Consider the following 70688-nt stretch of genomic DNA (forward strand, 5'->3'; position numbering starts at 1 on the left):
CGCCGCCCTCTGGCTTGGCTTCTCTGTACCTCTCTCCGTCCTGTATGGAGTATAACTATGGCGTCTTCTTTGAGGGCTCCTAAATCAAGACTAGCTATCACCATGTCTCCTCTGTCGCAGACTCTTTCTGTGCCATCGTTGCTGGCAAGCGTGGTGGCCTGTGTCCTACAAGATTTTCTAACTCTTGATGTTGGTGGCTCAGTTAGGCCAAGGCGAGCAAGGCTCAAAGGTCAAGGTGGGTTACCAAAGACGCATGCAACTCCGATTCGATCATGGCGGTGGGGCTTGGAGTGTTTGATCAGGTCGGGTCAGACTCTATCCGAGTCTTCTCTCCATGCATGGCAGCACACTGGTGGTGGACGGGTTAATCAGCCTCTGTGGGTTGTCTGGCAGCAAACGGAGAGATGCAGGGTTGTTGCTGATCTGCTGCTTGATTGGTCCGACTTCCAAGATGTCGCCGTTGGTTTGGCTAAATCGACTGGTTTGTATCCTCACTGTCGGCAGGTTGAAGGCACAGTGGATGCCGGTGTCCTCTCCCTGCACGGGTCGTCTGGTGGAATGGGAATCCGTAGTTTCCTGGGTCGGTGGTGCAATTCGACCGGAGACATGGTGGCAGTTTGGTGCGACGGTGGCGGCAAGACCAAGGGAACTATTACGGTGGCTGCAAGGGCAAACCCTAATTGGGTTTGGGCTTTGCCTTTGTTTCCTGATTTGGACTTGGGCCCTATTGGGTTGATTAAGGCTGCAGAGTGTGTGCTTATTCTGTACTGGATTCGAATTTGGGATCCCGGTGGATTTCTTATAAAGATTTGGGATTCAGGACGACATCTCCAATTGTTCATTAATTTTGTTAGGTCGCAAAGATCATAATCTCTGAGGGTTTTTTTATCTTGCTTCGGAGATTAATGATTTTTGTTTGGAATAAAAGTGTGTGAACTGTCTAAAAGGTGGGTGTACTGGGGGTATAGTGGGTTCTTGTTCTTGTTTTAGAATAGGAATCTCAGGGTACTCTGAGAAACGCTTCTTTCTGTCGACCCCTTAGGGGTGTTTCGTTTTTGTACTGCTTGCTGAATCAATATAATGAGCTGACCTCTTTTCATCAAAAAAAAAAAAAATTGCGGATTGAAATACCAGGAGACCAATAGCTAGTTGGTATATTGATTGATGGCAACCAGATTAAGTAGTGCGTGATCCTTGGCTCAAGCAAACTAGCAAAGTGAAACAGGCACTTGGAGGTTGTAACGTTGCCCAGCAATGATAATTACATACGTACAGCTTTTACAATTATCCAAGCTGCATTTACCTTTCAAGTTTTCTACAAATGCAAGTAATATTGCCTGATCTAAGATGACCTTGTAAATACAAAGACAGAAATTCACGAGACTACAAACTTGCAGTGCTCATCCACCCCCAAATTGCTTCAGCAACTCCCTGAACTCCTCATCCGTGCTCTTGAGCATAAGTGGCAAAGGCACGTGTACTCCACTTTGCACAACCTCCATATGCCTTGGCTTTATCCTCTTCTCCAAACTAAACGCAAAGTACTGAGGAAACTCCTTCAAATCCTCCAATTTCAACCCCATATCCACAGAGAAGTACTCATACTTTGGCTTGTAGTTATTCTCAATACTGAAAGTGAGCAATGCTGGACACCTCAGCACCAACGCCACAGCCTCATCTCTTGGAATTCCCAAACCCACCAAAAAATTTAACTTGGGAATCAGGGTCTTCTCCACACTTGAAACCAAGAGCACAGAGTCATGGTAAGCTAAGGCATGCAAGTCCTTGAACCCAAGTCTCTGAAGATAAAACAAAGCTGGTTTGAGCTGGTCACTCACACTTGAAGCAAGCAATCTTGGGCATTTGTTGATGACCTTTCTGAAGTTATGTTCTGGGACTTGGAGGTAATCTGAGAGAAAGTCGAAAACTGGGGTGAGCTCACTTTTGATGTTGGAGGTGAGGATATGGGGGCACATCCCAAAGATCTTGGCCAAGTCCTTCTCTTGTATGCCTTTGGATTGAAGGAAGGTGATTATGGCTTGGATTGAGTCGAGAGTTGCTGAGTGGAGATTAGGGTTTTGGGAGAGTGCTTTGCCTGCATCAACTCCCATGATTTCAAGGCAGAGGATTTTCTCTTTGAATTGGAGGGAGAGTTTGGTGTGGGTGGGGGTGTATAGTGGGTGCTTTTGGAGAATGCTTTGGGGTTTTGCTGCCAAATGGGTGGTGGTGTTTGAGGTCTGCAAATTGGAGGGAATAGAAGATGAAGATGATGATGATGATGATGATGGGTTATGAGGAGAGAAGCATAGAGAAGACTGCAGAGCTGCTGTTGTTACTGGCATGGTTTTTGGGGAAGAAAGGGAGAGAGAGATGGCCTCGTTTTGGAAATATCATCATCCAAGTTTTAATAGTTTGAGGCAGTCACACCTGGCAATTTGATTGAATGTGATTGGCTGAGTTTGGATTTCACAGATTGAATGGGATTCAATCCAGACCAGAGCTCTTTTTCTGTTGCAATCACTGAATGCTAGTGTTATTACTTATTACTTTTGTTTTTCCATTTGCTCCTTGTATATTCCACCACTTCAATATTAGGCCAAATTTGCAAGGAAAACCATATATGATCTGTGGTTTAACTTGTAGTTAGCTGAGCCTCCATGCATTTGCTTTTTTATCAGATTTCTGTCATCACCAGAATTTGTTGGAATAAGCTAATATGAGGCAGTATTACACTCAAAACCATTGCATTAAGATCGTAAATATAGATTGTGCCAAGTATATATGTCAAAATGACAACATCAATATTGAACTTATAAAAGGAGTGCGTAGGAACAAATATAAAATTGGTTTAACTTACCAAAAAAAATATATATAATTGGTTTAGCATAAACAAGGATATAAATTCACATCCCATGTACAGTAGAATCTACTGACATAAAAAAATAAAAAATCTCACCTCACATCATCACTGTTAACAATAACATTAGAGCGAGTTGCAGGGAACAACAATTGTTCATATATGTTCGATATTATAAGATTAGTTCATCTCTCAAACAACTTCCTAGATAACAGGTAGAAATCTTAAATTTAGGGAAAAAAATATAACGGGAAGTTAACCGCCTCTGCATGAAAATGCATCTAAGATTCCAACAATTGTAGAAATCTACATCACTATAAAAAGGGAAGGAGTACTGCCGGTACTCTACCCAGCACCAGCTCCAGTTGCAACTAGTGAAGCTCGCTTTTGAATTTCCTTTCAACTTCAAATGAGGTTTCTGATCCTACCAAAATGCATCAACAAATTACTAGACAGCAGTATAACATACTAGCACAAACTGTTGGCTAATAATACAGAAGATGCAGAAGAGTCACAGGGACTACTAATGCACAAACGTCACGACATGGCATGAATGATATCCATGGATATATGAATACTTGTTACAGAAGCTGAAACCCACTGCTAAAATGATGAAATCAACTTTTCAATATAGAGGAAACTAAGTAGGCTCAAGTACATGCTATTTATACCTGAAACAGATTTCAGCTCCATGTAATGATTCTTTTTTCTTTTTTTTAAAACCTACTTGTCTACAGTCAGCGGCGAGATACATACTGCAATAGTTCTAACGATTATATCAAGTTGTATCTTGATACACTTGCACAAGTAAATTAAAAATGACAGGTGTCTTCTATTGAAAGAAAAAATCACCAGTTTTTCAAAAGTAGCAACAATGCTTTATACTACTGAAACACTTATTAGTAAGTGGAAGTACCTCCATTCATCTCAATATTGCCCATGGCTTCGACTCATAGAATGGTGTCGAAGGAGTTTCTTGCCAGGATTTCGGTGATCATCCTGCAAGTATATTCCAGTCAATGTAACGAGAATATATTGTTTATATCCTATGTATGCAGTCATCGACTAATACTTGATAGCATCAGAAGATGTAGAGCTTTCATTTGCATCTTATAGTTTGAATTAAGAAAAATAAAACAAGAAAATAGAATTAGTTGCTCCGTAAGGAGGAGGAAAAAGTATCTACATCTTATATTTTCAAACATCAAGTTGTTGTTGTTGTTTTTTTTTTGGTTTGAACATAACAATGTAAGAGAGAAAACCTTGTATTGCGATGCTGCTGACTCAGACTCTAATGTCTGAATTCCAACATGCCCCAGGGAACGCAAAGCATCAAGGGCATCTAAGGTCAGCTGCCACCCACAAAGAGCAACAACATCAGCATTGGTGTCGGGGCCACAGCTACTACTGCCAGCAGCAGCAACATTCCCATTGACCCAGGGGCAGAACTGGTTGTGATGGCCAATTGGATCAAACTCCATAGGTTCTTCATAATTGCTCTCGCCTTTTGGAGGTCCTGAGTAATCAATCAAAGTTATGATAAAACACTATGAATTGGTTCTTCATCAAATGCAAACGGACAGATTAATACATCTAATATAGAATGATGCATACACTGTTGAGCCTGCCAGTTCATATACTTATAACCAAGCACAAGCCAAAGAACTGGAGGTGACAAAATACACGGTTAAAGCTATAGTTTTTTTCTTTTTCTTTTAAGCTGAACACATGACATATCAGTTTTAATAACTGCCCACAGGGAGTTCTTTAGACAGCTTTTATGACAGTTATGAAGTTTAAGTTTAACAAAGACAAAAACTATACATTAATTAAAGAAAACACAATGAAAAGTAAATTACTTTGTAGGCAGCACGAGATGCTAAAAGTGCATATCTCAAAGACTGATAAAGTAGCGAGGTAAACAGAACTTACCTATTCCATTGGCAACTGCATACTCTGATTCTTGGTATGCACAATTATTTGTAAATGAAGACTTGCCAGCATTTTTTACCACTTTCTTGGTTGTTCCATAATTAGAGTATACATTAGCATTGCATGAAAGAGAAGGGCGGGCACTGTTCTCTAACTTTTGACTAATTTTTTCACCACTCTCCACAGATTCAGCCTTAGTAGAACCATCAATCTTTGAGCCACTATCAGCCCTCCCTACAGATCGAGATAGCATCTCCTGGCTATCACCTTGAGGATCTTCCCTATTTATTTCATCAGGGACAATTTCATCCATTAGTCCAGGATCTGGTGCAGATTCGCCTGTCTGGCCCTGATTCTCAGCATCTTCTGTTCTGGGTTCCACATCACCAACTACACTATCTGCTCTATGAACAGATACATCAGCCCCATGAATCTCAGCTTCATGACTAGCACACATTCCAACACTCCCTCCACTCATCCCAAAGCTAAACCCATCCCGGGCCTGAGCAGTCAAAGTTTCAGCGTTGAAGATTTCTTCCCCATCATTAGTACTACTAACACCCATTTCCTCAGGAACTACATCAGCAACTGGTTGAAAACCAATGCTCTGTTGAGCTTGATTACTATAATTCACTTCTGATGTCTCATTCATGTCCAGATTTCCATATGTACTAGATGAGGGGAAATGAATATCATCAATATCTCCCGGATGATTTTCAACACTTGCCATAGAGTCATCATCTGAACTGTGACCAATTGTATCCATTGCAATGACTGAAGATGCACGTGCTGAATCCCTAGTCGAATGGATTCCAACGTATTGGTCACTTCCTTGTGGAAATGAAGCACCTCTATTACCCTCAGTATAAATTTCAAGACCCATCGAATGACTGGGACCGGCACCAGATGAACAGTATGTATCAACAAAATCTGAATCGCGGGCTCGTTTTGAAGGTCCAGCTGAATCTTGTCTACCATCTGTAACTTCATCACCATCACGATCAATGACAGTTCCTTCAACACTATCAGCCTGCTGCGTCCTTAAATGTGGCCTATCAACAGAGCTGCCTCCTTTTTCCAAACTCCGTTTACGAGAGCTGGGACCCCTTGATTCATATGAAGCTGCACGATCCCCAACCTCACTGCCTTGTGGCTGCCCAATCATTAGATCTCTGCCCATATCTGCATCATTAATATTATCAGCCATTCCTGCTCTGCCGAACCGGTTAAAAGTTAAACCCCCTGCCATTGTAAGATTCAAATCAACATCTGCGTTTGGAATCAAATTCCCCTCAGTTGTTGTTGCTACTTCATCACGGTCTTCAGTATGTTCTTTTGCATCGTCAGCAGCAATCCAACCACTAATTCCACTGGCTGCACTTGCACCACGTGTCAATCCCATCTTTTTGCTTGTGTCAGGAATATCAATGTTGTTCGGAGAAAAACGTGCAGGTCGAGGAACGGTTAAGAAATCCAAAATTCTGACTGTAGCACCACATAAGCTGCAATCCAGCAAAGGTGACCTGAGATCACCTCTGGATTCTTTAACTAAAACTTTACTCTTTCCAGTATCCTTTCTAGCAGAAGCTGAAATAGCTTTCTTGCTTGCTCCAGGATCCTGTGAAAGATGGACCTGGGCATAGCTAGGCCCAAGAGAATATCCATTTCTAGCTGATTGGGCAGAATGTTCCTCATAGTCTTGAATATTCAAAAGCCATCTTGGTTCCCATCCACAAAGACTTATAAGCCTCTGTGCCTGATAAAGAGAGAAAATGAATTAGAACATGAATATATAGTTGAGTAGTAAGTGACTGATCAATTCCATAAATTTATCTTACACGAGAATATAAACAGATTGCTCCATCTCGAGAGCTTTCGAATTCTGGTATACTTTCTGGTTTAATATCTACATCTCCTGCCATAAAATTCTGGGACTGGGACAGAAGACGGTCAATCTGTGGACCCCGAGAAACCCATATTTGCTCAATTACAGAGGCAGCTACCTTAGGGAGCGAGTGAAATTGCAGAAGTCCATCACATCTATCCTTATACCCACCAATTAAGGCAGACTGAGGAGTAGGAGGGAATTGCACCAAGCTTTCTGGGCAGCTGTTTCCTCTCCAGGGACAAGCAACTTTGTGCCCGGAATCCAGCTGTTTGACAAAGGCTTCCCCAGCATTTTGAACTTGAGATGAAAAGAAACAGAATTTTAAAATAGCAACACACAAGCTCGTGCAGTTTCTATCAAATTCTATTATTAAAATTTAAATTACAAATCAAGGAGGGTGACAAATAAATTGTTCTAACATGAAGAGGACTGTGTAACTATATGGGGAAAAGGATAAAAATGAAACTACTATAACTTCCATTAAGATGGTAGTTCAGCATCCATAACAAATTTGATGATGCTGTGTGAACAACAAATAGAAACCAAAATAACATAGTTCCTTAACAATGAAAATACATAGTCCTAGCTGCATGTTTATTATTTTTATATACTTGTTTTGTAAAATGGACGTGGCACAAGCAACACTGCAGCATTAATTATATGTAAAAGATGAAAAACTTATTTGTAAGAAGCAAGTTTTATATGTAAAGCACTCTTTAACTGAATATCAGATGTTCGTGATACCGTGTTTCACTTCATATACTTCTTCTTGATGAAATCGTCTCAGTTTAATCTCATTATACTTTTCCTAAGCACGCCTGCCTACCCTCTCCGCTCTCTCCCTAGTAAAATTGCCTTCAATACAATGAATTAAAATTCATTTCTTATAAGAATTGTTCTTTTTTCGTATAGAGATACACAAAACAACTACTGCAGTTTGAATCCAAACCAGCCTGAAAATACTGATGACTAAGTTATGACAGTGTCAAAGATGTCAACAAGACATACATATCTGTTATGCATTTATTTCCCTAGAAAAAGGTGACCATTAAGGATAATGAAATATACGTTATGAAAGCTTTTTCATTTAAAAGTTTATTGAAATCCCATAAGGCTGGAATAGCTAACCTTCGTCAGGAGTCCACGTCGGCAACAAAGTAAAAGTAAGGTATGCTCCGCATGATTCGCATGAAACTTTATCTACATCAACATTCACCCAACCTCTCCTAGCACAAGCCAATGAACCGATGACCTGGAAGACATTGTGAAAGAAACAATTAGATGCTTTGAAACTATCTTCAGTTACTTACTGGGAGGAAATAGACATTTCTGTGGGGAAAGGATGTCGGTTGGAAATTTACAAATTGGTCTCAGAATGTCATGATATATCTCCCTATACTAAACCTTGATATGATAATACTATTGCAAAAAAGGGTGAGTCATTTATGTAACATACACTTAATATAGACAGCACACAGGCAGTCGTAGATATATAATTGACTATGTGTGTGTACATATATATTTACGTGTAAGTGCTTAGTGACAAATTTTACCACCAACATTCACAACTCAAACAAGGTACAGACACAAACACTTCACGATTCAAACACCAACTTATAGAAACAGCGGCTCAAGTTCAAACCTTGGGTTTTCCAGACCAATGCGAGGGCTTAAAAGTAGCTAACCGGCGCAGCAAGTCCCCTCTTTCCCAAGGTCTACAAGACAGTCTTGAAGACCCAAAAATAGAACTACCCCTTCCACCACCAGCACCCGCACTGGTGCTCAAAGAAGTCATCGGAGGTTGCGAACCAACACAAGAAATAGATGCTCCTTTGGAGCCCTGTCCATGAACAGACCCATCCACACTCCCCACATTTCCATGCACAGTCGGCGAAGACGCCCCTGCCGAACTAATACACACACAAAACAAACAATACATCCATAAATAAAAATGTAATAAGAAAACCTAGCAAGTACAATTCTTTAAGCTTAGTCAAAATCAAGCTGAAATTCTTTCTACTTCCCATTCACGCAACACATTTAGATAAAATTGAAGCATAGTCTAAATCAAGCTGAAACTCCTTCTACTTTACATTCACGGAACGCATTTAGATAAAATCGAAGCACCGGTACAGCAGAGAATCAAATGTAATTGAGCAAAGTACAGTCTAAATCTAGCAAGTCCAATTCTTTAAGCTTCGTCCAAATCTAGCTGAAACTCCTTCTACTTCACATCCACAGACCACATGCAAACAAAATCGAAGCATTACTACAACGTAACCGAATGCAATTCAAGCAAGTATACTTCTTTAATAAACCTAAGTCTAAATTGAGCTGAAATTCACATTCACAGTAGCCAATTGACCACACAGGGAGCCAAAACCCTAACACTAGCAGCACAAATTGCACCGCGAGCTGGGGCAATTGAAAACCCTAATTGAGACGAATAGAAATTGAAGGGTGGGAGGGGAGGGGGGGGAAGAGATAGGGTACCTGGCAGCAGGAGTAGGATCAATGGTCCCTCCGGAGCTGATGACCTCTTCTCTCATTTGGGTTCCTTAAATTTTTCCGCACCAAAATTTTTTTGGTCTTCGAAAGCAGAGAAAAAGAGAGAGAGAAAATGGGGGAGTGCGCGCACTGCCACCTCTCTCTTATAGCCAACACTAGCTATCAATTGCGTGGCGCGTAACTGCTACTCTCACTCGGCCAGAATCCGGGTCGGGTTTTTGGGTTCGGGTCGGACTTCTGCTTTGTCAAGGCTTGGGGTCAAACTTTGCCTGCCGAACATAGTAGAATTCTGGGAGAATAGATTCTCGACTTACAACCAATGAGATTTCTGGTTAAATTTTCAATAAATTCTATAATTGTTCTTCCTTTATTAAATTACTTAGGGGAAAAATTTACTTTTCAAGGATAAAATAGTAAAAATAACAACAACAACAAAAAAAAGTGAAAATGAATACTTGAGGATGAGGGTAGCCATCCCTTGTACCAATTTTCACATTTCTGTTAACTTCCGTCAAGTTCCACCGTTAAATGTCATCATGCGCGAAACACATGAGGGTATTTTGGTCATTTTATTTTTCTTTTTTCTTTTCTGTTTTTCTTTTTGGGATCAAAATTCCACTATCCTTTCTAATAAAAAAAAAAATTTCCACTATCCGTGAATCTTTATTCGTTATGGGAAAAAATGATTTATACATGAATGATTCAATTTGATAAGCTCATACATTCGTCATATGTCGAATGATTATTGAAAAAGCATACCTAAATTCTAAAAAAGAAACCTAGCTAGATATTAATAAAACAAGTCTACCCACGTTAACCTCATCATATATATCCTTTCAAAAAAAAAAAAACCTCATCATATATATATGTATTACATCCAACCTTTTGAATCATTATTAAATTCCATTTCATTCCATTCAAAATATCCAATACATTGTAACTCAAAAAAAAAAAAAAAAAAATTCCAATGCATCTGATAAATCAAGTTGAGTTAGTCTAAACAAAAACTTAAAACACTGGTCATTAACGCCATAACAATTGGACCACCAAACTAGTAAACAAAATCAAGTTAATCTCCCAACCTATGGTTTCCAATTCATGTTACTGGTAATAGCAGTATTTTGCACTCTAGTTGAACCATTTGTAACTCCAAAATCACTTTGAGATGCTTGTTCAATCCTACATTTGTTTGCATGACATCCACGATTGACCTAAGAAACAAAATTACAAATTAGATGAATAGAAATAGCAGTCAACTTGATAATGTCACCACTAACACGACATTTTCGTGATATCCATTTCAAATTCACAGTGCGCGCAATATCTTTGCGGTTTGAATTTTCTGTGTAGTGGGTTGTCTCAAAGACTCACTTTGGCTGAACTTTGATTATGTCAAGCATGAGGATCTTGAGAGAATTGCAACGTTGTTGGATATGAGAAGGTATTTTGACGCAAAAGGTGAGAATGTCTTTTCTTCTTCCACGTAAAAGATTAACAAGAATTAGGCTAGATAAACAAAAACCAAAAAATAAAAAGAAAAAGAAAAATGACCAAAATACCCTCACATGTTTCGCACATGATGACACTTAATGGTGGAACTTGTCAACTTGACAGAAGTTAACAGAAATATGGAAATTGGCACATTTTGGAAAAGTTAGTGTGTTATTGGGCAAAATTGATAAGTTAGTGTGTAAATTGACAATAGAAGAAAATGTCTGGGGGTATTTAGGCCATTAAGCCAAAAATTTATCAAAAAAGGGTCAAATAGGAAGAACCATCATTAACCACAAAAAGTGGAAAAAAAAAATCTACCTTTTTATTAGAAAATCTATTTTTTCTTTTTAATGTAATTTATTATTTATTTACTATCTCACATTTCTCTTAAAGAAAACAAAAGACCAAACGGCGCGCAATACGTGTCAAGCGGCCATATCTCATAAATCATATTCTTTAAAAAGTTGCAATGAAAAGTTGCGGAAGGCATTTGTGCCTTCTGAAAGGACTCGTGCTTTTAGGCGAATTTATTCATTATTTTAGGTATACGATCCACACCTTTACGTGAAGTCATGCATAAGTTTCTCAAAAACTTGAAAAAATTGAAGTTAATGACCCTAAATGATGTACTGTTAACAAACTGCTTTTAGACGACCTTCTCGTCAAAACCTTCGAAAGTATATGATGTATAGAAGTATATTCTTTTCTTTCAAGATGTATACGAAAGAAGCCAACATCAGTATGCTGCATAGATCCCACCTTATCAACAGAAATAGACAGCTTAAACTGAATGATTGATTATGTTCACTGTGGAATGTGTGTATATTTGCAGACATTTTGAGTGTTTTCCTTATCTCATCTCTCAAAGGAAGTATATATAATACATCAAATCCCCAACCCAAAAAGCACCAAGCACACCAAGTAACATAAAATCGTGTTTCTGAATGACATTGATAAGGTCACTCAACGGAAACACCCCCAACCCATTTGTGGTTTACAAATACTGCTATATATGTTCATATTAACATCGACATTTCATGACCATTTTTGGAAAGAAAGATATGTTCTGCAGAGAAAACCGATCATGTAGATGGCACTGCACCTGCACTTGCACCTGCACCAACAACAGCACCAGAACCTGCAAGGGATTAAGTGTCTGATGAGGAACTTGCTTTGAAAGAGTTTAATTTATGCTGAATTCTTCTCCATTTGGTTTTCTAAGAAACTTTAGATCATATGAACGTGGTGAATCAAAATAAAGTAAAATAAAGAACATCTCCAAAAAGATGAGAATCACGTTAAAATCATCCCAGGGACACCCATATAGTTTATTCTTATGCTGAGTTGCTACCACAACATAAGGAAATGTGAAACTTTTATTTAAAAATAATAATAATAACAGAGAAATAAGTTTCAATTGACTCCTGAAACATCTCAAACGTGGGATAGTACACAATTATACTAACCAAGTTCTGCTTCCCTCCTTGACTCATCTCCCGACTTCCAGACAATATCCTTCAGCCCCGTGGAAAGGTTCTTGTAGAACTGTACATTAAAGCCAATAAAATGAAAATGTGCAAATAACAACAATTCACAAGAGAAGAATGAAGCTACATTTGTGCAAGGTTGTCATAGTTGGGATTTTACTGTGGGAGGAGATTAGTAAACATGAATGCCCAACACATCATGGTACTCAACATGCTTTCATTTACTTTCTTACAGAACAAAGAAAAGCATGCAAGGCTAGAAGCAACAACGCCAGAATAGCTTCTTCAGAACCCCAAGGTTTGACATAGCTTAGTGTGGTATTGGAATCTTAAATGAAAATAATTATCAATTTAACCAGTCCAATTTCTGTGGCAATATGCACATTCCTCTAGTTTAAAATCAAACCCACAAACTAGGAGACCAAGATTCCTAGGTTGTGAGCCTGTCATGTAATCAAACAAGGCGCTAACCCCAGCATTGTCCCACAACATCTAGCAACCAGCTTACCCAGAGTCCCTTACTTGTAAAGAGACAATAATCACTCTCACTTATATGACTTTTGAATAGTTTATCAGATGCCATGAGTGTTTCAGCATTTGTGATACCATACATTGTGAAATTCCAGTGTGTCTCCCCCTGACTTGCGGACTTCAACCATGTAGAGTGAAGGGGCCACCTCAAAAATCTGAAAAAAAAAAAAAAAAATCTATAATCCATTACTCATAGACATTCTACTGAAATTGGGATGCCTGAACCGAATACTACCTCTGTTGCAACAGATAGATGACCTTTACGCCCAGTTTTTTCACCTTGAAGCTTCAACTGAGATAAAACATGATATGTTGGGTTAAATAAAGATGCTTTTTTCTTTTCCCATTGGGAAGGGGGGGGGGGGTGGGAGGTGCATTGTACCTTAAAATTATTTTTCTTCACACCAAAACCCAATGGTGCTGCAGCTTCCTCAATTTTAGAAATAATCTCATTAGCAGGACGTTTGGATGTGAATCTTGTTTCTCGTTTAACAAGTTCCTGATTAGTAAAGGAAATGTCAGCTGTATTTTAAAATCGTATATCTATGAATAAGAGGTAGTTCAGGCTTACAATTTATGAGAATAGCAATCTTAATATACAAAATAACAACTTAGTTATTTCAAAATTAATCCTACCATCTGTTTCTCAAAAAGACTATTGAGATTCAGGCCCTGAGATGTAGAGATAAGCTCAAAGGCATTCATGGTAACAGGCACATGTCGTTCCTCTCGCCTCTCAACTACAAGGTTCTGAGTATCCTGTACAGAAAAGGAAAATTCAAGTTGGAAACTAGCCCTGGCATTATGGACCAAAATAAACCATAATACCTAATGCGACACTCTTACCCCTGAATCATTGAATATCGCATCCACATCATCGAGACTAACATCAACTTGTTCAAAATTAGGTGCTTTATACCCTTTCTTGAACCACTCATTCTCAATGACCTCAGCAATTGTAATTCGCTGTTTCAGACAATTATTTTGTATAGTAAATTCCAGGTATAAATAAATAAAAAACACATAAAGATTTCAAAAGGGAGTTATAAGTAAAAAGTTCAGGGACCAGGACATACTGTCAAGGGGTTAGGGTCCAAGATTCTCTTAATTAGCTTCTTTGCACTTGAGGAGAACCATGGAGGACATGAGAACTCAGCCTTGAATATCTGGTCATCACAAAAAAAAAAAAGCTAAATTTATTCATACTGTAAAACAACCATCGAGCTTAGAATGATCATATTATGGTTATGCTGTATTCTTAAGTTGATGAATATTATGACAATTCTGAAAATCCAATCCTGCTGAGCTATAACATTTAACAATACTTGTAAATAAATCATTCAAAAAGGACATAGAACATGGAGCTGTAAGACAACTACAAACAAGCAAATGTCAACATGACTATAAGTACGTGGAAGTAGTCCATCACACACACACACACACAGAGACAGTCCTGTCATTTTGATAACCACTTAAACTAGAAAGTATCTCTGACACAAGGATACGAAACATTTACATTAACGAAAGAAAGTAAATTTCGAAGAGAGTAAATGGGTTGGAGGGGAAAAAAAAAGATAGAAAGTCACCTTTTTATATAATGACATGAGATTGGAATCTTCAAAAGGCAGATAGCCAGCCATCAAGACAAAAAGAATCACACCACAAGACCATAGATCAGCCTTTGCTCCATCATACCCTTTGTTGTTGATGACCTAGAAAAGAAGAGGCACTAAGAGGAAGAAATAAGAGAGAAAAACAACTGCTTAGATCAAAAGGCTAATACCTCAGGGGCAACATAATTTGGTGTCCCACATGTTGTGTGAAGTAATCCATCTTCCTAAAGAAAAGGAATTAGATGATCGGTCAAGCATATTCTAACAAATAATTGTACATTGTACCTGCTTATTCACCAAGATATTTTTTAGGCCACAAGTGTGAGAAAAGAAAAAAGAAGTAAAAAAAAAAAAAAACAGGATAAGGACTATTTTTCCAAAAGCATCCCTTGCTATCAAGAATCAAACAGATTTATAGGGTCCACATTTTGTGTTAGGCATGAAGTTATAATACTCACTCGAACTTGCTGAGGCAGCGCACTGAGCCCAAAATCTGAAACTTTAAGCACTCCATTAGCATCCAGCAGCAAATTCTCAGGCTGCAAGTTACAACCGCAACAACAGTAAATGAAGTGTGGAACTTTAACCAAAAATGCTGAAGTTGAAACCTACGATTTGAAGGTTTGAAGACGAGAACCGCCTAGGTCACATGAATTTCTAGTTATCTACAGTTACATGTGTGTTTCTTTTTTTCTTTTTCTTTTTTTGACAGACTTTTATCTATTACATGACATCTGTCATCTGACTTATTATCTTCACAAAATTGCTAAATTTTGCACTCTGTCTAAGGAAATGAAGATTTATCTTTTGTAAGAATAATACAAGTATTGACATGTGTGGACATAAGTGTGGTGGCCTTAGGTGTCACATAAAGCAGGAGTTTCCTACAGATTATAAGTTCGAACTAATCATAAACGAAAGAATGGGAGCATGTTTTGAATAAAGTGGGAAAATAAGAATACGCACCTTCAGGTCTCTATGGAAAACACCTCTGCTATGGCAGTAATCCACTGCATTTATAAGCTGCTGAAAATACTTCCTTGCTTCATCTTCTTTCAATCTTCCTTTACTTGCCTGGCATGAGAAAAGATCAGGGATTCTAATTTATCATCAGAAAATAAAAATAAAAAGTCCAGCATGACAGTTAAACTAGTGAATCTTACAATTTTGTCAAATAGTTCTCCACCAGTCACAAACTCCAAAACGATGTATATTTTTGTCTTGCTAGCCATCACCTACAGCAAAATACAGAAAGAAATCACTTCCAATAACAACACAGAACAGAACAGGGGAGAAAGGAGAGAGTGGGGGAGAGAGAGAGAGAGAGAGATGAGAATAAAGAACGCTAAAATATAAACAGGAAGTCATTAAAGAAAAAAGAAAAAAAAAACCAAAACTCCACATTGAAAAGGCATCATTAGGGTATGTCTAACCTCATACATACGGATTACATTGGGATGTCTAATTAACTTCATCGTTGATATTTCTCGTTTGATCTGCAAAGGAGAAGACAACACGACCAATAATATTAATATTAGAAACAGTCTCTCGATGTCTTCAGTTAATTAAAGATATTGTTCTTCATAAAGAGCACAGTTTTACAAATCACATTAAGGCTCCAGTCCTAACAAATAATAGTACGTCAAAAATAAATCAGCATGATATGGCAACTCATACTATTTGACTAGCTTGTTTCTCTTTCACTGAACTTAGTATCAACTGAACTACGCAACAAGTTCAGTATACATCTTTCATTCTTTGGCCGGCAATAGCAAATGTAGTTGCATTCAATCCAATTACAAATCAAGTAGTCAAGTTTAGTTGGGCTTTTCTCCAACATCATACAAACAGAATATGCTGCAAACATTAATCAGGCCAACCATTCACACAATGGTTGCAACAATTGCCCGGATCCATTTCTATCAAGAATATGCTTTTAGAATGAAAGCATTAGAAACTTCGAGGCCAAGTAATTACTACAACTTGAAAATGAACAGTATATGACTCTTTCCGTAATAAAATTCTTCAAAGTCAAAAGGCTATTACGGCGCCAAATTTCTTAAAGTAAAAAAAGGTTATAATCAAACAGTAAAACTACCCAGTTTACAAAACAACAAACCCAGACACCAAAATTTCTTAAAGTAAAAAAAGGTTATAATCAAACAGTAAAATTTCCCAGTTTAAAATGACAAACCCAACACGTCAATCAATTCATCCAAAGTTTGACTTTTTCCTTCCGCCCACGTTTTGTATTTAACTCAAATTAATCAAACAATTAATAATAAAAACCTATCAATCAAGAACATATTTTTCCAGAAAATGAAATGAAATTAAAATCGACCTGGCCGATCATCTTGTGCTTGAGGACCTTCTCTTTGTCCAGAATCTTAATAGCGAAATTCTCACCAGTCTCGATGTTCCTCGCAAACTTGACCTTGGCGAAATTGCCCTCCCCTAGGGTCCGACCCAGATCGTACCTCCCGACCCGAGTCCGACTCGAACTACTGCCCGCCCTCGTCGCCATCACCAATCTCTATATCTCCGGCCCGGCGGCCCCCCTTCTCTCTCTCTCTCTCTCTCTCTCTCTCTCTCTACACAACCTTCCCACTTTCTCTCTCTAGAAATCTCCTCTCTCTTTTTCCGATCAAAAAATCAATCTCTTCTTCTTGCACGGCTGCCAAACCTGAGACTTGGTCACGCTCATCCTTCCCAATTCAATTTAAAAAAGAAAAAGAAAAAAAAAAGTCGAATCCCTAATCGAATCGAAACCCCCCAGAGATTTTCGAGGCCTCAGAAACAGAAAGACTCCGCCTTTACGCTAATGATTAAGAGACGCGGGGTTGAAGACGCATCGCTGACCGTCGGATCCGACAGGGCCCCCATGAATTCGGATCCCTAATTTAAAACCCGAAGGAGAGTTTAAAGCCAAGACAGAAAGCAAAAGGAGAGTTTTTTTTTTTAGGATTTTTGGAGGGTAATAATCAGAGCTGGATTTTCTGGCAGAGATCTCGAGGGAACTGGGTTGGGGCGATCTGGGCCGTGGGTTTTATGCTTTTTTTTGGGATGGAAATGAGAGTCAGGATATTTAGGAGCCGATGATTGGGGGGCGGTGGGGATTTTGTTTTTATACGAGGAAGGTACTATCCAGGGTGGATTTCAATGCTTTTGAAAGGGATGGCACGCGGGGAGTGTGGGATTCGGTGCTTCGCGCTTAGGCAGGGTTTGAGGTGCTCTTTACTTCACCTCGCCGTCCATCCAAGATGACGAAAGTTGAACGGTTGAGATGACAAGTGCGCATACGTGTAGATGACAAGACAAATTTAGATATTTGATTATAAGAATAATGTTTAGTTTTGTGCCACAGATTGTTGTGTTGGGATGACTTCCCATTTTCTATAGATAATTATAGAGGTTATTCTTTGTTTTATAGTGGAGATCACTATTGGTTCGAATATTACTGATTGACTTGTATTTGTTTAACTTTTAGGGAAAATCTCACAAACAGTACCTGACCTATCGGCCACTAATAACTTTCGTACCTCAAGTTCAAAAAATATCAGATTGGTACCTGAACTTCTGACCCCGACCCAATATCAGTACCTGGGAACAGTAAAATCGTTAACGGGGTTAATTTTTTAAGGGTAAATCTGTCATTTCACTGTTCAACATCTCCAAAACTCTCCCCTCTCTTTGCAATACCAGATTTCTTCTTCTTCTTCTTCATACCTCATCACCACTATCAACCAACCTTTCACTTCTTCAATAGCCACCGTCCCATCCACCACCAACTCCTCTCACCTCTCACCTCTCATTTGGTCGATTTGGGTTTGTGTGTGTGAAGTATGAAGAAGATAATGAAAAATCTGGGTTTGCAGAGAGAGAGGGGAGAGTTTTGGAGATGATAAACAGTGAAATGACAAATTTACTCTTAAAAAATTAACTCCGTTAACGATTTTACTGTTCCCAGATACTGATATTGGGTCGGGGTCAGAAGTTTAGGTACCAATCTGATATTTTTTGAACTTGAGGTACGAAAGTTATTAGTGGCTTGAAGTTCAGGTACTGTTTGTGAGTTTTTCCCTAACTTTTATGGTTTAGATCCAACCATAAACCAAGTGGTTTTTGTTTAGACCTTGTAATTTAGATTGGACTGACTGAGGAACGAATAAAATTAAAACCTATGAATCTAAAAAGTATAAATTAATTATATGGTCTCAAATTACAATCTATTATGTAGAAAGTATTAGACGAGTGATGAATTTAGGAAGGAACTAAGTGAAACCAACTTCACTAACACTACTGCCCAGTACCATTTGGTATAATGACATATATAGTCTCCCATTTGTAAGTGTGAGGTTGTGAGTTCGACTTACGAAAGACTAGTTGTAGCATTTGAATTGTTTATCTGATAAAAAAAAAAAACTTCACGAACACTACTAGCCATTTCAGGACATCAACATGATTTCCTTATTAAGATTGTTTAAGCAAAAATATTTTAATAATTATAATCAGAGACATGCTCAAATTTTTCAGTATTATTTTGTTAAATACTTTCCTTGTTTATGTGAAACCACCAACCACAAGTTTTTTTTTTTTTTTATGACAGAAAAACTTAGAAGGCAAAAGAAAAACCTCTAGAAACTCTCCTTTCTAGCTGATCGAACTGGAACGCTGAGGACACCGAAAGGAGTAGACAAGAAAACCAAACTTTAGGATTTTGAAATTTATAAGCTAGGGACGTTAAATGATCTGCAAGGAAATTAGCTTCTCTAAAGCTATGTCTAAAGATTATTGCTTGAAATTGGTGAGCTAAAAGTCTAATATCTCGCACAAGAAGACATATGATCCAAGGTATTGATGACGAATTCCTCATAATACAGTCAATTAAGAGCTTAGAATTGCATTCACAATGATATGAGACTAGGACTGGGCGGAAACCGAACCGGGGGAGCAAAACCAGCCGAACCGGGCCGGAAATGTGGTGGCGGTGACCGAACCGGTAAAAACAGTGTCTACGTGTTCAGTGTTTCGAACTAGGTTCGTTTCTTGAACCGACCGGAAATAACCGAACCGATCGAATTTATTATATATATTATAATTTTTATTAATGTTATTACGTGTAAAATTATGAGTGGTTGGAATAAGGTTTCACATACTCTCGATCAGGAAATTAACCCTAACCCTATGCGATCTCACTCAGCATCTCATTCTGTCTCAAACCCATCTCTCTCGAACCTTTCTCTCTCTCAGCGGCGGTCACCGATTTGCAGATCTGCAACGCCGTGGCTTCAAGCCTTCAAGTCTTCAACGCCGCAGCTTCAAATCTTCAACGCCGCAACCGATTTAACGCCGAGCCTTCAAGTCTTCAACGCCGCCATTGAAAGTTCAGACCCACTATCGATCTGCCGTTTGGCTCGCCCCCAAGATGGACTCGGTAAACTTGAGTAACTCAAAGTCTCAAATACTTCTCTACTTCTTTTTAGTATGGATTGTGCTATTGTAAATGTATTCTGCTATGGTTTGGATTTTCCCATTTTGGAATCTCTCTAATAGTTTGGGTGTTTATCAGACTCTTTCACTCTCTCTGGACTCTCTCTCTTTCTGTTCAATTTTGATGCAAATCAAATTACGTTTTGGATTTATGATTTCGGAAAATCAAATTAGGGTTTCGATTTAGGGTTTCTGGAAATCAAATTTGGGTTTCTTGTTTAGGGATTAGGTTGTTTACAGCTGTTGTTTACTTGTTTCATGCTTGTTAAGTTGTTAATGGAATTTGTTTATGTGGAAATGAGTTGGGAATCTGTCTAACTATCTGTTTTTCTTTTGTAGTTTGGTGAAGGGATGTCACAGACTCCAACTGGTAGGGAGTGTCGTAACTCAGGTGGATATTTATGCAGAAGAATGAGGATGGTTTAAAGCTGATAGATGCATGCTATACTGCTGTTTTTGGTGTTGGACTGTTGGCTGCAGATTTGTAGATCTGCCTTTTTAGTTTTTATGTTTTCATGAACTGTTTTTAATTTGGCCTTCGATCAAGAACTTTGTTATAAGTTCGATCAAGAACTTTGTTATAAGTTCGATCAAGAACTTTGTTATAAGTTTAAAACTCCTTTGTTAGTTAAATTTTGGTCTGTAATCTTCTAATGGACTATCTATATGCTTCTGGACGACTGGACTTGTAGTTGTTATGAACTTTGCTCTATGGTTATCTGCCTTTTTACTTTTTTAGTTTGCTGGATGTTTCAACCTTTTTACCTTTTTTGACTATTTGAAAAGCCTTTTTTCCTGTTTGAACATTGAACATTTGATGGGCAAGTTTGTGATTGAAGTATTGAACTGTGTTTTTCAACATGGTCAGGTTATGGAAAACAAATGGGCCAATTGGGCCGTAAATAAATAATTTAAAAAAAGTTCAATTAAAACTGGATCCGAACCGGGCCGAACTGAAATTCGGGTCACTCGAATATTTCGGCCCAGCCCATTTAGAAACAGTTGTCGGTCCAAAATTAGGCCCAACCGCTAATTCCGGTTCGAAGTCAGGTTCGGTCCAAAACCGAGCCGGGCTGACCCGAGCCCAGTCCTATATGAGACAGCCTTTGGAGAGCCGCGGTATGTAATTCTTCTCTTAAAGCAGTAGCTTCAGCAACTTAAATTTTCATAGATCCAATAATCCTGCAGGAAGCAACAATCGGGTTACATCCGATTATTGATACATTAGATGGTGGATGACGGAAGATGGAATATGCTAATGGAATCTAGAAGCATGGGAAACTTTCTCATTTTAGCGGCAAGCTAGTCAACGATGTTCATGAGTCATGGTGCTTTGTCTTTGTTTATATTGATCAAGGTGGCTAGCTGAGTTATTAGTTTATATTAAAGGGGCTGTGACCAGTTACCCATTTTTAGCCCAAAAAATGCCCACTTACTCCACCAAGAGTTTTTTAACCCCATTTACCCAATCTTACATCTATTGACATTTTAGCCCCTGTTAATTAAATTAAAACCCATCCATCTCTTATCAGTCTCTCTCTCCTTCCCAAACTCTCTCTCTCCCCCCGATCTCCACCTCCACTCTCTCTCTCTCTCTCTCTCTCTCTCTCTCTCTCTCTCTCTCTCTCTCTCTCTCTCTCTCTCTCTCTCCTCCCCATGATCTCCACCTCCGGTCTGTCTCTCTCTCTCTGATCGCCGCGCCAGAGATGCAGTCCAAATCTGAACACGACGATGAAGCTCCAGTCGGCGATCCAACGTTCTCGTCGCCGTTCGATTGATCGGCGATCCAGCCACTCCAACGTCCTCGTCGCAGTTCATCGGCAATGTGTCTACTGCCCCTAACGCTGCCCCTAAACCCTAAACTTAACACGAAGACATTATTTGGGGGCAGTAATGTGTCTACTGCCCCCCACTAAACCATTATTACTGCCCCCCACTAAACCATTAAAACTTGCCCCAGTTTTGTGAAGGGTTCTGACTTCGTATGAAGACATTATTTGGGGCCAGTAATGTGTCTACTGCCCCCCACTAAACCATTAAAACTTGCACCAGTTAAGTGAAGGGTTCTGACTTCGTATGAAGACATTATTTGGGGGCAGTAATGTGTCTACTGCCCCCCACTAAACCATTAAAACTTGCACCAGTTTCAAGGATTCACAGTGTATTGCACTTTATCACAAACAAATCAACAAGAGATGATTACTGTCTCCTAAGAAAGACATTATTGGGTGGCACTAATGTGTCTACTGCCCCCCAATAGACCATCAAACATTACACCGCTTCCTATGTTTCGCAGATTATACAAGTTATTCACACTCAAAACAACAGATAATGTCTAAAAACCCACATTATGAGGGTCAATATTCTGTCTACTGCCCCCCACTAGACTGACACAAACAACACAATTTTTTTCATTTATCAACTACTGCAATTTAACACTACATTTACTTTGGAATAGCAGTTTTCAGTCCGTCAATAAATAAAGCAGTCATCATTGGCCCCCAATACAAAGTCTACTGGGGGGCACTAATGTTACAACTTTTATGGTTATGACTGCACAATAGCAGATAGCCATTTTCAGTCCGTCGTCGATTCCTTCAGAAGGTCAACCCCGGCCTCGCCGAGCTTCTCAGCGACGAGGACCGTCGGCTTGGCGTCGAGCCTGGCAGCGGAGAGCACGACGACGAGTTTCGGCGCGGCGATGGCTAGAGCAGGCGTCGTGGGCGACCTGCCGGAGGGATGGAGGGAGGGAGAGAGAGATCCGACGTCTTCTGGAGAGAGAGAGAGAGAGAGAGAGATAGAGAAATCGGTGAGGGGGGAGGAGAGAGAAATCGGTGAGGGGGAGAGAGAGAGAGAGAAACTGAGAGTAGAGAGATTGAAGGAGAGGGCAAAAAAGTCCCAAAAATTAATAAAAAGAATTAATTGGGTAAAGGGGAAATAATCCCTTAGAGTGTTTTGGGTAAATGGGGTTTAAAAACTCTTAGTCGGGCAAGTGGGCACATTTTAAGCTAAAATTGGGTAAATGAGCATTTTCCCTATATTAAACCTGCAATTATCGATTTGAAGAATTGAAGGGTAAGAAATTATTCGCCTGATGTGAGTCATGTTGATCCCACCAATTAACTTATGTGGAAACTATTATTATTTATTCATTATTTTTGCCCTCCTGTTTTGGACATTTGCGTAATTTGAACTGTCATGGAGGTAGTCCTGTAGAAGCCTTGTTTAATAAATAAAAAATAATAATAATAAAAAAAGCCTTGTTGTTAACAATAGGCTAAGACCTAGCAGAGCGCTCTGCTAGGGTTTGTGGAACGGCGATCCTGCTTGGTTGTCGCGACCTACACCTACTCCATTCATGGAGAAAATCTCAGGTTTCGGCCTCCTCACCTTCGTCTTCGTTGTCTTCGGAGGTAGTTCTTGTGAAAAGAGTTTGGGTGAGGCTGAGGCCGTGTTGGTGGGCCAACGAACTGCTGGTACTGCATCGGTGGTTGGCGGTGCTTACGGGGTGGAGTGGGATCCGGGTAGGAGCCATGGTGATCTCAGTGGGTCGCCTCTTTCCGGCGGTGCTGCTGAAGCGGTGGTGATTCGGTGGGTGCGAAAGGGAGCTTTCTTCTGGTTGGATGGCATGCCGTTGTCGGTGCCGGGTCCGACTAGTGGAGCTATTGGAGTTGACGACTGTTGGGATGGCGATCGGGTTTGCTTTCTGGCGTTTGTCGCGGACGGTGGAGACTGGATTGGCTCCCAATCTGGGAGTCTGAGGACGTCCGGTGGTGTGGGGTGGCTAGGTTCGTTCAAGTCTGGTGTGATGGCGGCGGCCGTTACAAGATCGGCGCTCTCTGTGGGTTGGTGGTGGCTTCGAGTCCTAGATCTGGAGAGGACGACCGGCGCCGCTGCTGACGGAGATGGTGCACTCCGACGGTGGCGTAGCTCAGCTTGCCGGAGTCGAGCTGGTGGGTTGGGTGTCCTGAGCACTTGTTTAGGGGACTGGAATTGGGCCTATTGTCTGGTGTCATGGCCTGCATTAGGGCTTTTTGGCTCTAGGTCCTGGGCTTGGAGGGCCTGCTGGGCTTATTTAATTTTAAAAGGGATGGAAGGTGATTTATCATCTTCCATTCCTAGCTTTTAGTTTTTTAATAGGTCGCAAAGCTCACATCCTCTGAGGGTTCATTTTACTTGCTTCGGAGGATGCTGATCTTTGTTTGGAATAAAGGTGCGTTATTTTCCTCAAAAGGTGGGTGTACTCGGGGTGGCCTGGGGCTTGTTCTTGTCATAGAATAGGTGTTTAGGGTTCTCTAAGGAACGATTCTTTCTGTCGACCCCATAGGGGTGTTTCGTTTTTGTACTGCTTGCTGAATATATATAATGGGCTGACCTCTTTTCATCAAAAAAAAAAAAAAACAATAGGCTTCCATTTCTTCAAAGCAATTAAGACTAATATACATGGATGAGTTCTAGGAGCTTCATCACCATAATTCTTTTTTGAATCAGTCTTGCTGCTTCTATTTCTTCAAAGCAAGACTAATATACATGAGTTATAGGAGCTTCATCACCCTAATCTTGTGAAAAGCTTTTAAAAAACAGGACAAATGCAGCTATGACTAACAATTAGGGAAGAATAAGTTTAGGTATGGGTATCTTATTTCTGGCACAGTACAAATTAAAACTCGGCTTAATATATATATATATATATATATATATATATATATATATATATATATATATATATATATATATATATATTCTCTGAAAGGGCACTCGACTTAAAATTTAGTAATATAGAAATAATGCATGATCAACAATTCAACACGCATGATCAACAATTCATCAAAATTGTTGTGGTTGTGACGAGTGCTCAGGAGGATTAAGTGATGGTGAATTGGTGATTAATGGGGGTTTATATATGAGCATTTTTATGGAAAAAGGAGCAAATACCCGATTTGCAGATCACCACCCTTAATAATATGGGGGTAAAGCTATGGTATGTTAACATTTCTCATACATCAACTATTTTTACCACTTTAATGACTCATGTTACCACTTTGAGGACTAATATTACTATTTTGAGGACTCATATGGTAAACTAAGAAAATTTACCACTTTAAGGACTCATGTTACCACTTTGAGGACTAATATTACTATTTTGAGGACTCATGTGGTAACTAAGAAAATTTACCACTTTAAGGACTCATGTTACCACTTTGAGGACTAATATTACTATTTTGAGGACTCAAATTACCACTTTTAAGGCAATTGTATGCATGTCATACGTTAACATTTTGTAGAATTTTCCATAATATGGAAGTAGCAAAAGTGCAGTGAGGTGCTAACTGAGTGAAAGGATGTGATCGATCAAGAGATGTCTGAAATTAGAACCCTGGAAAAAAAATGACATTAATCAATTTAACCCCTCCATAATCCCTGTGTATCAACATATAAATGACGTGACTTATGAGCATGTTTTCCAGTTACTTATCCTAGTTAATATTAGACTTCAAACACATCTTATGAGTGTGGATAATTACGTGGGAAGTTATTCCACAGAATGTGGACAAAATTACTGCACATAACAATTTATTTTTGATTTTTTTGTTAAATTTATTTTGTTTTTCTTTTATTTGTGAATTGATCATTTTATCTTTTTCCATCTTGCATGTTAATTGATTTCAAATTATAACCAGAGTTGATGATATGAACACGATTTGTACCCACTTTTAAACACCTCAAGGGCACTCTGTTAGCAACAATATGATCTCTCAAACTCTAACCGTGGAATTCTCTACATATCTATCCATTTTTTGCATATAAATATGATATTTGCGGTGTCCTTTAATTTCATTGAAAAATTAAAGATATTGGTGTAATTAAATTTTTGTAGCAGTATATCAGTCGTTGAAGCCCTTGACACAGCTGATTGTTTCTTAACCCACCAAAATATAGGAGCATCGTCTAGAAGAATCACAAAACCAGTAGTGGATCTTCTGCCGATAACCAGCTAAATTAGCATCATAATAGGCCTTTAAGTTTATCAACTCTGCAACATTAATGCGAGAATGAAACCTGCATGATTAACATAAATAATTGACGTACAACTACAGTTGGAATCAGAGTAGAGGATAAAATAATATATGATGAGTGGAAAAAGTTTTCACATACTTTCAACATTCAAGTGCTCATAACGTATTGTATCCTGTTTGCACCATGTGCAATGAAATATAATAACCGATAGGCGATAATCAATTCAAAAAGTTCAAACAAATGTATGGTGATCCGTTAATTATGTAAACAAATATTATTATAAATTAGTTGGTTACGAAACATCACCACTTCGGCACAACAGTACTTCGAAATAAGCATTGAGAATGCAAGTTATTTACATTGATAACGTGAGTGGATGATTAATTGGGGAATCATCTGCTTCTGTTCGAGTGTATAAGTAGCTGGTAAGAAGAAACGGCTATTATATATATGACAGCCTATTGCCTAAGTTATTGACGAAGTGCAAGGAAGTACTGATTGAAAGCCACATATCGCAAGACATACAAAACGATCATATACTTACCGAAGCAACAGGAGAGAAGTAACAAAGTGCAGCGAGGCCCCCCCCCCCCCCCCCCCCTCCCTCCTCATAGATGAGGTTTTCTACTTCACATGTGAGAGGTCTTATGAACCATGATCCTTTATTTATTTTTCTAATTAAGATTCCAATTATCAAATACTTCATGGCACGTTTACTTACTTGGAATGGAAATGAGAATTAGAACCTCATATTAAGCCAAAAAAAACAAAAGACTTACAAAAGATAATCAAAACCTTAAAATAAATGAGATTTGAATACTCATTAATGAAACAATTTAAGCATCTTTAAGTAGCTAGCTGTTTACCTTTACTTCAAACTCCCATAGTAGGATTAATCCAGAGGCTCTAGCTTGTTCTTAATAATCCTTCAAGCTGCAGGAGGAGGTGTGTCTGGATATCCCAATCTGGCTAGGAATGCAGCTATCTGATCCAATCTCCGTCCCTGATTAGCCATTTCATCACGATGCTGTTGAAGCATGTCAACCTGGAGCTGAATAAGCTGATCAAGTCTCTGCTCAATAGTTGGGGATGTGGATGTACCATTAGTATCAGCCACACCATCTTTACCATTCTCCAACTCCTCAAAAATGTTGGTTCCCTCCCGGTAGTAGGCGACTACACTTTCCACACCCTCCTTCGTGAGAGCAAAGGCTTCTACTTTTGCACAACAATCAACATATTTTCTCGAGATATCAGGTTTATATTTGGAAATAGAGACGTCAGGGAATGCCCAAGTCAGAAGTTCCTCCCCAAAGAAATCGCCTTTCTTCAGTATTCTTTCAATGTTGCCTCTCTTTCTTAATCTACTTAAAACATGGAAAGTCTGCTCAGTCAAAGTAATTTCGCCTTCTACAATGATGAGCATCCGATCAATTTGGCCACCTGGTTTAACGACACAGTTATTCTTCGGGAGGACCACTGGATCGAGAGACATACAGATGCGGTACAACACATCTTCATCAACACCATCAAGTACAGGTACCTATATATTGATTACATCTATGTATGAGTTTAAAGACATTGAGAATGATACACTTATTATTTGGCTAAAATTCGCTCATATGTGTATGTAATACTGAAATTAAGATATACAGAGACAGAGCTGGGTTGAGAAATTGCATACTTTATGGAGAGTCCTCATGCAGAGATCCTTCTTTATTTCATATTCGATATGCCAGGGAAGACGAATCGAGAATAGATACCTCACATCCACCTCAGCATCTAAGTTTTCTTCCAGTACACTATTAGCCTTTATGTGTTTCATAACTGATGTCTGCTGATCCCGGTGAACACCATTTCTTGACAGCCAGTCAAGTATATCTTTCTCCTTGCAATCCATCTTCATCTTTTTCTGTAGTAACTTCTCCGATCTTGTCGTTGTTAACTCTCTATATGCCTGTTTTACAATTACAGAAGATTAATCTCAGTTATAGTGCAGTTCGATATTGGACCTCAGTTGGAAGTCTCTCCAAATGAAAATTGATAATAAAAGTAAACAAATAAAGACAAATCAATTGGGATTCATTCATAATTTTCGTCGATCTTAAACCTTGTTTACTAGTTCTGGATCATAGAACAATGTCGAAGTCGTACGTGTCTGCCGCAGCATGGTTACTACAAATTTCAACCCACGACTTGTGAGAGCGAAGGCTTCTACTTTTGTTTGGCATTTGACATCTCGGGTCGATATAGGAATACGGCCGTTCAAAAGCTCTTCTCCATAAACTTCACCTTTCTCAAAACGTGACTTGGGGATGATAATTGATGAAGAGCCTGCTGCGGTGTTGTCCACATATACAATTAGCACGCCTTGTGTGATGATGAGCATTTTGTCATCCGGCTCTCCTGCTCGAACTACGTAGCTATTCTCCTCGTAGATCACCGGGATGGAAAACTTTAATACCAAGTTGAATTCATCTTCTCCCACGTCTTGAAGGATGGATACCTGTTTACATATTGCTTAAATAAATTGGTCAGTTTTTAAGATCGAAGGTTCATCTTATTAATGAACCACCTTATTTCATAGTGACAAAACAACGTATATAAAGGTTGATAAACATACTTTCATGAGGGCATTTGCGCAGAAATGCTCCTTCAAATAACTTGCCACGGGTTGATTGCCATTCACAGTGATAGCATTGAATACAAAAACTAAGTCCACATCAACATCTACACCAGTGGCGTAGTTTCTTTCAAATATTTTCTGATACTTTATGATTTTCACCACTTCTATCTTGATTTTTTCGGGGATAGCATTATCTAACATCCACGAATGTAGATCTTCATATTTCGCCTTAACTTTCTCCTCCTGAACCTCCAATGCTTTTGTAGATTCCCAAAGAATATATGTCTGTTTGACCGAAAAAACAAATGAAATCTCAGTTCAAGTTAAGGTCTCATACAAAGTTAATCATTAACTAATAATTGGCTTCATCTCATATATGATTTTTTTTTTTATCAACTCACATTATATCAACTTTAACTTAATGTGATAATTAAGTTCAACAAACAGCAAAAGCATCTTGGACTCAGTTGAAACTTCAGCAAACAAAATCAAGCCATACACAACTACAAAAATCCACACCACCAAAATAACAAAACAAAAAATCCCTACAGATAAAACTATATAAAAGAGTATAACTACTGTTATTCTCCATCAAGTACATCTAAATGCCAAAAGGTTTAATTTTCAAAAAAAAAAAAATGCCAAAAGGTATACGCTTTGGGAATATATTTTTTTATAATCTTGATATAGTGAAATTTGTTTTGTTCTTATTTATTCGTCAAAAATAATGCCGATGTGGAGCAACCCCTCCGGTACCAAATTACAAGCAAAGAAAACAAATAAGAAGGAAAAACCATACTCTAAACAAGAATTGCTTAAAGATTATAAGAAGCTAAGAAGGAAAGCTATAAATCTGATATTAAACAGTCAACTGATCAGTATATAATGAACATCTATATGTCACCACATACCTGCACATTTCCCATGAGATATAGAAACAGAAGCAAGCCAACAAGAGAAATAAAAATTGTAAAGCAGTTTTCCCACACATAGTTACTTGTTTCCAAGTCACTTCCAAAATTACTGCAAAAAATGATGTAGAAATCAATAGGTAAGATACATGCCGGTGGTGCAAATTCTTTCTAAAGAAAATCATCAATAGGCTTAACTTTCTAGAATAAATTTCATTTGGAAGAATTTTTTTAGAAATAAATTCTTGTATGGCCAAATTATTTTTCTACACTTATCACGGAAAAGAATTGAATAAGTACAGTGATACTATTAGAAAATCATTTTTATACCATCAAATATTATCTTGTTTTTTGCTTTGTTCATTTTACAAGCATACAGATGTGAAGACATTTTTTTTTTTTTAACAAGACAAATGTAAGGACTAAGGAAAACATGCTTGAAAGACCTTCTATAGATTACTGTCTGACAGCAAGCAATGGAAAGAAAGTGAAAACATTTTCTTGCGCAGCACAGCAAACTGCTTCGTGTTGGAATGAAAAATTTGCATGTCCAGTTAACTTGGAAGTGAATTATCTTTTGATATAAAGTACGGTTAATGTCAAATACAGTAACTACAGTTAAAAGAACTTGTGCTGCATAAATAAAAGTCTTTACAGACATGTTGAATTAATCAATAAGAACAATAAAAGTCAGACCACGAAACAAAAAATAAATAAATAAAGCATATGTACCTCATAACAACCAGTAATTAAGAATTATACACTACCTATAGTTGAAGGTAAGCACAGTTCAAATTATCTAAGAAGTAATAAGGCTATTATTAGCGGTTAATTAGTATACTCTAAGGGGTAATCTGGTGCTCAGGAACTAGGCTAAAAGACGGAACAGGGGAAAAATAATTGGAATAGATAGTCAATATATCTTAACATTTACTATCCACATATGCATACCTCAGGTTTCTAATGCCCCACCAGAAAGTATAAAAAAACTTTGTTGTGAAACTTATCGATCCTGTATTACCAGATTGAAGGGCATCAAGGAATATTCCAAAATCAAATAGTGTTGCATTGGATGGATTTATAGGACAAAAATCATTTAGGAGTGTAATATCTGCTGAAGAACTGGTGTCCTCGCAATAATTAGTGGCTCTACACCCTTTAGTATTTCTACATGCCTGATGCCAACACGATATCTCTCTTTGAATGGACAAAAAGTACCAATATGCTCCCAAAACCTGACAAAATATTTTACTAAATGATCTGAATTAACTCTCCCACTAGTTACAATAAGAACAAAAGACAGAATTAAGAATTTGATGATGATGTTTAAGGAGTATGCATTATAAATTCGGTAAATAAGATACTGAATTATATGTTCTGTAAAAGTCAATCCACATACTTTTTATTCTATTTTTATTTAATATAACCTTTTGTGTAAACTTTTTGAGTCAATGTTTATGAACAATTCACATGAAAAAAAAAAAAAATTAAAGAGGATGTGCAGATTACTGTTTGACATGTATAAATAAGAACCCTCGCTGCAAAAGAAATTCTAAAATTCTAGTTATTTGTTCTGTCATTATAGTATTTCAATCACTGGTTCTTTTTTATTTTTGTTATAAAATACTGAAAACAATGGCAATGGTTGATTGCCTCTTGTAAACACACCTTTCAACTTTCCTTTGTAGATCAGCACTTTAATTATGAAGATCAAATTCTTTGGTAACCAGTTATGACAGTGAAGAGATAAACTTACATGACCAGCCATGATGTACATGAGAAAATAGAATACACTTTTAGCCCATTTCCCAAGCATCTGAAATTGCTTATGGAAGTGATAGATTTGGTAACCCCTTGCAAAAAATTGTAAAGGAAGACAGATGTTGCCAATGACTATTTCATATAGATACCCCGACGCTCTCATTCTGAAAAGGACTATTATTATTGTGACCTGTACAAAATTGAAAAGTATTTATGATCTGGTATACGCAGATACATCTACATGAATGTATATATATGCTTAATAACAGAGTTTGTGAGCTACATGAAAAGCTAGGTAACATCTTTTAGGAATTACCAACGAATGCTACTCATGGACATAACAGATACCAACAATTTATTTTAGGCACTTACATAAGAACAAAAGCACAGACACACACTGACACAGTTTATCCTTGAGATTAGCACATAACCGGCTGTGAGGATATCATTCATCTTTTGCGGTTACAATTAAGATACTTGAACCAAAAACTTAAATAATCCTAACAGTGAAAATTCTTACAGTATTACGCAACTCAAATTCTATCATTTAGCAATAACAATTTACGCCAAAATATTTTATTCTTACCTGTGGGATGGGAAGTATAGCAATAACGTCAATTATGATATCTTTAGACAACCACTTCATCCTCCTAAGTATGCGTTCATAAATATGCTTCTCTGGGTCAGAGTCAGAGTCAGAGTTTGAGGGGATGTCGATCCGATCATGAATTAGAGCAATAATATGGAGTGTGAAAGTGAGATCCGTAAGTGATCGCAACACAAGAACTGTATTGCTTAATGTTCTGTCCATTCCAAGACACTTGCTGTTCTCATCAACAACTGGAATGTAAAAGAACAAGGGATCGACTGACATTGCAATGCATGATATTGCAAGTACCCTTTCCCATGTTAGTGTAAATCTCCCCTTCAATATCAGATTCCACAGTAAACTGATGGGCAGAAGAATGGTCAATGTCAAACATAGTATCAGATGGAGAACTACTCCTCTCAAACATGGCATCAAATCTTGAAAAAGTTCTCTGAAATCCTCAATAGTTCTCACGCCAACTATCCCTCCAACATGACATGCCAATGGTGACCATATTTCTCTAAGTGGAAATGTAACTGCTAACCATGCTTTCTTAACTGAAGTTGTCAGTGTGGACCATGATTTCCTAATTGCAGTTGGAATACGTGAACGTTGCCCAGACGTACTGTTTAAGCTGGAACTTGTTTGTGATGGAAAGCTGAGAAGACGAAAAACGAAAAACGAATTATACAATGAAATTACAAATCTGTATATGGATATATTACAAATTCGAAACAAGCCCTAATTGTCCAAAAATAAGAACTAACCTTAAGATGACGCTTTTACCAGAGTCCATAGACATAACTTCTACCAGGGATGGATGCGATGATCTCTACGATGTTCTGAACGTTCTTCCTTCACTTCAGCAACCAATAAGCCAAGATTATATTTTCCACAAAATCAATCAATATACCAAGAATTACGGTAAGAAAAAGATTATCAGAATTTTAATGGCGAACTTCTCACAGCAACCGGTCTCGACGTTCCTGCACATATGACCTCCCAGAGGGCCCGACCCAGCTCGTACCTCCCGACCCGGGTCCGGCTTCCGGTGCTCGCCCTCGTCGCCATCTCTGTCTGTTTATCTCTCCACAATCTTCGAAATTCTCTCTCTCTCTCTCTCTAGAACTTTCTGTCCATTCCGATCACAGAATCAACCTCTTCTTCTTGCACGGCTGCCAAACCTGAAACTTGGTCACGCTCATTCTTTCTAATTTTAAATAAAATTCGAACCCCTAATCGTATATATCAGTCGAACCCCCAAAGATTATCGAGTCTGAAGAGGACTTTACGCTAATAAAGAGAAAAGGGCTGAAGAATTTATCTGAAGACGACTTTGTTATAGGAGAATTTTTTTTTTTTATTATTTTTTTTCTTTTCAAATTGGATGAGTGACATTGTATATATTTCTCTATATACCAGCCTCAGTGCTTGCCAATTTGCTTTATTTGTTTTATGAATAAAAAAGTGAAAAGCTTCAAGGAAGTTTTAGTACTTGGGATTCATTTTCATTTGTTTTGATGTGAATAGATTGATCTGATTTTATTTGTGTAATTAGTTTTTTATTTCAAAGATTCATTAGTTTGGTTCTCATGGGAAATCGTTTCGATAATTTAGTTTTGAGTTCTGAACTATACCAACACTCAGGGTGTGATGTTGAAGTTCATCACTCGGTTTTGCAGTTCAAGTGGTTTGGTGATGTTACAATTCTTCACAAATGATCTTAAAACTGCAAGGGAGCGAGCTATGAAAAAGGCACTGAAAACCTCAATTTCATTTGTGATCATTCGCCACAAAGACTTTCAAGTTCATGATCCTTTATTATTTTGAATTTTTGATACACTTCATTTGGTTGGGACAAATAATTCATCTATATAATCATCAGTTATGATGGTTTGCAGCAGTGTACAGATAATTCTTTTATAAACAAGGCATTGCTACAAAGTGTGTTTTGACATTCGGTCTCCTTTCAGCGAGGTACATTCCATCAACCATAACTACCCGCTCTCTAATGTGATTATTCCCTTCTATATTGTTTTTTGCCTGGTCATATCTTAGGAGATCAAAATATAGGCTGCAACCCAAATATGTAGCTACAAAGGCAGCGACAAGCGAGTCTGCATTGGTATCACGGGTGGCTTTGAAGATTGAAGCAGTGTGCAATCATCTTCTGGCACCACAAAAATTCAATCATCTCTTTTTCTTTTATATGTTTGTTAATTAGGACTTCAGTTTTCTTCGAAAAAAATCTTCGAACATTCAATTCGAATACAGTGTTATTATATTATCTGTCGCAAAATAAATATTTGTTTTGAAGTATATGAACTTGATCTTCAATATTTCATGGGTAAGTAAAAACAAGGATTTGTTACAAATGATTTTTGGTTTGAGTAGATTGTGAAATATAGTAGGAATATATTTCGATTAGTGATAATGTTGTTGTAATAACCTAGTTTTTTTTAATCAAACAATTTGGTGGCAAACACCGGTTCCGTGATTTAAGGTTAGTGGACAATTGCATAATTTGAAGGCCGGTGCTTTAACATGATTATGCATGAGTGGAAGAACGAATCAATTAAGCTAAGAAACGAATTCTCTCTCTCTCACGTCCGAAACCACCCAAAACAGAGCAAAACTTCTCCAAACTCTCTCTCACTCCACCGGCCACCAATCAAGACCAGAACACTTCCTATAGCTTCGCCTCGACCTTGCGCAGCTGCAGGTGGCAGCCTTGAACCACGACACGGCCACCAGCGGCGGCGGGAAGCTCCGCCCGGTTTGAGCTCGTTTTGGTTCCAAGCTTGATATCTCAAGCTACCGGCCAACAATCCTCACCAAACTTCACCCACGAGCTCGCCTCAACGTCCTGAAGCTCCCAGAAGTGGCCTTGCACGGCGGCGCTACTCGTGGTGGCGGCTGGAAGCCAGACCCGATCAAATCGAAAACCGAAGCTTCGATCGGTATATCTCGAGCTGTAGTGCATCGTTTTGATTGATTCTTTTTCCAGTGGGTTCCCCTTGATGTTGTTAACAACTCTCTAGAAGGCATCGAGGCCTGAAATTGAAGTTTTTACGTCGATCGGAGCCCTCGCCGGATTCTGCAAAATTCTGCAAATTTTCCGACCACCGAAGCTTTCGATCGGTATATCTCGAGCTACAGACCATATTTTTCTGTGATTCTTGAACCAATGCGTTCGTCTTGAGTTTCTTAACAACTCTCTAGAAGGAATCGAAGCCTGAAATTGAAGTTTTGACGTCGAAATCAAGCCTTGCCGGATTCTGCAAATTTCGCCGGATTCTGGAAATTTTCCGGCCACCTCGACTGTTCTAGGTAATTTCCGACCACTTCCTTTCGTTTTCAGACTTCATGCTAGTTATGAAAGTGGATCAACTCGTCATTTTGAACAAGTTTGTAGTTGACGACTTTTGCATCGGAGGTGGTTGACCGCCGCGTTGACCGCCGTTGACCGCCCACTGACCGCCGCTTGTGGCGGCGTATTCGACCATATTTTGAGTTTTTATTATCTAGGTGATGATCTACGCATCCTTACGAGCGTTTTGATATATAACATGGTCATGTTAGAAAAAGTTGATAAATAGTGGATTTACGTTTTTACGTTACTATTTACGGTTTTTACGTTTTATCTTCGGTTTACGATCTGTGAAGATCAGACCATCGGTTTTACTTCAAATTTTAGTATGTTGATCGTATGACTGTCCCGATGACTTTGTGAGGTCACGGGCGAAGATCCGACCGTTGGATCTTCGTATAATTGAGAAATAGTTATTCGGAAGGCGATTCGTGAGAATCCGACCGTCGGATTTTCATATAATTTTGTGGAGATGTTAGTAAGGGCGATTCAGGAAGATCTGACCGTTGGATCTTCGTGATAATTTTGGAGGATGATCCTAAGGGCGATCCGTGAGGATCCGACCGTTGGATCATCATTAAATTCAGATCCGACCGTTGGATCATCGTTTAATTTGAATCCGACCGTTGGATCATCATTATATTCAGATCTGACCGTTGGATCGTCGTTTAATTACATTTATGAGTTGTTGGCTAAGTTAAGATCATTATTGGATTAGGTTATCGACGGATTGATTTGGTGGACGATTCGGATTGATGTATTTGGCTTTTTAGAAGACGCAGCTGGATTAGAGGTGAGTAAACCTCACGTGGTTCATATTACGAACCGAATAAATTTAATTACCTTATTTTGTCGTAATTGCGTGAAAATATTTATGGAATAAATATTTGTTTTAAAATCATATGGACTTGATCAACTACGGTCCATGGGTAAGTAAAATGATTTTTACTATACAAATGAATTTCTCAGTTTTATTGCATGTGAACTATAGTTGGTATTAGTGATTATCCCTGAGCGGATAATTACGTATATATATATTTACGTGATTATATGTGAATGGTGTGACATTGAAGAGTGTGGAATTGGGATGATTAAATTACTATGAATTGAAATTTGACTTATCATATTTATATGTGATGATCATGATTGATGAGTTCTTGTTAATATTCATGATTTACATTGGAGTATGTATAGAGTTGGAGAAAGTAGGATTCTGAGGACGAGGTGTCCGAAGTTCGACGGTTAAGGATAACCGGAGTGTTTGTGTACTGAGGACGGGGATGTCCAAGGTGCGACGGTTTATTATTAACCGAAGTTGTGTACTGAGGACGGGGATGTCCAAGGTGCGACGGTTTATTATTAACCGAAGTTGTGTGCTGAGGACGGGGATGTCCAAAGCGCGACGGTTTATTATTAACCGAAGTATATGGTGCTGAGGACGGGGATGTCCAAAGCGCGACGGTTATAGTGTTAACCGAAGTATTTTTGCCGTTGCTTGACCCTAGGCCAAGGTGTCAGAGGTAACGAGGCAGTTAGAGCTCTAACGTGTTATGGGATGGGACCAAAGTGGTGATAGTGTTATGGGATGGGACCAAAGTGGTGATAGTGTTGTGAGATAGGACCAAAGTGGTGATATTGAATTGGTTTGACGTTGCGTCGTGGATGTTGAGATTGTTGGTTGTGTTGTCGAGTTATAAGAATTGTAATTTAAAATCAACAGTTCTTTCTTGTTTACTCATACGAGCTTTAAAGATTTCTTTAAAGCTTACCGGGTTTTGTGTTGTTGCCAATTCCCGGTGCACTATTAAATTCAAATGGTGTAGCGGGAAATCCTACAGGTCAGGAAGATCAAGGCGGAGATCGTGCGGGTTAGAGTTTTTGTTTCAGTTTACAGCTTTGTAAATTGTGAGATGTATTATTAAGAGGTGTGAAGTGTGGTTGTTGTGAGAAAAAAATTCAGGACGTTTATTCTATTAAGTTGTATAATTCATGTTTCGGATTTTAATTGTATTTAAAATTCGGGGCGTGACAGTTTGGTATCAGAGCGTAAGGTACATATTTGGTGACGTGTCAATACCTTCCGAGTGATGGCCCGTCTGCAGCGGATCCCCATCGTGCGCTCTTCGGTATTGGCTAAGTCATTGGGTATGTGTGAGTGTTGGAAGTTGTTTAGGCCGCTAAGTCGTTTTAGGAACGTTAACACCTTCCCTGTAGTATTGACTTGGTTAATATGGACTTGTATTTGACTTATACTGTGTTTTAAGTGTTATACGTGTATTAGCCAAGCATACTATATTTCTTAGGTGTTGAATATTCGAAGGAGTAGTACTTAGAACTACAGAGTTGTCTTGTAGGTTCGTATTTGAATAAGTTCAGTTACCGCGAGTTATAATCTTTAAGGGATGGAAACCTTCGGATTTAACTCTATTGAGTTAGGGTGATTGTTTTATGGAAGTGAGGTTCTTTTGGATGTTGAGGTGTTTGGTTGAAGGCATGATGTTGGCCTATGCACGTACCTAGTGTGGATACGAGTATGAATTGATGGAATTTTTGCCTTATTAGGTTGGATATACAGATGTTTTTGATTTGATTCTTGACTCATGTGGAGTGGTGGGTAGTATTGCGGTTTGGGAATGAATTATTGTGGTTAATTCTTCCATGTGTTTGTAAGTTGATGAGCAGGGTTTAAGTTGTGAGAAAGGAGTTTGATCTCGTGTTTGAGTGATTGAGACGAACGACTATATATTTGAGGTTGTTTTGTGTTTTAAGTTTATGTAGACGGGACACTTAAAGTTTTGAAATAGAGTTTGATTTTTAGTTGATAGATAATGGGGAGAATTAGAATCAACTCTTTGTTAATGATCTTGGACGAGAGTGTGTTTCTATGGTTATGGATTTTAGGTGAAATGGTTAAATACAATTTTGGGTATTGATGATAGTGACATGATTGGGTATCCATAGTGGTTCAAGTGAATTACTATGCGGTATGGAGTTGATTCGATGTATGAATCGTGAAATCTTAGGGTTGAATTATGGTAAGTTTGATGGAGCATGTTTTAGAGGGAATGGTTGAGATTTTATATGACTAGCACGAGTAACTCTAAGGATGTGAGTTTTCCTAGTTAACTCAGGAAGTGTTTAGCTTTATTAATCCCTAATTCTAGCGACGAAATTATTGTGTTTGGTTTGACTCAGAGGATACTAGCTTGACCTCTGTGCAACTTAATTGATTGTTTGTGATAAATCATTATGATTGATGTGTGCAGCAGAGTTGTCAATGGTTTTGAAAATAGTATTGGGTGACCAAGGTTGATCCTTGGTGTTGTTGTTGGTTTAACAAAAAGAAGAAACGACATACATGCACACCATCTTATTGATTTAATATTACAAAAAGGAAATTGGAACTACGCTATACTAAGCCTAATTGGTAGCTCCGGATGGGTTGAGGCTGAGCTCAAGAGAAACGTTAGAGCCACTGTTGTAACCGCCTGAGCCACCAGAATAGTAACCAAATGCGCTACCTTCCTCAGAAGTAGTCTTCGGGTTACCAAAGACGTCCTCGCCGTGCACGGGGAACAGAGGAAGAGTTTCAACCTCCTGGTGATCTCCTCCTCGTTGTTGCAGGGATGTTTGTCCTCCTGTTGTGCCAAAAGAGTTGTACTGGTATTAGTGTTGAAGTGTGAGGAAGAATATGAAACAAAATTTAAATCAAGAAATCCTTCATTACCAGTAGAATAGGTGGAACCAAAGTTGAGATCAATGGATCTACCATCATCAGTAGAACTAGTGGACCCAAAATTGATGTCAATGGATCCACCAGCTGGCCCAAAATTGATGTCGATGGATCCACCAGCACCAGTAGAACCAGTGGACCCAAAATTGAGATCAATGGATCCACCAGTACCAGGAGAACTAGTTCCCATGGGCACTTGAGCAGCCTGATTGCACCTCTTCATCTGCTTCTCTCGAGCCCTGACATTCTGAAACCAAAAATAAATGTTCTTGCCCTCAACCTGTCCATACTGTTGCAGCTGGAGACAGATCTCGTGAATCTGCTCTGTAGTTGGGGTCTTAACTCCCTTGTCGAAGTAAAGATCCCTGAGGATCCTTATTTGATCTGGAGTAGGAACCCACCTGGCACGGCTTCGCCAGAAATCTGTGTTGGCACTACTCCCGGCTGCTTGGTTGTTTCCTCCATCCTCGATTTGTTGCTGGGTTTGTAGCTCCATTAGTTGCAGAGTTCGTGGTTCCATGGTGATGAGTTGAGAGGAAGTGTAAATTGAAGAACGAAGTTGTTGAGTGTTTGTGGGAGATTGACCTTAGAAGGATTAAGGTCGATGAAGGGGTATTGGAGATCTGAAAGTTCAGAGGAAAGAAGAGATCGAATCTTCAAATGGAAGAAAAGATCTGAGAGAGAAGGATTGAAGATTTGAGAGTGAAAAAAACCTGGGGATTTGAGAAGAGAAAGGCTGAAGAGTTGAGAGAGAAAGGCTTGAGCTCGGAAGAAAATTTCTTTTCCTTTGGAGTGAACAGTCGCGTCTCCAGAATGCACCTATTTATAGAACAAGGTGAGCAGATCTCCACCGTTGGATGAACGATCTCAGAATTTGAATCCACGCGTTGGATTAAAGTCGCCCCGAAACCCGGAAAAGCTGTTGGCGCGTGTTGAGCGTGTAAGGGGACCGAGGGAATCTCGAGGCGCTGTGGCAGACAGCTGTAGCCGAAAGCAGATTTGACTGCCGTAAATCACGGAAGGGATAAGCCGTGACACAAGTGGGCCGTACTTGGGCCTGTCTCGGATCAAGGCATCACTGTAGCTGTGGGTGGAGGCCTGATGGGCCGAGTTTCAGAAACAGTTTTGGATGAGTTGGGCCGGATTTCTGAAACAGTTTTGGATGAGTTGGGCCGGATTTCTGTAACAGTTTTGGATACGTTGGGCTGGGTTTCTGCAACAGTCTTGGATGTTTTGGGCCGAATTGTTGAAACAGTTGGTTTAAATAAAAGGATTGGTATGAATAATAACGTGAGCAGCCGTGCTCGAGTGGTTGAGTGTAAAGTTCGTGTACAAGAGGTCTGAGGTTCGAACCTCGCCTCTCGTTTATTTTTATTATGTTCGTTTATGACATAATAAGTATAAAATTTGTACACATTTTATTAAGCACAACTTGTGCTCCAGTGGTTGGGAGCGAGGCATTGGTTTAAAGGGTCGGGAGTTCGAGACTTGCCTCCTGATATATTTTATTTATGTTCGCTTAGGACATAATAAATATAACGCGTGTGCTTCTATTAATGAAAGCAGCTCTTGCTTCAGTGGTTGGGAGAGAAGCATTGGTTTAGGGGGTCTGGAGTTCGAACCTTACCTCCTACAAATATTTTTGGATCCCGTATATGCTTGATATACGGACGCATATACGGTTTGTACGGTATGCATACGTATATATGGTCTGTACGGTATGCATACGTATATACAGTTGTACGGTATACATACATATATACGGTATGTACGGTATGCATACGTATATACGGTATGTACAATTTCATACCGTAGTCGAGCTGAAAGTTGGTGGGCCGATTGGTAGGCCCAAATAGTAAGCCCAATTGTTCGGCCGAATGGTAGGCCCAAATGTTAAACCCAACTTGTTTCGGGCCGGTTCGAGATGTGAATGGTTCGGTTTCTTCGGCCCAATTGGCCAGCCCTAATGCTTAGCCCAAGGATTGAGCAAGCCCAAGTCATCATCACTGGGTGACATGTTTTATTGGCGTGCTTTTGAGAATGATTTGTTTTGAGTGATGCTAATTGAGAAGCGAAACGCTTTGTGGGAGTGTTTACTGTGCTTGTATGCCAGTACAGGATGACGATCTGTGTGAAAACAGCTATATGTGCAATGCCACGTGGTGATTTGAGTGTGGGTTGCTTGAGGCAATTGTTGTGTTGTAATTTTGAGAAATGATGCGGTGAAGGAATGTCATGTTGATGACTTAAGTGGGGATGAGGATTTCATTTGTGAATTCTCGTTGTGTGAGTTTACGTTTGTGATGAAAGGATTTAGTGGCCATAGGAATGTATTTTTATACAAAGGGCTGTGGTTTTGTAGATTACTACAGTTTTGGGAAAGATGGAGATTCGATGGTTAGGTTAACTGTAATCGAGAGCAATTAACTTGCGCTTAAATTTCGGGACGAAATTTCTTTAAGGAGGGTAGATTGTAATAACCTAGTTTTTTTTAATCAAACAATTTGGTGGCAAACACCGGTTCCGTGATTTAAGGTTAGTGGACAATTGCATAATTTGAAGGCCGGTGCTTTAACATGATTATGCATGAGTGGAAGAACGAATCAATTAAGCTAAGAAACGAATTCTCTCTCTCTCACGTCCGAAACCACCCAAAACAGAGCAAAACTTCTCCAAACTCTCTCTCACTCCACCGGCCACCAATCAAGACCAGAACACTTCCTATAGCTTCGCCTCGACCTTGCGCAGCTGCAGGTGGCAGCCTTGAACCACGACACGGCCACCAGCGGCGGCGGGAAGCTCCGCCCGGTTTGAGCTCGTTTTGGTTCCAAGCTTGATATCTCAAGCTACCGGCCAACAATCCTCACCAAACTTCACCCACGAGCTCGCCTCAACGTCCTGAAGCTCCCAGAAGTGGCCTTGCACGGCGGCGCTACTCGTGGTGGCGGCTGGAAGCCAGACCCGATCAAATCGAAAACCGAAGCTTCGATCGGTATATCTCGAGCTGTAGTGCATCGTTTTGATTGATTCTTTTTCCAGTGGGTTCCCCTTGATGTTGTTAACAACTCTCTAGAAGGCATCGAGGCCTGAAATTGAAGTTTTTACGTCGATCGGAGCCCTCGCCGGATTCTGCAAAATTCTGCAAATTTTCCGACCACCGAAGCTTTCGATCGGTATATCTCGAGCTACAGACCATATTTTTCTGTGATTCTTGAACCAATGCGTTCGTCTTGAGTTTCTTAACAACTCTCTAGAAGGAATCGAAGCCTGAAATTGAAGTTTTGACGTCGAAATCAAGCCTTGCCGGATTCTGCAAATTTCGCCGGATTCTGGAAATTTTCCGGCCACCTCGACTGTTCTAGGTAATTTCCGACCACTTCCTTTCGTTTTCAGACTTCATGCTAGTTATGAAAGTGGATCAACTCGTCATTTTGAACAAGTTTGTAGTTGACGACTTTTGCATCGGAGGTGGTTGACCGCCGCGTTGACCGCCGTTGACCGCCCACTGACCGCCGCTTGTGGCGGCGTATTCGACCATATTTTGAGTTTTTATTATCTAGGTGATGATCTACGCATCCTTACGAGCGTTTTGATATATAACATGGTCATGTTAGAAAAAGTTGATAAATAGTGGATTTACGTTTTTACGTTACTATTTACGGTTTTTACGTTTTATCTTCGGTTTACGATCTGTGAAGATCAGACCATCGGTTTTACTTCAAATTTTAGTATGTTGATCGTATGACTGTCCCGATGACTTTGTGAGGTCACGGGCGAAGATCCGACCGTTGGATCTTCGTATAATTGAGAAATAGTTATTCGGAAGGCGATTCGTGAGAATCCGACCGTCGGATTTTCATATAATTTTGTGGAGATGTTAGTAAGGGCGATTCAGGAAGATCTGACCGTTGGATCTTCGTGATAATTTTGGAGGATGATCCTAAGGGCGATCCGTGAGGATCCGACCGTTGGATCATCATTAAATTCAGATCCGACCGTTGGATCATCGTTTAATTTGAATCCGACCGTTGGATCATCATTATATTCAGATCTGACCGTTGGATCGTCGTTTAATTACATTTATGAGTTGTTGGCTAAGTTAAGATCATTATTGGATTAGGTTATCGACGGATTGATTTGGTGGACGATTCGGATTGATGTATTTGGCTTTTTAGAAGACGCAGCTGGATTAGAGGTGAGTAAACCTCACGTGGTTCATATTACGAACCGAATAAATTTAATTACCTTATTTTGTCGTAATTGCGTGAAAATATTTATGGAATAAATATTTGTTTTAAAATCATATGGACTTGATCAACTACGGTCCATGGGTAAGTAAAATGATTTTTACTATACAAATGAATTTCTCAGTTTTATTGCATGTGAACTATAGTTGGTATTAGTGATTATCCCTGAGCGGATAATTACGTATATATATATTTACGTGATTATATGTGAATGGTGTGACATTGAAGAGTGTGGAATTGGGATGATTAAATTACTATGAATTGAAATTTGACTTATCATATTTATATGTGATGATCATGATTGATGAGTTCTTGTTAATATTCATGATTTACATTGGAGTATGTATAGAGTTGGAGAAAGTAGGATTCTGAGGACGAGGTGTCCGAAGTTCGACGGTTAAGGATAACCGGAGTGTTTGTGTACTGAGGACGGGGATGTCCAAGGTGCGACGGTTTATTATTAACCGAAGTTGTGTACTGAGGACGGGGATGTCCAAGGTGCGACGGTTTATTATTAACCGAAGTTGTGTGCTGAGGACGGGGATGTCCAAAGCGCGACGGTTTATTATTAACCGAAGTATATGGTGCTGAGGACGGGGATGTCCAAAGCGCGACGGTTATAGTGTTAACCGAAGTATTTTTGCCGTTGCTTGACCCTAGGCCAAGGTGTCAGAGGTAACGAGGCAGTTAGAGCTCTAACGTGTTATGGGATGGGACCAAAGTGGTGATAGTGTTATGGGATGGGACCAAAGTGGTGATAGTGTTGTGAGATAGGACCAAAGTGGTGATATTGAATTGGTTTGACGTTGCGTCGTGGATGTTGAGATTGTTGGTTGTGTTGTCGAGTTATAAGAATTGTAATTTAAAATCAACAGTTCTTTCTTGTTTACTCATACGAGCTTTAAAGATTTCTTTAAAGCTTACCGGGTTTTGTGTTGTTGCCAATTCCCGGTGCACTATTAAATTCAAATGGTGTAGCGGGAAATCCTACAGGTCAGGAAGATCAAGGCGGAGATCGTGCGGGTTAGAGTTTTTGTTTCAGTTTACAGCTTTGTAAATTGTGAGATGTATTATTAAGAGGTGTGAAGTGTGGTTGTTGTGAGAAAAAAATTCAGGACGTTTATTCTATTAAGTTGTATAATTCATGTTTCGGATTTTAATTGTATTTAAAATTCGGGGCGTGACAGTTGTGGTGTGCAAACAATATTTTGAAAAAAGTTTTCAATATTATTTTGCGAATGGTGAAAGTTGTGTTTGAGAGTGTGACTCAATATATTGTGTGGTGTAATAGGACCAGTGTGGCGATCTGTGTGACGATTATTATGAAAAAGATATGGATTATTGTTGAGTGATTGATATTTGAAATTGTTGATGTGGTGTTTGGTGTTATCAGTAGATGAACATATATTGATTTTCTTGTTTATTCTTATTATTGAATTGCTTGTTTTCTTTCGTAATCTCCTGAACTATACTATATGCAGGGAGTACTGTTTTCTGAATTGATTGTTTTTAATGTAATCTTCTGAACTAAACGATATGCAGGGATTACTATGACTTCTATTGATTGTTTTTAATGTAATCTCCTGAATTAAATGACATGCAGGGATTACTATGATTTGCTTGATGTGATCTCCTGAACTAATTCGCATGCAGGGATTACTTTTGACTTGATTTTGAATTATAAGTGCTTTATTTTTTTTTTTGAGAAGTGGTTGGTAAGATTTCAATGATTTTGAAAGGTCACTGAGGTGACAATTAATTATTCGGTTGAGATAAAAAGAGCATGATTTTGGATTATTGGAGTTTTAAATGTTTTAAAAAGTTACTGGAGTTTGATTGTTAGTTGTACATTTGTGAAATTAATTGCATAACTTGAGAGTCAGAGCATGTGAGTTTTAAAATTTGAATTAACGTACGTGAGCATGATATGGTAGGATATGAACTTGATGTTTTTGTTATGATAATTGTATAATGATTTTGTTAGGTTGAGATGGTGTGAGCATGTGCTTCTTCCTTGTTGTTTTGAGTTTACTCACACGAGCTTTCATAAGCTTACCGGGTTTGTTATTTCAACCCGGTGCACTATTCAATGGTGTAGGGGTCTATCCTGCAGGTTAGGGTGAACGTGATGGAGCTGTGGTCCCTTGTCATTGTAGTCATGAGTTTAGGAACTTAATTAATTGTGGTACGCGCTTGTTAGTCTTCCGCTGTGTAATGAGGCGGTGGGGCTGTTTATTTATTGAATTACCTTTCAGTTTAGTTTGTAAACTTGGTGTAATGTAATATAAGACTCTAAAGAATGAGTCTGTATTGACATTGTGAGTTCATGACATCTTTACCTGCTGTTCTTTAAAGAAAATTTTTCCTAGTATTTTGTATTGATGTTTGAACCATCACGCCTGGAGTAGTTGTCACTACTAAAAAGAATTGCTTTTGCGACGCCTATTTTGCGACGACAAATTGGGTTTTTGCGACGGAAAAAACTTTTCACGACGGAAAATTGATCCTTTTGCTACCGAAATGTTGGCGTTGCAATAGGTGGCGTCACAAAATCCATTTGCGACGGTAAAATGTCGTCGCAAAAAGTATTTGCGACGGAAAACTGTTGCCGTCGCAGTGTCTTAAACTATTTGCGACGGATACTTTGCCGTCGCAAAAGAATATTTTATTTATAAAAAAAAATAGTGTGAATTGCACACCAAAGCTAGTACCATCTGCAGCAAGTCATCCATTTCTTGCCTATCCAATTGCTTTTCATACACCAACTCTTTAATTACAGCCAAAGATCAGTAAAATGTCGCTTGCCTCAAAAAAAGGAGCTACCAGTACACAAACATAACACAGTGACATTCTTCAATCATTTCTCTTCCCAAATAAGCCCATAGTTCCACCAAATGTTCAAAAACACAGCAAACAGATTCCAGCAGGACCCATCACGGCTTTTGAACATAGTCCCAAGTCTTTTGCAACATATGATGGCAGGGGGACATAATACATAATAGCATTTCCAGTAGTGCCTTCCCACAATTCAGATGGGTATCTGTCTATATAATCATACATAGGACACACAAAAATAATCAGAGGTAACATTATTTATCACCAATAGCATTGGAAAGAGTAATTTGCAATATATAAACAACACAAAGCAGTATATGATCATTATATGGTGAAAATAAATACATATTGGTCGGTAAGTCTCAAATATCACATCTATCATCAGAAAAGGTTTCACCAACGTATTTGATCATTATATGGTGAAAATAAACGAAGATTACGGCCAATCGCTTACCAGTAGAAGAAAGGCTGGCTGCTCTCACTTTCAAATCATAAATCGTAGTTTATGTGTAAATTGTGTCCATACTAATGGTGTGAATCAATCTGTAGAGCACATCAAGAAGTAAATGGCTTAATATTAGATCATGCATATTTTATATTGCAAGGAATATAGGTTTGCAAAAGAAATATATGGGCTTATTAAAGGTCATAGATAAAGTGTGAACTTACAGCTTCAAGCCAATGTTGAAGAATTAACTTTGTGTGCTTTCTCATCCTCAAACAAACCTATGACAAAGTGTTATTATTAGAATGAATGTCTAATAAACTATGGAAATATGAGAAAGAAGTATGTATAAGAAAAAGAACAAGCCTTTGCAGCCTAGTTCTAACCCTTGCCCACCGGAAAACGGCGGATTCCAGGTACTCAACATCAGAGAATGAGATAAACTGTACTTGAGAGCTGCAGAATCGAAAGATTTCCACCTGAACCATTTGAAAATAGCCAAATGAATCATACAATTTCCATAAAAAGGGAAGGGCAAAAAAAAAAAAAAACAACAACAACAATAGAAGAGAACTAAATTCAAGTACAATTTCAATGGTGAGAGATAATAATGAAGTGCTTAGATAATTACCATAGCTCTTCAGTCTGAGGTGGAGAATCTAATCTGTATTTCCACCTAAACCACTTGAAAATAGCCGGATTAGTCAAACAATTTTGTATCAAATTAAACACTGCACCTCCAAGTAGTGAGATAGGACAATGAGTGTCTTGATATGCTTCTCCATTTGCTGATAAGGGAAAACAAAAACAAAGGAAGGGATTAGTTGATCAAAACTCTCAAACAAAGATAACATAATGAATATGTATGTACTAACGACAACAATTTTGATGTCCTTCAATTCCACTTTTTGGTTTGATCCTTGGCTAGCAGCTACAACGCCTTGCACCCATTCCAAGCCTTCACCATGTGTGGGCTTAATCCGAAAAGAAAGCATTGATCAGAATGTTCTGATCAGAATGCATAGAAAACACTGGTTTGTAGTCACTTTCGAAGAAAGACAAAATATTTTCTAAGCCTTTCGAATTGAAGTTAAGTTTCAGGGCATGCTTTGCATCTCTAATCTAACTTACTAAAGATCGAGGACAGAAAACAAGTGTAAAGGTTCTCAAATCAATTGTTTGTAACAATAAGCTGCAAGTTTTGAGAAAATTTCAGAAAACTGGTAACAAGCAAGAAAATTTCACCAACAATTAGTCTTTCAGTCATTTCAAGCAAAACTTTCCAGATTTGAAGTAGACATGCGAAGCTACTATTTTGTAAAGTTTCATGCTAATCGAAGTTCAAATAGAGGGTCAAAAAAGAATCTAAAATGGACAGAAACGCTGATTCTGCAGAAATCCTGAAACAGTGCAGTAACTTCAAAATAGCACAAGTATCTCATTTTAACTCCGTTTTTCTTGAAACTAAGCTCAAAATGATCATTTAAGAGTCTATTTTAAGATTTTAAAAACTGAGAGTAAAACAAGAAGTATAGGTTTTTCAAAAATCATGGAATAGCCCACTGGTTCAGCTTGGGTGTTGTCTTTGAGGCATAACATCAAACACTTGGAGTGCAGTAATTGAACTTTGGTATTTTCCAGTCCTATCCATCCTTATGGGTTTCCCAAAACGTAATAATCAAAAGTGCATTCCATTACAACCTTGAATAGCTTTAAAAACTGGAATTTAACAGAAAGTAGAAGTTCTTACCGAAAGGAAAGAAAATTTCTGGTATTGAAGCAAAACTATCATAACTTTTCTGTTACACAAAACTAGGTAGGGGGTGCAGATTACATAGTTTCCTAGATTAAAACAATGATCAAAGTAGTGCAAAATATGGCCAAAAATTGAAAGCGACGTCAAGAGTTTCTTACCTTTTGGGAGTTGTGGAGTCTCGAGCTTGCTTAGTATGGCGGACAATGGAGAGGATTTTTTTAGCTCTGAGGATGGTCTATTTGTAATGTAAATACAGTAAAGAACTAGAGTTTTAGGAACTGCATAGCTGATGGATCTACAGATCCAATTATCCAGTAAAGAAAGCACCTCCAAATAATGAGATAGGACAATCAATGTCTTGAATTGCTCCTCCATTTGCCGATATGGGAAGATAGAAATAAAGGAGGGGATTAGTTGATCAAAACTCTCGAACTTTTGGTGAACTCAATAGACCAAATATATATATATATTTTTTTGCATCAGATCTCATCTCTCATGGGAGAATGACAATTTACTGCAACTTAATAAGAAAAACGAGTTCAACATGTAAACCCAATAAGCACAAATTAAATTCAGTGTGATCTCAGCAAGAACATTGTTTTTTAATTCACCTCATTTCCCCCTGACAAACTACAAAGCATGTAATGTACCAATAGGGGTAGCAAAGCTTCAAACTTAAAGTTCCACTTCGACCCCTGAAGCACCTTGAACAATTTTCAGTTCTTTCAACCAAATATAATTGTTCATGGAAACAACTAAATTGTAAATCGGTAGAGAATAAAAGAAAAATACCACTCTTTCTGGAATTAGGAAGAGACAAAGGCTGGATCAAGAGTGGGAATTGCCATCAGTGCCTACACATTAACATACACAAAACTTTAAACACATTTCTTATTCCACCACTTAATCAACAACAATCTAAATCAAAATTCGAGAGCTTTTCATGATTGAAATGCAGACCTTAACCAGAATACAAGCAACTATTTATGCATGGCCAAGAAGTAGAACTCCATAGCTACAGATCAATGTATGCTATTCACATGGAATTGAGAGGTACTGATACATAAATAGACGGCTTACCACCCAATCTATTAGAGCTCTTTTATCAATTCATCTGGTTTGTGCTACGTCAATCAGCATAAATGCAACTTCTACCTCTTTCTCAATCATGAACCTCATGAGGTCCTCCTCCTCAACGTACCTATTCAAATGCAGGTTAAGTATATAACTTGGAACCAGGATCATATATGAAAAGGTCACCAGAATATCATTAAATACAAGCATAATTAAGGTAAATTTCTCACCAGCAGCAGTTGCATCCATCTCACTGGCAATCTCTATTCTGTTCACCCCATTCATAGTCCAACTCAGTATAGGAGAAGGTGGACAGCCCTGCAGAACTAGAAAAAGCATCCACCAATACCTCCATGGTCCTAGCTGAAACCACATCTAGCTTCATCTTCAGAAGCTTTCCAATATCAGTGTAACAATTTGAGTGCTCACACGTTCTGGCTCAAAGTACACCAAAAATTACAGGAACAAACCATCACAACAAAGCACAAAAGCCAAACAGAAACTAGTCAAAGCCAAAAACTCTATTCCTAAACCCTAAATCACCTGATAGAGATGAAGAAGGCAGAGATTCGCATTGAGATTGTAGATTTGTGACGAAACCTAAAAATTGAAAATAGAATTCACTTAATTCAATCAATTAAAACCAATTAATCAATGAATCGAATCAAATAGAAACAAACCTTGCTCGTAGACGTAGCTCAAATGGATCATCATTTGGGTCGTCCAATCACCACTGTGGTCTCCTCCGCCTCCTCTTTCGAAATTTGCGTTGACCTCAAAGTACTTTGACGCTGTGTTCTTAACCAAGTGTAGCAACCCTAAAACAAATAGAGTGAATATCAATTGAAGGACCCAGTTCAGATCCAAGCTCACTCCGGCGACATGCATGTATCGCCTTTCCCAATTTGCTGTCAATTAAACAATAGAAGCTCAAATTAAACCCGAACCTGAGATCTCACCATGTGACATGATTTACCTAAGCGAATGAGGCTGATTGAATTGACAAAGGAGAAAGAGAGCGCCAATGTATTCCGATATGAAATTTTTTGAACTCTGATCTACGGTGAGAGCAGATGAAGAGCAAGCAGAGGAGGTTTTGGTGATGGAGAAGGAAATAAGAGAGAGAGAGAGAGAGAGAATCGTATTAGAACTGCGGAGAAGTGAGTTTGGGATTTTCTCTACTTTTTTTTTGTTTTAAGAAACTCGTCGAACTCATTAAATCATGCGACGATGTTTCCCTTTAGTCTCTGAAATTATGCGACGGCCATACAAATCCCGTTGCAAAAAATTGTAAGTGTACTACGGAAAGATAACCGTGGCAGATACCGTTGCAAATCATCGCTTTTGCGACGGAAAGTCATGCCGTGGCAAATTTTCGAAGCAATTGCAATTGTTTTTTTTTTTTTTTGAATAATTTGCAATTGTTTTTAGTAGTGTGTGATTGTTATTTATTTATAATTTGTGCTTGAAAATAGGGGCGTGACAAAATTAATGAAAGTATTAGTTAAATTTCGACTTGCGGAGATTATCTCAACATCTACCTCCAGCCTCCACCAGAGAGCTAGGCCCTCAGCAGAGTTGATGGTTGGGTTCACAGTATGACCTTTGTAGTACTTCAATTATCTCCTTAATTGATCCACTCTGTAACTTGATTGTTTGGTTTCGGAGAGGAAGACCACGGACGGAGAGTGAGAGCTTACAAGCTCCCCCTATTTCTGGACTGTCAAGGCCGGTCCTAGACCTCGACAGTTCCATGAGAGGAGTTGACTCATTGATGACTTGTGGTTATCAGCCAGCCACCACCACCATTGGTTGGGGAGGAAACCTCCATATCATTCTCAATTCTAGGAGAGGCAGAGACAAAGTCTGCTAAGTCATCGAGGATTTCAACTCGGATTTCTTGAAAATTGCTCAAGGCTAGATCAGAGTTTGGAACACTCTTGAAGCACCTCGATCTTACGGCCAAGGTTCTAAAAAACGGGCTAGGCGCCCGCCTAGGCGGCGTCTAGGCGCTAGGCGCAGGGTGTCCGATCCGATTTCGGGCTAGTCGATTGAGTTGGGCGTTTGGTTTCTCGGCGGCCGCCTAGTCGGTCTAGGCGGAGGTTAGGCGGTCTAGGCGCCGGGGCTGGGCGCTAGGCGCTGGATTCTGGAATTTTTTTTTCCTCGCTGGATTCTGGAATTTTCCTCCTCTGGTGTATGCTGTAACTCTGTAAGCAACTCGCTTCGTTCTCCATCATGAAACTCGAATCCGGAATCGATGACCATGATTCAAAAACAAACCTACCCCAACAGATTAATTCCACTAATTGACAAATCCATCATAACAAAGATATCAAATTCAAATCCTAACAAATTCAATCATGAACCAAATCAACCAAACTTGACAATTCGATTCGCGATCAGATTGCATCTGTGGCGGCACGAAGAGCTTCTTGACCGGGATTTCGAGTTGGGTATCGCTCTTCGAGAGGCGAGATGGGATGGGCTCTGAGATTGAGAGAGAGGATTTGGGGGAGGAGAAGAGCGTGGAGATGAATATGGGTTTAGCTTTGTTGGGGGTTTGGATTTTGAGAAGTGGGTGAAGAAGAGGTGAGATGTGGCTTCTGGGAAGATGAAGCAGAACCAAGAGATCAAGAGAGATGCTGGAGATGAGAAAGAAGACTTTTTTTTTTTTTTTTTTTTTTTTAAAAAAAAAAAAAAAAAACCCTTAACCCACCCCACCCTTACATATGTCAGTGATAATCGAACCTATGACCTATACAATGTTGGAATTATAATTTACCAACAGGTCACAGCTCACCGACCAGATGAGAAAGAAGACTAGAAGAGAGATGAAGAAGATGAGACGTGTGGGGTGGGGGTGGTTTGTTTTTATTCTTTTTTTTTTTTAAAGAAGTGATGTAATGGTGACAGCTAGCTAGAGCTTCATATTAAATTATTAATTGCCCACTTTTTTTAAGTTTCATTATTAATTAATATGAGAAAGCATGAGATAATTCATGCATATTACTATATTAAGTGATTAAAAATTATTATTTATTAAGTATATATCATAAAATAATTAAAAAAAATTAAAAAAATAAAAACCGCCTAGTCCCCGCCTAGGCCCCTTAGCGCTAGTCCCTGGGTCACCGCCCGACTAGCGCCTAGCGTTTTTTAGAACCTTGCTTACGGCTGTCCGAATTGATACCATATAGACCCCTGCGAACAACCGGGGTGTCCACACCTGCTCTACCCCCACTGGGTCTTCCTCCTCTTCCCTGAGCTCGACCTCTTCCCCTGGCTGGTTCTGAAATGGTTGGGGCTGGGATTGGGGTGTATTGATCAAAATGTTTCAGAGAATCAAAGGACTGATATGGGTCGGTGATGAGACGGGTTTTAGAGTGTCTCAGAGAGTCGGTTGGGTTGGTTTGTGAGCGGGTTCTTTTAGCTGTAGCTGGAGGAGGAGCTTGGGAGTTGAAGTGAAGTGGAGCTGGGTGTTCACATGAAATGCTGATAGGTTGAGATTGTGGAAGTTGGGTGGAAGGAGCCTGATTAAATGAAGAGTAGGAGAGTAGGGTCGGGCCTTTTCCTTTAAATGGGTCCTGGGTGAGAGGGGGAAGCACAGGCCTGCCCACAATCAAATCACTGCAGCTCGGGTTGGGCTTGAATGGTTTCAGACTAGGCCCAAGTAGCGGGAGGGGGAGTACGGGTTTTGGCCTATAGTGGGTACTAGTATGGGAGGGTTTCTGTCTGTTTGCAGGGGTTTGGGGGAGTGGATACAGATTGTTGACTCTCCTGGTCCACTCCACATGTGTTTTGGTCGTGGTGACCGCCACCTTTAGCCAATGGGGGCTGGGGAAAGGGGTTACCTTTGGGGCTGTAACAGGCAAAGCATGTGGACCAAGGGACAAAAGGTGACAAGTGCCGGGGTTTCTCACGGGAGTGATTTGAACATTTAAATTGTGGGATGACAGGTCTTCATCATCAGGCTCAGAGATCAGAAGGCATGTCACATCCTTGTCAGCCAACGTTGTTTCAGAGCTGTGGCCTTGGGGCTGGTAGCTAGTGCTTGCATGTGATGCACACGGGGAATCAAACCCTAGCTCGTTGGACCTCCTTGTTTTAGGCTTTTTCCGGTAAACCCTCGTCGGCCGCTCAAGCCAAGATTGCTGTTTGATAGAGAGGGGCTTCCTCTTCATCCATGGGCCGTACCAAATATTTTCCGGCTCACCCTCCTCAAGGTTGATAAGTCTAAAATTCTTGCAGACATCCAGGTGGTGCCCTAGCCGCCCACATTTGTAACAGAAGTCACAGAGGCCTTCGTAAGCATAGTCGACCCTGGTTGAGGTGTAGTTGTTTAGAGGAAGCCAGAAACCAGTAGGGAAGGGGTTTCTGGAATCCATGAGAACCTTCACTCTCAGGAAACCATGAAGAGTTGCATCAACCTTGTCGGGGTCTTCTATCTCCAGAACTGACCCGATCTCAGACCCAATCAACCTGGCATTCTGGGTGTTCATCTTTTCTCTCGTGAGTCCTGAAATCTGAACCCAATACCAAACCTTATGGAAGTGAATATCATTGATAGTGAGGTTGGGGAGCCACTTTACCACGTTGAACCTCATGTTATCCACATGCCAGGGACCACCCTCCAGAAGTTTGGAGGCACCTTTTGGGGTTGCCTTGATAGAGAACAAGTTGTGATGGAGGTGGGCGAGCTTAAAGCTGCCAATGTCCTTCCAGAAGGATCTGAGAGAGCCTTTGATTCCACCAGTGTTAGGGACAACATCAGCTATGATTGCACCAATGAGGGAAATCTCGTTCTCGACTTCCTCCAGACAACATGTGTTCTCTAGCCGGGAGGCAAGGTGGTCATGAAAGGACATGCTGGGAGCAAGGGGGCAGGACAAAAGTCCAAAAAACTTCTAGAATGGAAGAAAATCAGTATCAAACTACCACGTGTGGGTAGAGCAGGCAAAACAACTCCAACAAGTGGAGAGACAAAATAAACTGTTTTTGACAGGAAGAAAGGCTTAGCAATCAAGAAACAGTGGAAAGGTATTGTAGGTGGGGTTTGGAACATGGCAACGGAGGAGGGGAGGGTGGAAAATCTAAGGGAGCTGGTAGGATTGGAAAGGAGTTTGGAGAAGACCGGAAGAGGAGAAAACTAGAGAGGAGGAGTTTCTCTCACTAGCAATCTTTGGCCTCTCTCTCAAAACCATGGATCTGGAGATGGAGCTTAATTTAAAGTATCTTTATGGTGGTTCTATTTATAGAATATAGATGGCGACTGCAACACTCAAATATTTTGTGGTATTCAAACGTCCTTCTCAGACTGACCAGTGGATCATAATTAATTAAGAAGGACATGATTTGGGCCATTATATATTAATCATTGATGTAATATACATCAAACATTCAAACCCCTGCAAACCCACGTTAATTTTCCAAAAACAAAACGGAAAGGCGATCATTTTCACTTTAAACTTTTAAAGTCGAACAACGGGCTCTCTTTTCATACTTAACTTGGCTTGGCTTAATTTGTATATATGGTCTTAGATTTCGCATGAATATGAAACATGCACACACCATCACCATAAATGTAATTAACAAAGGGAGTCTCCCTATTTTTATAATCCACACTACATATTTTCTTTCTTGATATCTTAAGTTTTGTCCTTTTATAATGTAGATTGTAAAAATATGATGTTAAGATAGTACAAAGAAAACATAGAGTGTTGATTGTAAAATGGGAGTGTAAATTACAATTCTCATTAACAATCGAGAATGATATCAATACATACCCAGTAATTAAAGTGTACGGTTGTTTAGGAATGAAAAATCTAGGTGTTGAGTCAGCAAGATAGAAAAGGAAATAAATTCAATGTGGCAGTTGAGTCATAAGATTGCGATTAACAAAAAAATTCATCCAGATTACATTCAATACGGGTTGTGAGTTTTGGACTTAGATCAAATTAACTCTTGTTAATTTTACTAAAATCGATTAGATATCTTTAAACTCTCGAGTGAGCAAAGTCAACAAATAAGTAGCAAAATTATAAATTGATATCCATACCTAAGCAAAGTCGTCAGCATATTTGGCTTGCTTCTAGTTGTTTTTCCAACTTAAATTTGAAAGTTCTTCTCACATGATTTTTCCATAAAGATATAGGACCCATTATTCATACAACTAAACAAGCAAAACCGTCACCAAAAAGTCAATGTTGGTTTTTTTTTCAGCTGGTCAAGTCTTTTCTATATTTGTTGAATTTCATAGTTCCTTTACTATAATGGAAGGAGGTGGGAACAATCTAGCAAACATTGTGCATCTCACTACAAACGTCATCTCTTGTGCTAAACGTCTAAATCTCTTAGGACCTTAATGAACAAGTAATGAATAATAAATAATTAAATATGCAATATTGCATTTCTATACTAACAACTGCCAATTCCTAGTCAAAAAAAAAAAATACTGGTCAATTATTCGGGAGAGGAGTTTGAAAACAGAAGAGGAGATATTTAAGTGACATGCATATAAGTTTCTGGGAAAAAAAAATTATAATTAACGAAATATAAATTAAAGTTAAATTCTGTTTTTCCTTTCACTAAATTTAAAGGGCTAAATACTAGTTATTATCATGTAGTTTGAGTCTACAATCAATTCAACCCTGAACTTCTAATTTCATCAAAACCACCACTGCACTATAATTTTTCATCTAATAAGTCATTCCGTTATGTGTCCGTGAAATAGAGTTGTTAAACCGCTGACGTGGCATGCCACTCAGCTCCGGTGGGGCCCACTTGGCTGGGAAAATTCTCAAATTAACCCCGACACGACTCCTTCCTCCTTGCACGTTGAAGCTGCAAAGTTGCCATGGGCATTGAGTAGTGGGCAATATGAACCCTAGCATCACGTCTCTAGCTTGGCCAGAATCGTCCTAAGCCGATCTTGCCTTCTGTTGTGCGGAAGCGACAAATGAGTCTCACACACACGGATTCAATAATGCCGATACTCCCCCCAATTTAGCCACCCGGTGCAGAATGGGTATGGGGTTTTAATACAAAAAGCCTCGGCATTAGTGTGTCTGGTACTATTCCTTATAACCCAAGAATGACTTTTCACCTTTCTGATGTGGGATTCCAAAGAGCTCTAATCTAAGCCACACTTTTCCAACACCTTCCATATCTAGCTAGTTCTCCGAATAGAGTATGGGCTCGCCTAGACGCCGGAACTGAGTTCTGACGGCGTTGTATTTGGTGGGGGCAACCACGACTCTTCATCAAGAGTTGCTGCATTTGCTCTGTCCTATCGCTCTCGCACCACTTTGCTCTCTTCCGATATCTCGTATTCTCTTTGTTACCTGAAGCGGTGGTCTGATCAACAAACTTGATTCATTAATGGAAGCGGTGGCGTATAGAGGCAAAATTTAATTAATTAATATACAAATGCTTTGCTTCTAAATGGGGTGCTGTCGGTGATAAGCAAGAAGACAAGATAATGGAGGCCAAGGTTAATTGTTTAATTTGACCAAGCATTCAAACTTGGTCAGGTCTTATTTCTAGAAACGGTGCTGATCGAAGACAAAAGAAATGGAGACAAAGTTTAATTGTTATCAATTGCTTTGTTTTCCAAATTCAGTGCTGTGTGTGATAAGAAAGAAGACAAAAGAATGGTGGCAATTATACTTGATTTTAAATTTGGTTGAGCAGTGCTATACATGATCAACAAGGAGACAGACAACAAGTTATAATGGTGAACAAAAGTATTCAGAAAGGTGGGTCGTACCAAAAGTTTCAATTAATGAACAAAAGTTTCTAATTGATAAAAGTTCCCATCAAGAAGTGACGAATACTTCAGAGCCAGATTCTTCATTGAAAATCAAGAACATGTGAAGAACTCGGTGTTGAAGCAGAGTTAAACCGAAGATTCCTCCCTTTTATAGAAAGTACAGGGACGTGTTCCCTTCTCCGGATTAGAATGAGGAAGTTTCTCCTCCTCCTCCTCCATTGTCATGATACCTAACCAAGAAACTGCAAACTGTAAACAGTACTCACTGAAAATCTGGATTAGAAGATCGAGTGCCAGATTTCCGACGAGCTCGGGTAATATAGGATTGTGGCTATAATCTGAGTTAGAAGAGAGTCGGGACTAATTTGGGAAATTTTTCTATCAAGTGGGCACCATTGGAGCTGAGTTGGCACGACACGTCAGCAATTTAACGGATCCATTTCACGGACACATGACAGAATGACCTATTGGATGAGAAATTATAGTGCAAGGGTGTTTTGATGAAATTGGAAGTCCGGCACTGAATTAATTTTAGACGTAAACCACAAGGTGGTAACTAGTATTTAGTTACAACTTAAAATTCAAGAGAGTTCTTTGAAATGATTCTCGTCCCAGTTAATGGTGGAGAGAATTTCAAGAGAGTTCTTTAGAAAGATTTATCAATGTTTGGGTCTTTTTCACTGCGTGAATGGAATGTGCTCTAACATTTTTTTTTTAGCATCATTCTAATATTGGTTCTTTAATGAAGGCACCCAATTAGAATTTTTTTTTTTTTTTTTTTTGAGTAAAATGAGGTCAGCCCTTTATTGAAATTGAAAGATTACAACGATACCATGCCAAAAGGCATAAAAACGAAAATAAACAAGGCGAAAGGAAAAGATGCAAAAATTGCATCTGAAATACAAAGAATTAAAAATACAAAGAATTAATTTCTCAAAAAAAAAAAATACAAAGAATTAAAAATGCAAGAGCAGCAGCGTCGAAACGCAGCGCTGAATTGTTAGAGCAACTCTAACAGATTTCCCATATTTTAATTTTTCTCTAATTTAATGAAGAAGGAGATGACAGTGCCGTACCAAGTTAAATTTTATTTTTCCTTCCACTAAATAAAGTATAACTTAAAATTGAGGAGAGGTTTTTGAAATAATGTTCATCCCGGTTAATGGTGGAGAGATTTTCAAGAGAGTTCTTTAGAAAGATCTATCAATTTGTTGGGTTTTTTCCCTTGCGTGAACGGATCTGCTCTTGCATTTCTCCTTTGAACATCATTCTAATATTGGTTATTCAATGAAGGCACCCAATTTGAATTGTTAAGAGGATAAAGAAAGAAGGCTATCAACTAGTCTCCTTATTATATGGTTGATACGACGTAATACATATAGTTTTTATAGCAAACCTGCAAGGGAAACCCTAAGTTTGGTTGAGGCTCTATGGTTATCTCCCAAATTATGGAAGTTCACATGCGGGCTGTGTTAAAAAAGAGTTGTCAAGTGGCTTTTGCGCCTTTGTGTCTTTGGTGAATTTGTTGTGCTCTTTTTTTAGTGAGGTTTTTAAGCTGCTGACTTTATTCCGGTGACAATCACAATTGGTATAATCATGTACCTTTATTTGTGAAAGATATTCATACGTTGGTAAAAAAAAAAACTGAACAAGTGAAAATATTTTTTCATTTCTTCATCTAAGTTATATTTTTTTTGAAAATAGATTTCATTGAATCAGATAACGATTACATCGTTTCGAATGGCATCCCTTATAATTTCGGGAGCTGTTACAAGCCATATTTGACTATCACTAGTTCTCAACGCATGAGAAGCAAGCAAATGTGCAACTACATTTGCTTCTCTGTTTACATGAGTAAGACTGAACCCAGGATGGGTTTGTAACAAAGTTCTGACTTCCCCAATCAAAATATGCATAGTAGAAAGGTCATAAGTTGGAGACTGGATAGCTTGTACCAAAAGTGCACAGTCACTTTCAAAAATTACCTCATTTTGCTGCAGTGTTTGAGCTAGAAAGAGTCCATCTCGCAGAGCTAGTAATTCAGCATGAAATGGAGAAGTGAGAAGGGTATATGGCCGAGCCTGTCCAGCTACAAAGCTGCCATCACTATCTCGGATTACACATCCCACTCCTCCTCGTCTAGATTCCACCTGATATGCACCATCCACATTGATCTTTACCTTTCCCGGATTTGGTGCCTTCCATCCTATTAACCTTGCCTGGCGAACCAACGACGAGACATTATGTTTGTTAAACTCTTCATACCAGCCAAGCGTTAAAAAACATGTCTCAGAGGCATGCCTTCCTTTTTGTTCCCAGACTTGTGAATTCCTACTTTTCCAAATTCCCCAAATCAACATAAGAATCTTACACAGTTCCTCCTTGGTGAATCCGTTGACAACCCCTGTAAACCACTCTTGAATGGTAGTACTTACAGCCCCCAACAATGATATCCCAGCCCTATTCCATACTTCTTTAGCATACAGACAGTTCACAAACAAGTGTAGGCTATCTTCATGAGGATGATTGCAGAAAACACACCCCAATTCGCCATTATAGCCCTTAGTATTAAGGCCGATCCGAGTTGGTAGAATATTTCCCACAATTCTCCAAGCATGCAGCGCTACCTTTCCAGGGACTTTGGCACTCCAAACCTTTTTCCAGACCACTCTAAGTGGGTCGACAGGCGGTTTTGGAGCTAAAACCAAACCAAGAGATAAATCCTTGGCCACATAATATGCACTGTTTGTAGTAAAGAAACCCCTCTTGTTAAAGTGCCAAATTTGTTGATCCAAAGTTGCACTACGACTCAAAGGTATGGTCAAAATTAAATCAATATCAGCTGGTGTGAAATACCTTTGTAGAACGTTTATATCCCAGGTCCACGTAAAAGGGTCAATCAGCTCCATGACCAATTTAGGCGCATCTTGAGAAGGAGGAGATGATGGACCTCGAGGATAAACATCCGGAATCCAATTATGCTGCCAAATTTTAATTTGGGAACCATCTCCCACTTGCCATCTGAGTCCTTGTAACAAAACCTGTATTGCTTCTAATATACTACGCCACGAAAAAGAAGGAGTACGACCCAATTCTGCAGTACTATATTCCCCAGTTGGAAAATAAATAGCCTTATACAATCTGGCTATAAGAGAGGTAGGGTTGGTCAATAACCTCCAACTCTGTTTAGCTGACATAGCTAGATTAAACCAGTGGAGATTTTTGAAGCCCATTCCCCCATCCTGTTTAGAAACACATAATCGTTCCCAAGATCTCCAATGTATTTTATTCTTCTCCTCTGAATCCCCCCACCAGAAGCTAGCACAAAGTTGATGCAGATCATCACACAAGCCCAACGGTAATTTATAACAATTCATAACATACATTGGTACAGATTGTCCCACTGCTTTGATAAGGATTTCTTTGCCAGCACCACTTAACAATTTAGATCTCCAACTTACCACCTTCTTAGTAAGTTTTTCCTTCAGATAATTGAAAGCTGCTGTCTTCTTCCTACCAACATGTGTGGGCAAACCCAGATATCTATCATGTTTATCAACACGCTTCACACCCAACAGACTAGCCAAACCCTCCTGCCTGGCCAAACTCATGCCTTTACTAAAAGCCACCTCACTTTTCTGCAAGTTAACCCGTTGTCCCGAAGCTATTTCGTAGGTATGCAAGATATTTCTAAATTGGTGACACTCTTCTTCAATGGCAGTTCCAAACAGAAAACTATCATCTGCAAATAGCAGATGATGTAGAACCGGTGCATGGTGATTGATTTGAATACCTCGTATCCATTGCTGATTTACAAAGTGCGCAATGAGAGAAGACAATCCTTCTCCACACAAGATAAACAAGTAAGGCGATAGAGGGTCACCTTGTCTGATACCTCGGGATGGCCTCACATATCCTCTAACTTCTCCATTAATGAGAAAAGAATAGCTGACCGTTCGAAGACTAGCCATTACAATCTCAACCCATTCCTCAGCAAAACCCAACTTCAGTAACATATTCTGCAAGAAACTCCATTCCAGTCTATCATAAGCCTTGCTAATATCTAACTTCAAAGAAAAGTGCCCTTCATCTCCTCTTTTCTCATTGTGTAAAAAATGCGCTACCTCCGTTGCAACCAGCATATTATCAGAGATCAAACGCCCTGGTACAAAAGCACTTTGTAATGGAGAGATCACTGTCCCCAATAACTTCTTCAACCTGTTAGCCAACACTTTGGAACAAATCCTATAAAGGACGTTGCATAAGGCTATGGGTCGTAGATCAGTCATATCCTTTGGCTCTTTCACTTTTGGGATAAGAGTAATATGCGTAAAGTTTACCTCCCATAAAAGAGTCCCAGAGGTTAGGAAAGATCTGACAACAACACAAACATCGCTTCCAACTATATCCCAAAACTTCTGAAAGAAAAAAGGTGACATGCCATCTGGACCCGGGGCTTTTGACGGATGCATTTGAAACGCAGCAGCTCGGATCTCATCATCCGTATACGGAGCTAACAAGTCATTATTCATCTCAGGAGTCACCTTCCGATGGACTGTCTGCAAAATGATGTTCATTGCAGTCTCATTTGTACCCTTAGTAGAGAACATTTCGCGATAATAATTACTCACAACTTTTTCAATCTGAACAGCCTCTGTGACCCAATTACCTTGTTCATCATGCAACCCTTTAATAGTGTTCCTCTGCCTTCTATTCGACGCTCTTCTGTGGAAATAAGCAGTGTTCCGATCCCCAGACTTTAACCACAACTCCTTAGAACGTTGGCTCCAAATAGTCTCCTCCTGCGTCAATAATTCTTGAAGACAGACATGCAACTCTTGCTTCTCTTGGTTTTTACGAGAATCAAAGGGCTCCTGCATTAGGTCATTTAGTCGTTCTCTGACCGCTCGCATCTCAACCTGTCTGAATTGAAAGGTATTACGCTGCCATGTATTGAGACCGGCACCTGTTTTCTTGATCTTTTGGCATACTTTGCTCATAGGCTCCCCATCAGCCTCTGTTTGCCAATTTGACCTAATAACCTCTTCACACTCACTGTGTTGCGCCCAAAATTGCTCAAAACGAAAGATCTTTTTCCTTCTGCCAGTTTGCACAGGTGGTGCATTACAAATCTCTACTAATAAAGGGCTATGATCCGAGGAACTAGGGTGCAAATGAGTCGTCGTAGAATGACTGAATAGACTACGCAGGCCATTTGTCCATAGACTGCGATCCAGCCGCTCTTTCGTTTGATAATCTGACCAAGTGAAAGGGCTGCCCCGGAATCCCATATCAATTAAAGAGCAATCCACTACACATTCTCTGAAAGCTTGCATTTGTAGGGGCCTTCTCACCCCTCCACCTGATTTCTCCGTACTGTCAAGAATTTCATTGAAATCTCCACATATTAACCATGGTAAAGAAGATTGAGCAGCAAGTTGCCGCATCAAGGCCCAGGTTGCATGACGATCACCCGTTTGTGCATATCCATAAATCCCAGTCAACCTCCATTCATCAGCAGAGCCTCTGTCCCCAATCGATACGTCCACATGTCTTATGGAATAATTACGAACATGTAAAGGAACATCGTTCATCCATAACATAGCAATGCCTCTCGACTCATCACTCTTTGGTTCACATAAGCAATTATCAAACCCAACCTTGACGCGCAAAGTCTCCATTTGTTTCGCATCACATAGGGTTTCAGCAAGAAACAGTATACGTGGTTTTTCTTGTCTAATAAGATCGACCAGTGCCCTACGTCTGTAAGCACCCACAATTCCCCGACAGTTCCAAGCGAGAATCCTGAAAGCCGCCATGGGAGAGCACGACCGCCGTCAAGCGCCGTATTCCAACTTGCTCAGAACGCACGGCGCTCTGCTAGGGTTTTTCCCACATGGGCTTCTACAATCATAAGCTATTTTCTTTTCATTATTGAAAAAATTTCATCTAAGTTATATGTACATTAGTCATACAAAAAATGTTTTCAAATAGCACATAAAAAATGCATTTTTGTTTTCTGTATTTCAATCATTCAATGGGTTAAATAGTTCATCTTAGCTATCAAATGTACGTGTTTATGAAATTTCATTTTTCTTAAAATAAATAAATAAACCTTAAAGCTGAGATCTACAAATAAACTAAAGGGGTGGGAAGCTCATATTTGAATAGTCTTAGCTTAAGACATAGAGAGTCAAATCCTTAAACCCTCTCCACAACTGTGAGTCCCGGAAAAATTTATCGAGCTTAAGTGAAATAGTTCGATAATTTACTTATCGATTCGATAAAAGTTAAAGTACTCGAGAATATTTTCAGAAAGTTTCGTGAAGTGAAATTTTCGGAGAATTTTCCGGATACCCGAGCTAATTTTTTTAAGTATTTTGGAAGTTTTGGGATTAAGGAAATTGCTTAAAGAAATAGAAATTAGGTGGTTTGATCTGGACCATCCACCGCTTCCACCGCTTGATCACAGCCATCGAAGATTAACTGAGGGAGTTTATAAATGGGTCTGGGCTCAGAGGAATGAACTAGAAGTCTCGAGAGAGGACCACAGTCCTCCGACCCGGAAACGACCGCAAGGGAATCCGATTGGAACTCTCACGTCCGGCCACCCCACGACGGCGCGCGAGCTCCATTCCCTTCGTCTCTGCGTCGCCTACCTCACCGTAGCCTCTGATCGTCCATGCACTGAACGGAGAAGAAGAATCGACGATGGGAAGCTTTGTGTCTCCTCCGGCGAGTTCTGCAATTTCCGGCTACTCCGGCCACCGTCTGAGCTGCTGGTGATCCGGCGCTGTTCTTCGACGCCGGCGGCTTCTCTGGTTTCTCTTGGTTCGCTCTCCACCTCAGTTCATCGTCAGTCGGGTTTCGGTTTCGAGATCAAAACAAGGTGAGTTGAATTGCTTTCGGCTTTGGTGAATTGTGATGGTTGTTACGCTGTTGACGGGTTGATGTTTTGGTGGGGATGAAATTCCAGAAGCTGTGAATTGGTGGGCATCAATTTGACAGTGTATTCATAGCCGGGTTTCGGAAAGGAGTTGAAGTAGAAGCTTGGGTTTTCCACCTGCAATTCGTGCTACCCAAGGTAAATCGAGGTTCTGCACTTTTGGCACGTTTGGCATATTGGATGAACTGTAGTGTTTTGCCTAGTCTAATCGAGTTGTATAGTTCTGGGTGTTTGGAGTTTATGTTTGAATGTTGATATTATAGTTGTGGATTGAGTTTTGTTGTGAATCAGGAAATGGTTGTGAAGGATGAAAATGGTCAAGTGTGAGTATGGGTGTCCTTAGTAATTTGGGCACACCTTGTGTGAAATGGTAGTGTAAGGAAAGAAAAATAACATATTGGGTGTCCATAGTAGTTTTGGGTACACCTTATATGGAAATTGGAAAGTATTGGGTGTCCATAGTAAATTCCGTGTAATTACTATGCGACAAGATACGAAATGGAGATAGAAAGTGAAAGAAATTAATATATAAGTATATATATATTGGGTGGCCTTAGTAATCGGGTGCACTCAATATATGTTTGGTCGATAACGTAACTTCAAGTCAATGTTCGATAATTTAGGTAATTATCGAACCATTAACGATTGGTCAAACAATGGTCAAAGTTTGTCAATCCTGGTCAAACCAGGAAAGGTCGGTCAAACCTTGGTCAACTGCTGGTCAAACCAGGAAAAGTTGGTTTGGACGATATATTAATCGTCGAGATTTCGTTTAATTGTTCAAAAGTTATTAACTATCGAAATGTCGGAATCTATGACTCCAGTTACCCGAGGAACAGAAGGTTCGCAACTCTCGGAGTACGTGAGAGAAAGCATCGGAGTCCAGGTAGGGATTCAGGACTCTCCTCGGTTAGTTGTTTTCTTATATATTGTTATTTAAGCGATGCATGTTAAGTGGTACGGTTTGGTTAAGTTCAAATGCAATGCATACTAACCAATCCGTGAGAAAATGTGTGATGGCTTGAGAGCGAAGGGTGGCTCTGACTTCCTTGGGTTCGATCCCCAAAACCTCCGGAGGGTTAGTTACGCCGGTCGTCCGGGTATTCCGATCGTAATGACGGGCTCGGTACGTGTGCGTAGCTAGGTAGCGGACGCTCTCGCTACGCTTACCTGGTGATGAAGTAAATTGAGGTAAGGTCGTGTAGTGGGTCTATGGGACCGGCCATCTGGTAAGATTCAACGCGCGTATTCAATTTTGTATCATGCATCGATTTTCGAGTCAAAAAGCATTATTATAAAGTTTGTCGTTCTTCTAAATATTTGGTTTAAGTATGTTTCATACTGGAGCGCTCCCAATACTGGTCTATTGATTTTCAAACCTAGTCGAGTTAGAGTTCCTGTTGAGCAGCGAGGACGAAAGCTCACCCCTATAACAGTATGGATGCAGGTACTGTGCACTGGTGACGGGACAGTAGCGGATGGAGCTGGGTGTGTGGAACAAGTTCGGTAAATCTTTGTTTGGTTTCCAATCTGAATTATACTTCGCAATCTTCGTGTTCAGGACTTGTTGAAATCTAGTCTTGTGTCACAATGAGTTGAATTCTTTTCATAGGGACTCGTATTCCATGCTAGCTTTTATCCAAGTTCTGGACGGATGAGATAGGTTTTAACAAATTCAAGTTTTTCACCTCAAAAGTATTTGTAGCTTCCGCTGTGTTTCTACAAAAAGTTTTCCAAATAAAGTGCCTAGCGATCTTTAGAATGTAAATCGAGCATTCGGTTTATGTTTTAGAGATTCGCGGCACTGTGACGTGCTTAAGCTGGTGAGGTGCAGTTTGGGGCGTTACAACAACGGTGACCGGAAACCCACCCTTTATTTTCGCGGTAAGGTAAGCAACAAACTCCGGCTCTAACCCATTCTCTCTCTTCTCCGATACAACCTTCAACCTCTTCAAAACCCCAACCACCATCCTCTTCATCTGCAAGAACGCCATCTCCTTCCCTAACAAATCCTCGGCCCCGCCTGAAACACCGGGTAGCTAAACGAGTCCTTTGCCACAAGCCTCCACTTCTCCGTCGCCACGCCACGCTCCAACCACTTCTCAGGTTGGAAGTCTGCCCAGTCCTTGCCCCATATCTGCTCTATCCTCCCCATTGCGTAAACATGGTATGACACTGCCATCCCCTTCTTCACTTTAGTCCCGTTCGGCAAAACATCGTTGATCGAAACTGGCGGGTACAGTCTCATGCTCTCACAGAGCGCCACGTGTGTATACACCATGTCCTTCGCTTCATCATATCCTGCTCCAGTCTTCGATTTCTTTTCTATTTCATTGAGAATTTCGCTATCCACGTTTGGGTGGTTTGATATTAGCCAGAAGAACCAGGCCAGTGCAACCGAGGTAGTGTATCTTCCGGAGAGGGTGAAGCTGATGACGATGTCAGTGAGGAATTTCTCGTCTGAGTGGCTGGATCCTAAGAACCGAGACAGTAGATCGTGAAACTCCAGGGTCTTCATCTCGTCCATCTCTCGCTTGACAATGGTATTAGCGAACTCGCGAAAATCGGAGATCACACTACGGATACGGCTTTCCAGCCAATTCCAAGAGCTCTTTTGATTTTCCACACCGATCTCATGAAGCTAAACCTCTCACTGCTGATCTGTGTTGACTTGTGAGTCATAGCTTGTAGAAGAAGTTTACTTGAAGAAGAAGTAAACTTGTACTTGAAGGAGAAGCAATCTTGTAGGAGAAGAAAACTTGGAGAACAAGTTTACTTGAAGAACAAGATGACTTAGAGACCAAGATGTCTTGTGTTTTACAACATGTAGTATTGTAGGGCTTGTATATATAACCCCATATACACCATTGAATGTATATCATAAAATTCGTCACTCACAAATCTTTCTTCCTTTTCATTTCATAATTTGACTTAGTATCAGAGCAAAGATCCGAAAGGACTTTGTTTCTTTATTTTTTTTCCTTCATTGTTCTTTCCTCACACTCTGGGGTTAGATCTCTGTTCCTTCCTCTAGTCTGGAGGTTAGGATTATTTTTCTGTCTTTCAGAATGTTTCCTGTGGCTTCCTGACTAGTCGATCAATCTCTCTCGATCAGTCGACGCACCTTTTGTCTCAATTCTGCTGCATAATCAAGTTTTTCATCATGTCATTCTCTCAATTGTTCTACAACTACTGCAAGAACTTTGGACACACCAAAGCAATGTTACAAATTGGTTGGCTACCCACTTGGCTACTTTAACAATTCGAAATCTGATGGTAAGATCTCTACATTGGTTATTCACAGAAATTGAGGTAAGATTGGTGTTGCTATACAAATTTCTGACTTTATTGGTGGAGATATTTGGATAATTGATTCAGATTCCTCAGATCATATGACTTAGGACAAATTTCGTTTTTCCAATTTGTCACCCCGCCTGTCTCTAGTGTTACAAATGCTAATGGTGAGTCTTTCGCTGTAATGGGGATAGGTAGAATTTGATTCACTCATGCTTTAGAACTTCATAATATTTTATATGTTCCAGCTTTATCTCATCATTTAATATCCGTACCACAATTAAATGCTCAGTCTAAGTGCTCGGTAACATTCTTCCCTATGTATGCCATTTTTCAGGATCTTCTCACTAGGGAAGTAATTGGTCGTGGATATATATTTGAGGGGGAAACAGTTCCATCTTGATTGCATGTGTGGTGGAGAGAAGTCAACAAAGAAACTCGAGCTGCTTTAACAACAAGTTCTGGTCAAATTAGTGACGTATGGTTGTGGCATCGCTGTCTTGGGCATCCTTCTTTTAGCAATATGAAAAAAGACATGCCTTCTTTGTTTATTGGGATAAACGAGTCTACTTTATTTTGTGAAACCTGTGTTCTTGCTAAGAGTCATCATGCTAGTTATCCTTCAAGTGTTTCCAATAAAAGTGCTACCCCTTTTGTAGAGGTGGCAAACGGGCCACTAAGCACGAGCACGGCACGGGCCCGGCACGCTTAAAAGCGGCCCGGCCCGGCCCGGCCCGAGCCCGTAATGGGCCCGACACGGCCCGAGCACGACATATTGTGGGCGCCCCGTTACAAACACAAAATATCATTTTTTTAAAAAAAAAAATATTAAAAAACTACAATGATGAGATTTGAATATGAGATCTTTTTATTTAAAATCTCATGACAATTCCACCAATGCTTTCTTTTATATTGTCAAAATAATGAAACAAAACATTATATCCTTGTTTTGCAATAAGTATATTTTCTAAATATTAAATATATGTTTATTAATAAAAACTAATCTCATAATAATACAACTATAGAATGAAGGAAAGAATAATAGATACTAAATCTTCATTATATTAATAAAGATTAATCTCACAATAATATACTAAAAACAATATATTTTGAGTTTTTTCTTTCTTTCTTTCTTATAGTGAAATATAAAAAATTATTAGAAATCTAATCTTAAAAAGCTAAGATTAAGAAAAACGTTGTAGAACTTAATTTATTTTAATTTTCTAAATAGTTAAATAAAATTAATTTTTATTTGTTCAAATTAAGATTTTAAAATCGTGCTTTATAGTGGGTGTTTGGCTCCAATTTTGCTGCAGCTGGTCAACAGTCTCTTTTCTGCGCGGGCGTGCCAGCACCGTTCGGGTGCGGTCGTCAGGGATGTCCCTTGACCTGACTTCTTTTCAAGCGATTGTAGACGAGGAGAGCACCAACCTCGTCGTGGGATTCTTTCTGCCTCGTGGTGAGGATTTTGCTGAAGTTTCTTCTTGTTAACACAATCGATACTCAATATTGTAGATCGAGCAGAGCGACATCACCGGGAAATGTTGAGATCTTGCTAAAGCGTGACTTTAGCTTGGCTGGGTTGCTAGGGCGTTACCCTTGCTTGGCTGGTTCTGTAACCGTTGTGGTCGCGGCACTACCGTCGGCTCCTGAGGAGACTAGGACCGAAGCACGTTGACAGAGGGTTTGGTGGCACTGAAAGTCGGCTTCTGAGAAGACTAGGACTAGGAGTGTGATCACCGCTAAGAGAAAGAAAAGGAGAGGAGTTGCTCTTAGAGAGGTTTGCTCTAGAGAGAACTTAGATCATCTTAGAGATGTTGTTGTTGTGTTGTGAATGTGTCTGTTAGAATGAGAGGAGAAGGTGTTTATATAGGGAAGAAAAAGAAGAGTGAAATGATGAGTGGAAGAAAAATAATGAAAGTAGATCTAAGTTCACTTGTAAAATATGGAAAAGATAGAGAAAAGATGAAATGAAAGCAAAGCATGAAGGTGCAGCAACATGGAAGTGGTGATGATCTATTAAAGAGATTGTAGAAGAAAAATATATCCAAGGAAAAAGAGAAAAGCATCTAGCTTTCTTCATGTGGGTAGGAAACATGAACATGTGAATATTGAGCTGGTTTTAGGTCAGTTTCTGCCCCTTTATTCCTTCAATTATTTCTCCAACAAGACTTCATTATATGCCTTCGACTTCTTCATATGAAATGTTCCACTATGAGTGTAGATCATCCTGACAAATTGTCAGATTTTTATTCCATGTGGTTGGGCCGAAAATGCTGCTGGACCTCTTACAGGTCCAGTTTTCCAGTTTTGCTTCTGTAGAAAATTGGGCTGATTGTTTGAAGGTCTTCCACTCAAAAAAAGCTATTGCACTCTTCATAAGAAATGATCCTTGGGATGTCAAGAATGGATCTGGAAAGTTTCAGCACATTTCGATTTCATTTGGTTAGTCTGCCACCCCTCCTTCCTTGTCTAGCTCGGTTTTTCCTAGCCGAAGTAGGAAAATATGCTAAAGTTGACTTGTCATACTTCCATAGTAGGCTTTATTTAGCCTCTAAATATATATTTCGAGCTTGTCGACAATATATAGCTTGAGCCACTGATATTGGCTCAATTTCTCCAAGACGTGCCTTGTCAGGCCAAAATGTTCATTTTGGGTCCAAACATTGCCCCCCAGACCTCGAAGTCAAAGGGTCTTCGTCTTGACTGAAGAGGTCTTGAATCAGCACTGCTCTTATAATGTCGTTGCTCCAAAGCCACTTGTATTGGCTTGACTAAAATTACTTGAACAGTGGACTCTCTCCCTCTTAATTATATATAATGAGCATACATATATTAATCGTCAGTCTTCCTTCGCGAACCATCCTTTGCGAGGCCATGTAATTAAAACCACTTCGCTGCCAACAATTCGTAACCCAGCTTTCGCCACAATTATTGGCAAAAATATTGATTTGACCTCCTCCACTGCTAATACCATACTAGGCATATTAAATGCCCATTGTATATGTGCCCAGACCAATACCAATGGCCTCTTAAGTATATTAGCAAGTTCCAGCCACTATTAGGCAAGAACACAATTTTTTGCATCCTCCGCGACGCACAAATTTGAAACTCTTTTTGTATTTTTGTATTTTTTTTTTTTTTTAATAAGACAATGTGAATCAAGGTTTAGACATGCGGCCCAAGTATAGTCGTCTAGACACAAATTTTCTTTCAAATCCTTTGGGCAACCTTACTGAAATGGCCAGATGGGGGAGGGCGAACAAGAGAGGCAGAATCCATTTTGGCATGAGCTACTCCCACATAGTGGTTTAGGCCCATTTGCACGCACTTCTGGATTCAAGAACCTGTCATGAACGTTGTCCCATTTCTAGACACCATTTCACATAGGCTATACTTACTAAGATGTGAAAGGTCATAAGTGTGAAGACAGTTCAACAAGTGTTAATAAAAGCCGCCCTTAACCTTAAGGGACCTGAACTAGGCACCAATAAGGAGTTTAGGCCAATATTAAC

General features: G+C 39.4%; 4 protein-coding genes, 2 long non-coding RNA genes and 1 pseudogene across 11 annotated transcripts; 2 read left to right on the forward strand and 5 right to left on the reverse strand.

Annotated features, from left to right (window-relative positions):
* Positions 1–1217: 1217 nt before the first annotated feature.
* On the reverse strand, positions 1218–2656 carry LOC133729219 (transcription termination factor MTEF1, chloroplastic). Its single transcript, XM_062156708.1, has one exon. It carries the CDS (start codon positions 2340–2342, stop codon positions 1401–1403), a length of 942 nt encoding a protein of 313 aa, XP_062012692.1. The 5' UTR covers positions 2343–2656; the 3' UTR covers positions 1218–1400.
* Positions 2657–2836: 180 nt separating this feature from the next.
* Positions 2837–9331, reverse strand: LOC133729216 (uncharacterized). 2 transcript variants are annotated; one of them, XM_062156704.1, is made up of 8 exons: positions 9171–9331; positions 8320–8587; positions 7806–7929; positions 6628–6974; positions 4790–6545; positions 4120–4373; positions 3774–3856; positions 2837–3275 (listed from the first exon to the last, which is right to left on the reverse strand). In XM_062156704.1, the coding sequence occupies exons 1-7, from the start codon at positions 9224–9226 to the stop codon at positions 3785–3787; spliced, it is 2877 nt and encodes a 958-aa protein (XP_062012688.1). In that variant the 5' UTR covers positions 9227–9331; the 3' UTR covers positions 2837–3275; positions 3774–3784. The 2 variants fall into 2 exon arrangements, with proteins under 2 accessions (XP_062012688.1, XP_062012686.1); XM_062156702.1 differs by having other exon boundaries at positions 2837–3281.
* A 2123-nt stretch (positions 9332–11454) lies between these two features.
* LOC133729218 (CBL-interacting serine/threonine-protein kinase 23) lies at positions 11455–17403 on the reverse strand. The gene is made up of 15 exons (XM_062156707.1): positions 16652–17403; positions 15744–15806; positions 15474–15545; positions 15277–15384; positions 14769–14849; positions 14481–14534; positions 14284–14409; positions 13774–13863; positions 13544–13663; positions 13334–13456; positions 13080–13196; positions 12933–12989; positions 12778–12852; positions 12146–12224; positions 11455–11817 (listed from the first exon to the last, which is right to left on the reverse strand). The coding sequence occupies exons 1-15, from the start codon at positions 16832–16834 to the stop codon at positions 11762–11764; spliced, it is 1404 nt and encodes a 467-aa protein (XP_062012691.1). The 5' UTR covers positions 16835–17403; the 3' UTR covers positions 11455–11761.
* An 8328-nt stretch (positions 17404–25731) lies between these two features.
* Positions 25732–32986, reverse strand: LOC133729217 (cyclic nucleotide-gated ion channel 1-like). Of its 3 annotated transcripts, XR_009856307.1 has the most exons (11): positions 32672–32986; positions 32473–32565; positions 31703–32363; positions 31112–31306; positions 30307–30590; positions 29356–29467; positions 28442–28729; positions 27929–28324; positions 27503–27775; positions 26685–27361; positions 25732–25860 (listed from the first exon to the last, which is right to left on the reverse strand). XR_009856307.1 is itself a non-coding variant. In XM_062156705.1 (10 exons), the coding sequence occupies exons 2-10, from the start codon at positions 32505–32507 to the stop codon at positions 26747–26749; spliced, it is 2859 nt and encodes a 952-aa protein (XP_062012689.1). In that variant the 5' UTR covers positions 32508–32565; positions 32672–32986; the 3' UTR covers positions 26654–26746. The 3 variants fall into 3 exon arrangements, 2 of the variants coding, with proteins under 2 accessions (XP_062012689.1, XP_062012690.1); XM_062156705.1 differs by lacking the exon at positions 25732–25860 and having other exon boundaries at positions 26654–27361; XM_062156706.1 differs by lacking the exon at positions 25732–25860 and having other exon boundaries at positions 26654–27361; positions 32473–32986.
* Positions 32987–34224: 1238 nt separating this feature from the next.
* Positions 34225–44248, forward strand: LOC133729263 (uncharacterized). Of its 3 annotated transcripts, XR_009856322.1 has the most exons (4): positions 34225–35035; positions 35794–35868; positions 42929–43003; positions 44034–44248. It is a non-coding gene; the product is annotated as an uncharacterized LOC133729263 (long non-coding RNA). The 3 variants fall into 3 exon arrangements; XR_009856324.1 differs by lacking the exons at positions 42929–43003; positions 44034–44248 and adding an exon at positions 36899–39044 and having other exon boundaries at positions 34235–35035; XR_009856323.1 differs by lacking the exons at positions 34225–35035; positions 35794–35868 and adding an exon at positions 40769–42170.
* A 19160-nt stretch (positions 44249–63408) lies between these two features.
* Positions 63409–64153, forward strand: LOC133734186 (uncharacterized). The gene is made up of 2 exons (XR_009858130.1): positions 63409–63822; positions 63910–64153. It is a non-coding gene; the product is annotated as an uncharacterized LOC133734186 (long non-coding RNA).
* A 1415-nt stretch (positions 64154–65568) lies between these two features.
* LOC133731260 (cytochrome P450 94A2-like) overlaps positions 65569–70688 on the reverse strand; it is a 12037-nt pseudogene continuing 6917 nt past the window's right edge.

The sequence above is a fragment of the Rosa rugosa genome, chromosome 2 (genome assembly GCF_958449725.1).
Source record: "Rosa rugosa chromosome 2, drRosRugo1.1, whole genome shotgun sequence".
In the NCBI taxonomy this organism is placed as follows: Eukaryota; Viridiplantae; Streptophyta; class Magnoliopsida; order Rosales; family Rosaceae; genus Rosa; species Rosa rugosa.

What these genes read in the sequence shown, in the direction of transcription:
- LOC133729219 (XM_062156708.1), bottom strand. Translation starts at nt 2,342, where the DNA reads ATGCCAGTAACAACAGCAGCTCTGCAGTCTTCTCTATGCTTCTCTCCT.
- LOC133729216 (XM_062156704.1), bottom strand. Translation starts at nt 9,226, where the DNA reads ATGAGAGAAGAGGTCATCAGCTCCGGAGGGACCATTGATCCTACTCCT. An exon ending in GACGTGGACTCCTGACGAAG is followed by an intron (nt 6,975 to 7,805) that starts GTTAGCTATTCC and finishes TTTCATCTCAAG; the next exon opens with TTCAAAATGCTGGGGAAGCC. An exon ending in CAATCTGTTTATATTCTCGT is followed by an intron (nt 6,546 to 6,627) that starts GTAAGATAAATT and finishes TCTCTTTATCAG; the next exon opens with GCACAGAGGCTTATAAGTCT.
- LOC133729218 (XM_062156707.1), bottom strand. Translation starts at nt 16,834, where the DNA reads ATGGCGACGAGGGCGGGCAGTAGTTCGAGTCGGACTCGGGTCGGGAGG. An exon ending in AGCACAAGATGATCGGCCAG is followed by an intron (nt 15,807 to 16,651) that starts GTCGATTTTAAT and finishes TCTCCTTTGCAG; the next exon opens with ATCAAACGAGAAATATCAAC. An exon ending in TGAAGAAAAATAATTTTAAG is followed by an intron (nt 12,990 to 13,079) that starts GTACAATGCACC and finishes GTTTTATCTCAG; the next exon opens with TTGAAGCTTCAAGGTGAAAA.
- LOC133729217 (XM_062156705.1), bottom strand. Translation starts at nt 32,507, where the DNA reads ATGTCTATGGACTCTGGTAAAAGCGTCATCTTAAG. An exon ending in CTATACTTCCCATCCCACAG is followed by an intron (nt 31,307 to 31,702) that starts GTAAGAATAAAA and finishes AATTTTGTACAG; the next exon opens with GTCACAATAATAATAGTCCT. An exon ending in ATCTCATGGGAAATGTGCAG is followed by an intron (nt 28,730 to 29,355) that starts GTATGTGGTGAC and finishes TCGGTCAAACAG; the next exon opens with ACATATATTCTTTGGGAATC.